We start from the raw sequence: 72089 nt of genomic DNA on the forward strand, positions 1-72089 counted from the left end.
TCACCGCCACTCGCTCTCTGTCTCTCCGTTTCCCTCTCTCGCTCGTCCACGGTCACCGACGCCGGCGACCCCCGACAGCCGCCGCCACCGACATCGGCGACCCCCCCCCCCCTTTTCCTTCCGGCGAGCTCCTCTTCGGCGAGTTCCTCCGAAAACCCCCTGGTACGCCATCACTTCTTCTTTCTCCCTTTTTTCCCTCTCCGTCTCTTCTCTCTCTCTCCCTCATTTCTCTGTGTGGCCACGGGAGGGGTCAAACCCCCTCCCTTTGCCCCCTTTTAGCAGGGGAGGGGCACGACACCCCTCCCTGCTCTCCGTTTCGGTAGGGGAGGGGCCGAGCCCCTCCTCCCTGTTTTTTTTGTTACGGCAGGGGAGGGGCCGAGCCCCTCCTCCTTGCCCCTTTTTATTGTACCAGCAGGGGCCATCGGCCCCTGCCTTTTTATTATGCCAGCAGGGGCCAACGGCCCCTGCCTTTTTATTATGCCAGCAGGGGCCGATGGCCCTTGCCTTTTGTTATGCCAGCAGGGGCCATCGGCCCCTGCCTTTTGTTTGTGCCAGCAGGGGCCCATGGCCCCTGCCTTTTTAGTTTGTCAGCAGGGGCCATCGGCCCCTGCCTTTTTATTATGCCAGCAGGGGCCGATGGCCCTTGCCTTTTGTTATGCCAGCAGGGGCCGATGGCCCCTGCCTTTTTGTTGCCAGCAGGGGCCGATGGCCCCCTGCCCTTTGTGCGCAAGCCGATACCCTTGGCCGACAAGCCCGGGGAATCTTTGGAAGCTATATCGTGATGGGGACAGAGCATTACAATTGTTGGTCTCCAACGAGGAATTCCTAGTAGCGTGAGTCGTCTGTTCGCATTTGACTACACCCCTCTTTTGGCAGCTAGAGTCTTTTGATCCTGCCCCATCTTCTTTTCGAGTCAATTGGGACGGTTGGCCCCAACCCTATGTATCGGAAAAGTCGAGTCTTTGCCTTGCTTTTGCTTTTGTCAGAGTTTGCTTGTTAATATCGCATATTTGCAGCTACGACGGATCCCACTCGCGCTCCGCGACCCGAGCCGTCAATCGTGTACGTCCGCAGACGTCAGCAAGCTCGTAACCCTCCAAGGTAGGGGAAAATTGCACGGAAGACTTGGATATTTGAATTAAGTTCAATTGAACTAAAAGCGACCATTGAATATATATATATATATATATATATATATATATATATATATATGTATATATTTATACGAGTATCCACTTCACTCAAGGATGCGGTTTCGCAAATCCTTGCCCTTTACCTTGCCGTCGCGCTCTGCGCCTAGCCTCTTGCTTTTGCATACGTGTTGGTATTGCCTGGCTGTTGCAGATGACGTGCAGGTTCTTGCTCTTTGCGGATGCCTTAAGGGCATCCTCGTGGAGGATGCAAGGAGCATTTACCACTCTCCCTCTTGCGACAAGAGTTTAGTCGGGAGCGAGCGAACTTCTTAGCTGGTGTTCTGTTGAGAAACCCGTATCTCGTCTATCGAGGCCGGTATCGAGTCATGCGAGACATGTAGATACCCCGATAGCGGATGTGATTCGAGATAATCACATGCATCATGTTGGCACAAGGTACTGTTGTTTCAAAAGATAGAGTAAAGTTGATAAACTTTACATCTTTGTGAAACACTCCTGTTGAGGCTTCTATTGAGGAGCTATACCCCCTTTATCGTAGAGTACTTATAGTCGTGCACGACACGTCTAGTACTGCGATGATCGGATGAGACGGTCGTGCGACCTCGAACAACGCTAAATGCAAACTGTTGTAATCACATAAATGGCCTCACATTCGCCTTCACAGGCAAGATGCTCGAGTGGTTTAAAGACCACAGCATAGAATGGGTCGTTAGTTAAGCAACCCCTAACGCACCCGTTCGCTTCTGGTTGTCTGTCAAGGGAGAGGACAGATCGGTACAAAAACTCCAATGGACAGGTTGTTAACAACCACCCCACGGGCAAAGATCCGGCCTCCCCAGTCATTGGAGTTAGGGGAAAGGGGCTACAATAGTTAGCTTAACACTTCTGCAGAAGTTGGATGCATCCGTGGCACTGCTTTTCAGCCTCTGGGGAATCCTCTCTCGGCTAAAGCCGTCCCCTTTGGAGCGGACTCAACTAGCTATTCGGGTTATTGAAAATACATAGAATAATAGACGCCCGAACTAGTCTCAGTTGTTTCTATGTTTTGCCTGCGCGTACCCGCAGGCCAGTAATATCGGAACATAAAGTCTGTTCACTTTGGTTGCTGGGCCGTGAGATTCGTTGCACTACTGATTCGCTGCACTACTGATTCGTTGTACTACTGATTCGTTGCACTACTGACTCGCTTGCACCACCGACTTGCTTGCACTACTTATTCACTTGCACTACTGATTCGTTGCACTACTTATTCACTTGCACTACGTATTCGCTTGCACTACTTACGCGTTTGCACTGGTTATCTGCATGCATTGCTCACATGTTTAACTGCATATTTGCTTTAAACTGTGTAACTTACTGAATTAAATTACATAATTCAGATCCTTGTAGTCTCTCTTGTGCGCCTACTAGTTTTTCGTGAAACTAACCCATTCTATGGGTACAGGTGATGATTAGGTACACCACAGGCGATGGCGCGATGGCTAGATGGCTCCAAGACGTTCTTCTTCCTGCTCTTAGCTCGCGTCCTGTTGTTTGGGGTTTTGTAACGGATTTTCCTTGGGAGATCCTAATTTTGTACTATTTGGAGAACTTCTTAAATGAAAGTGGCTTTTCCAAGTGTCCGCAAGTAGCATGTGTTGTGCGTTTTGGTTCTTTTAGCTAACGCGCTCAAAGTTGTCAGCTTGCCTTTCTGAAATTAATAAAAGTATAGTCTTCCGCTGATTTCGTAAATCATCTCTGAGATGAAGAGATTCCTTTTTAGTCTCTTGTCTTTTTTTTTCGAAAGGTTTGCAAGCTTGAAATTTTGGGGTGTTACAGGATCTCTTTCACTAAACCAAATAGTGGAAGCTCTCCAAACTCTCCTCAAGGGAGCCATCTCCGGAGCCGCCGTATATGCCTTCTCTCCTCCAGGTAAAATCTCTTGGCTTTTGGATTCGGGTGCATCCTTTCATGTATCCCCAAACATGTATTCTCTTTCTGATTATTCGAAAAATATTTTCTCATCTTTCGTTTCTACTGCGGATGAAACTTCTCTCGAAATAAAAGGTATTGGTAATTTTGAAACTCAAGATTTTTCCATTCCCAAAATTCGATTTATACCAAAATTAAACTTGAATCTCCTCTCCGTTTCTCAACTCTCAGACCATGGATGTGATATTAAATTTTCTTCTGATAAATGTTTAATACAGGATCGTCAGTTCGAGAAATTGATTGGGGAAGGCTCTAGAAAGGGAGACTTATATTATATGGACTCTCTTCAAGTTCTTAAAAATTCTTTTTGTAATGTTGCCCGACATAAGAATATAAATGGTAGGCACAAAAGACTTGGTCATCCCAACATTACCAAGTTATCTTATTTGCATTTTGCTAAAAATCTTTATAAAAATACTTTCTCATGTAATGATTGTATTCTTGGAAAAATGAGAAGTATGCCTTTTGAACAAAGATCCGTGTTTACTTCTAAATCTTTCGAAATTGTCCATTCAGATGTTTGGGGACCGACACTGGTTGTTTCAAAATGAGGGTTCTCGTATTATGTAATTTTTGTAGATGATTTCTCTAGGTACTCTTAGACATATTTTCTTAGACATAAGCATGAAGTCTTTTCATGTTTTAAATCGTTTCATGTAATGGTTAAGAATCAATTTAATTGTAACCTAAAGATATTTAGAAGTGACTCCGAAGGAGAATATCTCTCTAACGAATTCAAGATGTACCTTGAGGATAATGATATTGTTCATCAACGGTCATGTCCTAAAACTCCTCAACAAAACGGATTAGCTGAAAGAAAACATAGCATATCATTGAAACCACTTAAACTCTCCTCATATCTCAAAATATTTCAAAAAACTTTTGGGTCGAAGCAACTCTTACTTTTGTTTACCTTATCAATCGTTTACCATCAAGGAACTTGAGTAAAATCTCTCATTTTGAAGTGTTATATAAAAGGGAGCCTGATTATAGCAGACTAAGAGTCTTTGGTTGTAAGTGTTTTATTCTTACAGATAATAATGATAAACTTTCTTCTAAAGATATTCCTTGTGTTTTTCTTGGATATTCGGAGACTCAAAAAGGGTTTCGATGTTACGATTCTAGGAACGGTAAATTATATGTTTCAAGAAATGTGTCATTTTTGAAAAATGAAAATGGCTTTGAAAGAAATACTTCTCACTATGAAAATATGGACTATTCTTTCTTATTTGACCTATTATCTACTAATGATGACTTGTCTAGTGATGACGAAATATCATCAAACCATGATAGTGATATAGATATTAATGAACTTAACTCACCCAATGTTCAAAGAGATAGAACCTCAAACAACCCAATAACCTACTCTCGTAGAAATCGAGATACTTTCAGAAGTGCTATTGAGCAGTACAGTGAGTCTGTTCCCACTTATGATCACATACGATCTGAAAGAAATAGAAGACCCCCATCTCGATTTGTCTCATTTGATTATTTTTCACCTAAATATAGGGCTTGTCTTAGTGTCAGCCATTCTTATTTTGAACTTAGAAACTTCGAGGAAGCCAAATAATGTGTAGTATGGAAAGAATATATGGAAAATGAACTCAGAGCTCTTAGGAAAGCTGAGACGTGGGAATTTCAAACTCTACTTGTTGGAAAGAAAACTATAGGTTGTCGTTGGGTATTTAAAGTTAAGACTAAGACCGATGGATCTCTGAAAAAGTATAAGGCTCGCTTAGTCACGAAAGGGTATGGACAAGAATATGGCATTGACTATGAAGAGATGTTTGCTCTTGTAGCTCGAATGGTTACAGTCAGATATCTTATCACTATTGCATCTATTAAAAAATGAAACATTTTTCAAATGGATGTAAAAAATGTTTTTTTAAATGGTGATCTTAATGAAGAAGTGTATATGGATGCCCCACCAGGTATGAAAATTCCTAAAGATAAAGTTTTTTGCCTTTGAAAAGCTCTCTATGGGTTGAAACAGGCACCCAAAGCCTGGTATGACAGATTTAACAATGTAATGATAGAAAATGGATTTTCTTCTTATTATACTGATGTTGCATTATTCATTAGAAAATCTGATGCAAGGATTGTGATATTATTACTTTATGTTGATGATATGTTAATCAGAGGTGATGATGTCGAAGAAATCAAGCTTATTAAATCCGCCTTGACTTCGAAATTTGAAATGTCAGGCTTAGGTTTTCTAACATATTTTCTTGGAATTGAGGTTGCTTATTCTCAACGTGGTTATTTTTTATCTGAGACTAAACTTGCTTGTGAGATTATTGACAGGTCAGGAATATCCGATGATAAAATTTACGAAACCCCTGAAATAGTGGGCTAAAAAATGAAGATTGATGATGGGATTCCTCTGACCGATCCTACTCCTTACAGGCAACTGGTAGGCTCGTTGATGTATCTCAGCATCACTCGGACAGATTTGACTCATGCAATCCATATTGTTAGTCAGTTTCAGCATGCTCCCACAACGGTTCACATGAGTGTTGTTCTTCGTATCATCAGATATCTAAAGGGAACTGTAAATAAGGGAGTATTTTTGTCTTCCTCTTCTAAATTAAAGTTAATTACTTATACTGACTCAGATTGGGGAGGCGACTCTAATAATCGTCACTTCATTACTGGTTTCTGTGTTTTCTTAGATAAGTCTTTGATTTCTTGAAAATGTAAAAAGCAACAGAAGGTCTTTCTGTCCTCCACCGAAGCAGAATATAGAGCTATGGCGCCTAGCACCATGGAAATTGTATGGATTCGGCGTCTTCTAGAAGATATGGGAGTTTACATTGGAGAAACAACAAAGTTATACTGCGACAACAAAAGTGTAATTTATATTGTCAAGAATCACATTTTTCATGAGCGGACAAAACATATAGAGATGGACTGCCATTATGTCAGGGAGGAATACTTGAAGAAGGTCATTGATCTCCCGTATGTGAGGTCTGAATATCAATTGGTAGACTTCTTCACTAAAGCACTTTGTTCGCCCAGGTTTCACTTTCTTCTTGGCAAACTTGCGGTCATCACACCGTAAGTTTGAGGGTGATGTTAAAATGTAAACCCAAAGATCCCATTGTACGTATATATATATATTTATATATATAGATACATTTACATATATTATATGTATATGTATCTCTATATATAAATATATATATATACTTTTATCATAATACCCGAAAAGGGTATTTCTATAATTTCTAGTTTTACGCATATTCCACTTGGAATATGCTTGTCTTTCTTTTTTTATGTTTTTCCTTTTTATTTTTCCATTTCATTTTTTATTTTTATTTTTTTATGTCGTTGTCATCACCTTGGGGGCCTCCCAACGACTTCTTTGGGAGCCCCAAGGTGGTCACTTTAGCACTTGTATAAATAGGGGTGTTTCCTCATTGTATTTCCTAAGCTTGAGAATCTCAAGCATTGCCCTCTTTCAATAGATACATGCCTTTGTGCATGTTTGCTTATTTTTACGCTTTTGTGTGTATTTGTTCAAGTGTTGTGTGAGTACATTTGTGCACATCTTTTTCAAAGTATTTGTGCTTGTATGCGTATTGTCTCTTTGTAGACATTTTCACAGGTACTTCCTATTTGAAACTGTCACGGCTTACGATCTCCTTTGGTTGTAATGTCTCAAGACATACAAATATTGGCTGCAGTTCCAATGATTTTTGGATTGTATTGTATTTTGCATTGCAAGGTTTACCACACAAACCTATCTAGAAATTTTACTCACTGGGATAAATTACTACTATGAATGGGCTCACTGAATTCATTGATATATTTTTTGTTATAATTAGTCTGTGCACAATATTATTTTAAATCAGGCTTGGATTTCAAACATGTTAGTTTGTTTAATTGAATTTTCTGTGCCACGTGCTAGTGACATGAGTTTTATTATAGTGATTGGATGCCAAATATTTAAATATTTTTTTGGTATCGTATTTTGTAAGATTGTTATTTCCTTGTTCTGTTTCATTTCCATATATTCATTCTCTTCCCGTGATGATGTATGAACTAATTTGCCTGTGTTGTTTTGTGTCATGAGTAAGAGCATAACTTGATGACAGTCCTGAATAGCAGCCTTTTCAGTTTATAGGCTTCTGTAGAAGGAAGAAGCTGCAAGCTATCCCATTTCTGGAAGATGCATACGAAACTGACCATCCTGACAAACAAGCCCATTTTTTTTCAGAGGTATGATTATTTTTTGTGGTTTTGATGAAGAAAATCTGCTTTAGTTTAGTATTCTTCCACTCTTGGGGAATGATGCCAACTCATACAATGTTATTGCCTAGTTCCACTCTTTTTAAATGCTGCATTGACTGACTGGTCAAATTTCTATATTTCAAGAATGACATTACTGGAAAACTGCTAAAGTTGTCTTACTTTTTCTGAATATAGTCTTGTCTAGCTAGTTGATGCAAGTTTTCCTTGTCCTCAAATTTTGCTTAATTTATGGATGAGCTATGTGGATTGGAGCAGAAGATTATATTTATCACCATTTATTTTGTTGCCAAGTTTCATATTGTTTTTGTTCCAAATAGTTTCCTCATGCTTTAATCTATTTTTTAGTAGAAGCTTCAGTAGTGATTGATGTTTTTCTTTATATTTTAGAACTTGAGAACCATGTCCAATACTTGATGAGCTGCTACTAAGCTTGGTTTTATGGCATGTTTGACTTTTCTTCCCTGCACTTTGTTAAGATTGCTGATAGCATTTCTTTACCTTTTCCCTTTAGAAAAAAAAAGAAAGGTTATCAAGAGGCATCTCCATTACTTGATGAGCTGCTACTAAGCTTGGTTTTATGGCATGTTTGACTTTTCTTCCCTGCACTTTGTTGAGGCAGTTGATTGCTGATAGCATTTCTTTACCTTTTCCCTTCAGAAAAAAAGAAAGGTTATCAAGAGGCATCTGTTAACAAATTATTTAAAAAATTCCAAAGCTTTGAGGGTTGACTACATGATGCTCAGCTGGATCATGCCAGATTTTGTTGAACAGAAGAAAACCCACAAGTATTTGAGTTTGTCTCATTTATCTGATGTAGTGCTTTCATCCATGCATGCCACAAGTTGTTTTAGGGTAGTAATCTACAGAAGGGTGCTGACTATATTACTTGATACTTTTTCATCATAAGATACCATCTTCTTCTCTTGTTATTTAAGAGTTTGCTTGATGCTTACCTCCTGTATTTTGTCTCCATGTATGATTATGGTCTACATGAATTTGAAAGATGACTGCGCATAGTGTAACTGTTGATTGGATGCTTGTGGTAGAGGTTTCTGGGTAATAGGAATTGATAAGTTTGATGTGTGTAGATGTTCAGTAACTGGGAGAAGTAAAAGACTAGAATGTGGTTTCTGATCACGGCCAAGTTACGTCGTAGGTAACCTTTAAATTAAGGAAAACTGAAAATGAGAAGTACCTGGTCACTGTTTTTCGTGGCAAGCTTGAATGTAGCCCTCATGGGATTAGGACGCAAGATCCATTGGTTATGATAATGTGCTTTAGTTGACAAATCTTAGAGTTTTGATCTCCTCTCAATTGATTGTGGTTTCTTTGACATTTGTTTTGAGCTTGTAGACAGTGATGTTGAAAAGATTTGAGTAGCATGTCTTTCTTTCCCCACTGGCTGCTCTCCATTTTTACAATGGTGATGAAATTGTCTTCTAAGAATGGTCTTCTGGTTAGTGGGAACTTACTAATAATGTTTGAATTGGTTCTTGCATTAGTCTGATTCTGGATCATGAGTGGGTTCTTGTATAGTTAGTAGTTAGTACGACTGTCATCAGTTATTACACGTTTGTTTGTGCCAATTTATTAGGAAATCTATGACTCATCAATTCAGTGTCTTTGCAGGAAAGGTCCTTGTTTGGCAGATGCCTCTACTTTAGGAGGAAAACAAAGCCTGGAGTTTAGAAGAAAAAGAATCTGCTTAGTTGCTTCTGGTAAATTATATTTCTTTCATGCCTTCTTTTGGAATGCTGATTTATGTAATTTCAATTGTACATACATGAGCTATGAAGCTATCTTTATTGTAAACATAATTTTGGATTAGGATTTAATAACCAAAGAATGACAAGTGCTTTTCGTTGTGTAGATCATATTTCAATCTGCCTAGGAACCTCCAATTTAGATCTTGTGTATCTATTTTTGTATGTCAAGCTTTGAAACATTTAATGAAATGCCCACTCTCATGTGGAAATGCTCAGACTGTAGCTTTTGATGTTTTGACTTCTTGTTCAAGTGAACCTGCTGAATTACATCATCGTAAGCTATGGATCTTGCTTAACCTCATTTTATAAGCATCAGTTTAGCAGCCAACACATCAGCAGCAGCTCACTATATGCCTAGCAAATGACAAGCTAGCACACCTGAACCTTGAACTGAAAATCACTTGGTTCTACCCAATAAAGCCACTGTCATCATTATTTGGGTCTTTTCTTTCCTTCACTTTTTCCTTCTGTCTTCTGGTCCATCATTCTTGTGGAGAGAAGCTGGCTTATATTGCATTAACAAGAATTGATCTGACGGAGAGATCAATGTTGAAGCACAGAATACTATTTAAGAATTACATTCTTCTCATTTGCAAGCGAACAAATTGTTTGGAAGAGAAGATTTTGATTGACCAAGTTGTTGCTCACTGGATAACCTAGTGAAGACTTGGTGAGATTAATTGGTGCAGTTTGCCGATGATGACACTACCAACCTATTTCCTTCTGTTTTTGTAAGTTTCCTTTCTCTATGGTCTGTATCTCCATGACTACAAATTACAGTGGCTAGCTGTTCTTTTTCTTTTGAAAGTATATCTTATGCCTACATAAATTGGACCATGAAGGCCAACATGCGCTCTCATAGTTGCATCAAAAAAATGTAGAGGCCCTCCAGGTCATCCTTTTAACGATAATTGAGAAAATTATTTTTTCTGCAGTGGTATTCTTATTTGTCGTAAAAAATATAGTTTTGGGCTGCTCAACATGAATGCATTGGATGAGTGGTTTTAATCGAATAAGTCACTAGCTGATTTATGTGAGTTAAGGCAAGGCTTGGTATTCTTAGAAGCAAGAGTTACATTCAACCCATTTGCACTATTAAGCTTCAATCCTATGAATTGCCAGACTCATTATCGGCAATTCCTCAGTAAGTGTTTTCATCGGCAAAAAAAAATGTTCAGCCTCGGCATTTGAATTCCTCAACAAATCGTGACTTAAGCGACTTTACAAAAAAAACTTGATCAATCAGCAAAGAATCGCCATTTGCAACTTAACACTGAAAAAGCTATAACTAGAACAATAAACTAAAAAATCTTTAGAAATTGGTGGAATATATTCAATATGAAATGTGAATAAAAAATCTTAAATAGGAATAAAAATGTGTTCCTTATGGTATGCAGCATAGTTACCGGAAGCTTGCTTAGGAAGCGGAAAACTCCTCGCTTTCTTGAAAGAAGGGAAAGTTTTGGGAAACTCCCTTCCAAAATATGGAAAACTTGATTCCCTTTAATGGGAAGCACGCGTTTCCAAATTTGGTTCTCTTTTGCTTAACTTTTTCTTATTTATTGTCACTTCCCACTCACTATCCCCTAATTTTCTAGGTTTTTCATAGTAAAAAATAATAATTTTTTTATTACAAGCTTACAAGTTGGTTTTATATGATTCTATACTTATTCTCCCGTCATTTTTTTATTTGCTTTTACTTGTGCTTCATATTGCTTTCTGGATGCTTCCTTATCATTTTTCATGTGCTTGAATAATTACTTTACACTAGTTTAGAGTCATACCGCTTCCCCACTTCTGCTTCATGCATTGCTTCTCATATCCATGTTGTTTCCTGCTAACTTTGGTATGATATAAGCAAATTCTTAGAACACTAATTTCGATTTCATGGACAGGGTTTTGATTTTCTAAAGCAAAAAATGTTGTTAGTTACAATCCTGTTCATAAAATTCAACACTATCCCTGAAAAATGATGCATTCTTGAAGATGCCTAGAAATATGTCAAAATCCTCTGCATGCCCAAAATTGCTGATTCTCGGCTTATTTAAAACTATTTTACCCTTTTCATGTAATTAATGCAGACCTCACAAATTTGTCATGCACTTTTAAAACATTAAAATCACAAGGAGATTCACTTAGTTGCACAAACCTGCTAACATTCACACAAATATGTTGCAAACCTCCTAATATTGAAAAAATCATTGAGATTTGCATGGTAGTTGCGTGGACCTAACCACATTTGTACAGTATGTTGTGAACCTTTGAATTTTGTTAAATCTCTAGAAGATTCACATATGTTATTATTGAACCCATAACCTTGACTTTTGTGAACACGACTCCTACTACAACCACAAAGACCTCTTTGTTCACCAAAAAAAAATAGTGGTGGCATTAGATTTAGTTGGTTGTGGCAGATTTGGATGCAATAAGGTCAGCCTATTGATTAACATCTCATAGAGGTCAACAAATTTTGATAGTACCTTTGGATGTGCCAGTTGTAATAAAACTTTTGAAAAATGATTGTACTATCTTTGTAAAATGTGTGATTTCAGAAATGCCTAGTAATTTGCTGAAATCATCTTTATATCCAAAATTTTGATTCTTGACTTTTTTAGGATATTTTTATCCTTTGCAACGTATTTGTGTAGACCTCGCACAAATATGTTGTGAACCTCGTGACTTTTGCATGTGAACTTCTTGACTTTTGCACAAATATGTTGTGAACCTCCTGACATTTGCATGTTAACCTTTTAACATTCGTACAAATATGTTGCAAACCTTCAAATATAGTTAAAATTAAATTAAGGAGATTCGCATGATATTTATGAGACCTTTCAACATTTTCATAAAATATCTTATGAACTTCGAAAGTTTATATTTGCATGATTTCATACTCAAATAAATATTTTTTTTTTTTGTTTTTTTTGTTTTTTTTTTTTGCGGCTCTCTTTGCCCTTCGAGAGAACCCTATGTGTTATCCTCCAAATCTTTGCACAACTATCATGTGAATCTCCTAAGTGATTTTAGCCACATTTAGAGGTTTGCAACATATTTGTATGAATGTCAATAGGTTTGCACAAATATGTTACAAATTTACTTGATGATTTTAACTATATTTGGAGGTTCGTAACATATTTGTGCAAATATATTTGTGTGAACGTCAGGAGGTTAACAATATATTTGTGTGAATGTCAAAAAGCTCACAACATAATTATGCAAATGCCAAGAGGTCTAAACAAACATGTTATGAAGGATACAAATGTTTTAAAAGTCAAGAATTGAAATTTTGGGCATATTTTAAGGCATTTTTGAAGTCGAAATATGATTGTCATGTACAATAAAAATGACATGTTTTCCTAAACAAACATGTTATGAAGGATACAAATGTTTTAAAAGTCAAGAATTGGAATTTTGGGCATATGAAGAGTTTTGGCAAATTTTAAGGCATTTTTGAAGTCAAAATATGATGGTCATGTACAATAAAAAATGACATGTTTAAATGACATGTTTTCCTAAAAATCTCATAATTTATCAAAATTTGCTCGATCACCAAAATCGCAAATAGCGAACTTTGTTAGGACCCTTTTACCCTTCACATGTGCAAAACTCATGAAGTTCGCATGACATTACTTTGCTCGTCAGATATCACAAACTCCCACTTAAAAAGAGGTTTGCACATTTTTTTTACGGACATCACAAAGTTCGCATAATAATATTTCAGGACGGCCTTTTAAACTCAAACCTTGAAACTTCACATATTAGGACATGTAGAATAGGTTCTGGTTGTTTGTCATTCAAGAATGAATTGTTTAGGCAGTTCATGCCATTTATACATAGTGTTTTACCCTAATCTTTCCATTGTCAAATGCTTTCATAGTAGCATATTGATCGTTGATTGATCAATAATTTTGATCTTTGGAAAATCTCATGATCATCTAAAAAGAAAGGTAATTTAATATGAAATTTTTCAATCTTTCCAGGACTCTACCATCCGATCAATTATTTTCCACTTAATTCGGCCGACCACATTTCTTTCTGGCTAAGGAATGGGAAATCATTCTCTTGGTGCATAAATCAAATGTTTCATTTCATCCGAAAAAGTTTTCTTTTTCAATAGATTCGAACATTTAATAGTCCCATAAAGTTCAGTCAATTATCCCTCCCCAAGTCGCAAGACCCTTACGTTCAGTTGGTTGCCTGCCTGTAACAAAACCATAACCCGCTCAGGCCACCATGTAGATGCATTCACATATGACTATCCAATCAAGATCACCCTTAACGTTTTCATGAATTGCTAACAAACTTTGAGCATGAGATTGTAAGATATTAAATTAGTGGACTACATCTCACACCAAACAATTAGTCAGCACGTAAGATTCAAGACAGGCCATGCCTACAAGTGGTCCACAAACCTGCGTTTATACACAGGAAAGCCTGCTAGGGTATGATTTTGAAAACCAACAGATGCTCATGTATAGCATTCAATAAATGAGCATCATAGCAGGAGCTTTATTGGAAGAAAAAGAAACCATGCGCATTTAAAGACAGTGATGGCAGACGGACAGAAGCCTTTAGTTAATCAAGAATAAGCAGTTGACAAACAGAAACCTTTAGTCAATTAAAAATAAGCAGAAAATCATACACCCATTATAAGAGGAGCAATATTCTGTTTTCTGGACAAACATGAATCAATGTGTTCAAAACTTTAGAGGTTTACTTCTGTGCTTCATTCAGAAAATCCAGCTCGTGGCCACTTAAGGCCACTCGCAATTAATCAGTATTTTGTCAATGTATTACCAAGGGCAGCTATACTGAGCAAATGCAACCATCGGAGTTTAATTCTTCAGCATTCCTCAAAATAAGAGAAAATCTAATGCTAAACGTTTCTCTGTAACGTCTACAGCTTCATCTTTCAAGTTTACTTGTATGTCCAAGTGGGTATTTCAAATTGATTACAGAAGCGAATCTACGCAGCAAGAACTTGCACTGCCATGCTACAGGCTGATTCGTTTTCATCAAACTTACAGAAACGAATCAGCCAACCCTCCTGTTCATTCTAAGAACACCATGAATCAAAAGCAAATACAGAAGCAAATCCCTAACCAACACCAAAACAAGCGAATCAAATCTGGAAAAGGGAAACCAGAAAAGATAATACGGACCTCCCACAAACAGTTGGCTGCAAATCCCTGCTTTGGTGGCCGTGCAGATGCACGCTCTGGTCACGTACAAAGCCTCATTGCGCAACATCTTCGTTGTTATGCCACTTTGTTACTTCTAAAGAGTGATTTTACTATGACAGAAGAGGTGATAGAGACAGTAGATGGAAGAATCATTGAACAAGAACTCATCCCCGAAACATAAAAACAAAAACCGAAACCTGATACAGGTTAGTGTGATTTCTCACACTTCTCTATTCAAGAGACTAAACTTTCAAAGAACTACCACACAAAGAAACATCCAGTAAATAGGTTATCTCATGGACTTTTTAAATTCGCGCGAAATTACATATTTCTTACATAAAAACCTACACGTGATGAATATTTTAACTTAAAATTTATTTGTTATCGTTTCCTGTTAACCTGCTTTCCCAAATGCTTCATGAACTCTTTCCAGTTACTGCATCAGAGCATTTCTTAAAACACCTTGACCTCAAATGTTGCTTCTCACGCCCAGTTCCTTGTTAACTATGCTAAACAAACCAAGTCATACAGTAATACCGAAGGATCCGTATCCCCATTAATATCTTTAAACAAAAACAATGGTTAATTAATTATCCAACGATCGCATTAAAGCGCCACAAGGAGACCCATTTGTTCTCAATATCATTATGTCGATGTGGATTTCATTCCAAGACCATCTACTATTCTGACCAACTTCAGCACAGACCCACTAAAATGATTATGATTTGCAGGCAACAAACACACCGTTGAAAATGACGTAAAATTGAAGTGGAAAAAACAACATACATTGCATAAAAAGGGTTGGGTTTCCAATACACAACCATTAATTGAAATGCTCAATTCTGTTTCAGCTGGAGTTTCTACAAAAGGAAAATTAAAAGCAACAAACACGGAGAAGCCGGCCAGAAGCTGATCATGCTTTCTTGGGGGACTTCGTTGCCTTGGGCGATTTGGGCTCCTTGGTTGCCTTCTCAGTCTTCTTGGGCAGAAGGACGGGGTTGATGTTGGGGAGAACACCACCATGGGCAATGGTAACGCCTTGGAGAAGCTTTCCCAATTCCTCATCATTCCTCACGGCCAAAAGGACGTGCCTTGGGATAATACGGTTCTTCTTGTTATCCCTCGCAGCATTTCCAGCAAGCTCCAGTACCTACAATACCAACACAGTATCAATATCACGGTGTCGTTGCCGAGGGTTAATACGACTCTTACGCAATAGCACCAATATAGTACCAAAAACAAGCCCAATATACACACTATCACCAGCATGGTATCAACACCAGCAATAGATACTCAACTCCCACAACAGCACCAACTACAGATTCTCAACCCCCAACACAACAGCATCAACTACAGATTCTCAACCCCCCCAACACAATAGCACCAACGTAGAAACAACGCCAACTACAGATACTCCCAACATAAAAGCACCAACATGGTATCAACACCAACTACAATGCAACTACTCAATCCCAGCACGGGATACAATACCAATACAATTATAACGCAAGAGCAACATGATGTCATCATCAACAAAAAATAAAAGGCCAAACAAAACAAAAAAAAATTACGGAACAAGATAAGGGGTGCCAAACTAAAGACTAATATTTCGGACCTCAGATCAACAGAATCGCAGAAAAACATCGCTAACAATCCATAAAGGCGTAAAAATATACCAAACCTCATCATCAATGATACTATGTTGGTGCTATTGCAACTCTTACACAGAAAAAAAAAATCCATGAAAAGATCTCATTGTTTCACAAAAACACTTCATCATCAATATCAACGACCCAACAAAAGACCACAGGAGCACAAATTAACTAAAAGAAACAGGATTCGCATACTTAAACAAGCAAATTTATGAAGAGAACCAAACAAAAAAAGCAAACTCCAACCCAAAAAGCTGGATTGTATACTACTCAACCCCAAATCCAACCCGAGAAAAATAAAATTAAGTAAAATAAACACCCGCCCTCCGCCAATTGTATCGAATTCAAAAACGAAGGTACCTAAAGGTATCAGATCCCAGTTTGCCCAACCATCCAACGACTCAAACAAACCAAAACCCCATTGGAGCGAAAGGTACCTCAACCCCATAAAACAAAGAAAATGAGAGAGAAAGAGAGGTTGACCTCAGCAGCGAGGTACTCGAGGACGGCGGCGAGGTATACGGGGGCGCCGGAGCCGACGCGCTGGGAGTAGCGTCCCTTCTTGAGGTAGCGGCCGATCCTGCCGACGGGGAACTGAAGCCCCGCCTTCATCGACCTCGACACCGACTTCTTCCGAGAACCGCCTCCCTTCCTCCCCCCCGCACCCTTCTTCGCCTTCGTCGAACCTCCACCTTCCATCGCCACCAACCACCACCACTACCTGCCGGAAAAGAGAGAGAGAGAGAGAGTAACGATAATGACAATCGCTGGATCTAAGCCCAACCGCTGCGCTCGGGGTTGGCCGGAAGGCGAAGGAGCTCATTCTTATACCCGTCCCGGCTCGTGCGCCCACAGCTTATCTGAGTCCTCACCCTTGGATCCGAAACCATCCGACGGCGAGAAATGTGACATTCTGGCAATCCGCGTGGTATTGTTCTTGCCAATCAAGTGAGAGATCTCCTTGTTCCCGTGTTTTTTTTAAAATAACTGCGTGACATCAATCTCACCTTGCAAGAAAGCTGCTCCCATTTCATGGTGCCACACGCTCTCAAATTAAAAAATGTTTTACGTGGCAAAATCTGACAGCTTTGTTTGATTTTTGAATGCACTTATGGTGAGTGTTGGTATTTTTCTGTGCTTACGTGGGTATGGGGAGAAGGTTTTTTGGGGGTGAGAGAGAAATGTGCTATAGTGGGGTACCACGTGCGTTGGCAAACAAAGAAAGGTGTGGGCCAGCCCCTTTTTTTTTAAAATAAAAATATCCATTCGTTTTTTCCAATTTTTTAGAAGTACATATCCGAGCAAATAAGAATGCAACCGGTTCGGATCGGGAACAGTAAAATAAATTAGAGTCAGATCTCGTTGGATCCAGAACAGCTAAAATTTGCAAAATCTCCATCCTGAATCCGACCCATTATCCAGGAATGCAAACGGATCAGATCTGGAGCAGCTAATACAAAATCAATAGAATGCAGTAGAAAGGAAATTGGCAACCCGATAAGACCAATGAGATGTGGCCCACTCAACAAGACCACTAAGAGCTAGAAATAGCTCCTCAATAAGACCAATAGGATATGGAAGTAGTCGTTCAACAAAACCAATGGGATGGTGTCACTCAACAAGGCCAATAGGAAGAACATTTTCCATGATGTGTTATTCTCTCCAAAACCCAATCTAATAAAAGAGATAATAAGGGGCTATGAAAGCTAGGTATGACACAATTTTGAGCTAAAAATCAACATAAAATGTTAAAGGGAAATAGATTTTGCTGATAAAATCCAAATAAAAAAAGTTTTAAAATATCTTTATATGTTTTTTAAATTCCATTGGTTATTTTAAAGATGGTTGTGTTAGAGGATCTATATTAACATTGGATTCAGAACTGCCAAAAGGCTCAAACACCAAATGCATAGAAGAATCTAGAGATGAACTAGAATCTGTTGAAGATATAGACAAATCCAAACTAGAAGAATTACATGAAGAATAAATTGCTTGATTTTTGAAGAATAAATTGTTTGATTTTAGGGACTGCATTAATAAGGTTCTTGCAGTTTCCTCTTGTATTAAAGTGCCAACCCTTGTATTTTTTAATTGAATTAATGAAATAGAGAGAGAGAGAGTGTGAGAGAGAGAGAATTGGAGGTCATGGGCGTAGGTTATGAACTATAACTGAACCACATTAAATGTTTGTTGTGTTTTGTGTATGGGTTTTATGATGGTATGAAATCCATAATAATCCTCTTATTGTGTTCATGGTGTTGTTTCTTCAGTGGTTTGGTCTATCACTTTTGAGATTGGCTTGCAACTATTAATCTAGCTAGTCAACCTACCTCTTGTTATTTTTGTCGATTATATCATTCATTGAAAAATGAATGTATTCATATATATATTTATTTCAGTCATTCAAAAATGAATTTGCTCATACATTTTGGAAAAAAAAAGCGCAAGATAAAAAATAAACAACTTCACACAAGATATTACGTGGTTCGGCATTGGGATCACCTACATCCACGGTTCAAGCTCTCTACTCAATTCCATGACTTGAGTAGGTTCTATTATCAAAGTTCTTTATATAGTTTTCCTTTTTACAATCAAGTATTTCAATCATATCCAGGCTATCTCTCTCTTTGTTATTATCCTTCACGTGTTTTGTATTATCGTGAACCTCCATTTGCGCATTGTCATAATCCTCCTTCATTTGCCTTAGCCTTGCATTATGACTCTTCATTCGATTTTCATCCTTATCGTGCCTCATCACCTTATCATTATCTTGATCTCCCATTTGGTTATGCCTCATCTCCTGATCATTATCACTACCATGAACCTTCATTTGGTTATACCTTATCACCTTATTGTGATCTCCTATTCGGTTATGCCTATCGTGATCTCTCATGCAGTTATGCCTCATCTCCTTATCATTATTACTATTGTGAACCTTCATTCCGTTATACCTTATCATTATCATTCCCCCTCAAATTCGAGTTGGGGTGAATCTACAACCCAAGTTTGCTTCAGAGTCAATCAAAGTTAATCTGAGGAAGTGCCTTGGTTATGAAATCAGCTACTTGCTGGGAGGAATGGATAAACTTTATGATGAGACTGCCATGAGCTACCTTTTCCTGAACAAAGTGGAAGTCAATCTCAACATGCTTCATGTGAGAATGAAATGTCAGTTTGATAGTCACCTAAAGAGCTAAAAGATTATCACAAAATAGAATAGGTGGTTCAGATAACAACAACAACAACTACGCCTTCATCCCAAAACAATTAGGGTCGGCGATATAAACCAAAAAAGAAAATCATTCTGGGTCTTCCACATGAATCATTCTCCTTCAATCATTTCTATCCAATGTCATGTCTTCGGTGAGGTTCAAAGCATTCATATCCTTTCCTATCATCTACAGACAAGTCTTCTTAGGCCTACCCCGGCCTCTTTTAACTAATATATTTTCTCATTTCTCCATCCTTCTAACTGGAGCATCATTAGGCCTTTGCCGAATATGTCCAAACCACCGTAAATGATTCTCTCTCATCTTATTTTCAATGGATGCAACGCCTACCTTCTTACATATCTCCTTGTTTCGAATCTTATCTTTTATTGTATTTCCACACATCCATCTAAGCATATGCATCTCAACTACACTAAAGAATGCCATTGTTTTATATTCAGCTTCAGTACTTGAATGAGTCATTGTGTTATTTTTTAGCACTCCATGATATGCAATTGGCATCGAGGAATATGCAAAAACATGTAGTATATCTTTTGGTAAGAGTACAATCAGCCTAGTCTGCATCAGAAAAAGCATATAATTAAATTGGAGTGTTAGCCAATAATCGGGTTTCATACTCGATAGTTCCATGAATATACTGTAAAAATCTTTTCACCATTTGAAAGTGAAACTCAGTGGGACTTTGCATGAATTGACTAACATAATTTACATTGTATGAGATGTCTGGTCTAGTGAATGCCAAATATTATAATCCTCCGATTAAACTTCTATACAAAATACAATCATAGAATAATCTTTCACATCCTTTGGTGGGGTGAAGGTTAGATGCCATAGGAGTAGAGACCGGTTTGGTGCCTAGCATATGAGCTTGATTCAATAGGGCATAAGCATACCGTTTTTATTCAGAAATAATCCTTGAGCAAAGCGATGAACCTCTATTCCTAGAAAGTAGTGGAGACAGCCCAAATCTTTCATAGCAAACTCATTACTAACTTTGGTAACAAAATCATTTATCATAGTGAGATTATTTTCTGTAAGAATTATAGCATCTATATAAAGCAGAAGAAGCATTATCCCATGATTACTTTGATAAACAAACAGAGATGAATCAACAACACTAAAATAAAAACCCATAAAGAATAAGAATGTATCAAGCCTGTCATACCAAGCCTATGGAGATTGTTTCAAGCTATATAAGGCTCTACTCAATTTGCATACAAAGTCAAGTTTATTTTTTGTTCTTTGTACCCAGGTGATTGATCAATATCAATATCTTGATTCAGGAACACATGTAAAAAAGCATTCTTTACATCTAAGTGTTTGTTATCACAATTGTAGGCAAGAGCAATTGTTAGAACAATTATAATAAATGGAGGTTTTATAACAAAAGAGAAGGTTTCTGCAAAATCAACTCCAGATATTTGATTGAACCCTTTAGCCACCAAGCGAGCTTTAAGGTATTCTACGCTCCTATCACTTTTAATTTTTGTCTTAAAAACCCATATGATCTTGATCTCATTCATATTGGGCGTTCGAGGAACTAAAAACCACATATCATTATGTTTTAATGCTAACAATTCTTCTTCCATAGCTTGATGCCAGCCAGAACTGTTCAATGCCTTATTAACTATTTTTGGTTCCAGGGGCACAGTTAGAGCTAAAAATTATTTTGGATTTGGTTTGACTATTCTTTCTTTCGACTGTGTGACCATATGATGGATGTTTATAGCATCTGTCCCAGCAACATTTGAGTTTTTGGATTGAATAACACTTTCTTCATTTTGAACATCAAGTTCAAGAGAAACCAGATTTTCACTTTATTGCCTAGTGTTTGCTTTTTGCAATTAGGATTAGAACCACGTGTGTGCATATCGTAGAGACGAGCTTGCTTTTTCTGCACAACTCACCCACTAGGACCCCCTTAGAAGTGACTGTGTACGATTGGTACCGTGCACATAGATTTCATCTTTTTTTTTCATAATCCCTGCGTGGTGTTTGCTTATTTCTCGCTTTTTAGCTTTGTTTTTTTAGTTTGCTCGCTTTGTGGTTTGCGTGGTTTGGCCGCTAGCGCGTGAGTTACGTAGAAAAAACCCAAAATTAGGATGTGTGCTACACCGGTCTACGTCAAGGTGTATGCAAGAGCGACGCTCGATTGACTCTGAGCTAGTTGAGCCGATTGAGGACCCAGAGTCCCTTATTAGGAGAGCCCAGAGATCTACAACCATGGCTGAGAATCAGCAGATGACTCATCCTCTTAGAGAGTACTTCATACCTAACACCTACACTCTCACCTCCTGCATCACAAGACCTGATGTAGGAGCGAACCATTTTGAGATCAAGGCTAGTGTTATCCAAATGTTACCATCGTTTTACAACCTTAGCAACAAAGATCCATATCGTCATCTCGACAAATTCCTTGAGATTTGCTCGACTGTGCGAATTAACAACTTTGAAGATGACGCGTTAAGGTTAACATTATTTTCGTTCTCCCTAAAAGATAAAGCCAAGCACTGGCTAAAGGCTCTTGAGACAGTTCAGATTACCACTTGGGAAGGAATGCAGCGCGAATTTCTTAAAAAGTACTTCCCAATTGGTAAAACGAATCAGTTTCGCAAAGCCATAACCAATTTTTCTCAGATTCAGAGAGAACAGTTTCACAAAACTTGAGAGAAGATGAGAGATCTTCTCCGCAAGTGTCCCCACCTCCAGGTGCCTCACTGGCAAATGGTGCAATATTTCTATGACGGTCTTACTGAAAAAAACTGTCAAATGGTTGATTCATCATGTGGGGGCACTTTTATGCTCAAGAATGAGGACGATGCTTGGTCTTTATTTGAGACCTTGAGTGAGAACACGATGCATCATGCCTTGTCTTCATAGTTTGATAGGACCACATCTGTGCCTAGTGGTCCTAGAAAAGTTTAGATTTTTGAAGTAGGGTCCGAGTTAGATTTGTGTACCAAAGTTGACCAGTTGACTAGAAAATTAGTTTAATTCCTAGCCAATTCTTCGCGAAGTCCAGTAGGGAAAGTGTGCGAGCTATGTGCTAGCCCTGCACACTGTGTTTCAGAGTGTCCGACAACATCGATATATTCTGAATTCGTTCAGGAGCAGATGAATGTTGCCTAAGGTTTTACTAGGCTCATGCACGATGCATTTGCACCTTCATATAACTCGGGATGGCCCAACCCACGGTCCCAACCCCCTAACCCTTCCTAGAGCTAACTCATGCAAGGCGGTTACGTGCCTGGATTTCAATGATTGAGTTATCCCCAGCCCAACCTGCTTATACTCAACCTCATTCTCATGAGCCTTCACTTAGTCAGTCCTTTGAGGACAAGATTTTACAAGCTTTGAGCTCGCACACGCAGTCAATAGCCAAGCTAGAGACTCAAATATGACAGTCGGCTGAGGCCTTCAGCAGACAAAGTAAGGAGAACCCATATGGTAGGCCTATTGTCATCTCAAAGAGAGGGGATTCCATATTATTTGACCTGCACCCCATAGATTCACACCTTGAGCAGGTCAAATCTGTTACACCCCTTTAGAATGGGAAGGTGTATCAACCCATTCAGGAATCGACTCAGGAGCTTAATGGTATACCCACTGATGAGTCGATCTCCTCCATTAGGCCTCACGAGAAGGGGCAAGGCCCGCAACATGCATTATCTTCATATATCCTCTGAGCTCCAGTCTCCTAGGCATTCGGACCGCCGATTGCTTTTAGCAAGCAAGAGATGCAGATGCAAAAGATGCTTGACCTAGTCAAGCAGAATCATGGCCACCACTTTTTTGAGGTTTCATATATTGATAGTCATTTGCTCCTAGACTCTCATTTTGAGAGTAGTCTTCTAGAGGAGACTAACCTCCGTTTTTCCTGTAGCGAGAGTTATGATATCACTTTTAGGGGTCGAGTGGGCGGGAACACAATGCGCAATGTCACAGATGACACTCTTTTCTTCAGAGAGCTTGATAGAGTGAGACTTCATGTCCATTGATCTCATGGACGATGAAGGTTTTTCCAGGGATCCGTCTGGCTGGGGACGTGAAACTTAGCGCTTTATGGGAGGCAACCCATATCTTGTATATTATTAGATTTGCTTTAGGATTCATAGATTTTATTAGGTTTTATTTGTCCTTTTTCTTTTCATGTCAGGATTTTCTTTTCATTTATAGAACGTGCATTCATAATTCATGTCAGGTTGTTTCTATGCTTTTCCCTCATTTATTATATCTCATATGCATTCACGTAGTTTCATATAAGCATGGGGGAGTGCCATTGGGACAATATCATTCAATTATGGGGGAGAGTGTAGTAGCTCACCTGAATATTTTTGTCAACGTTTTTGTACATGTTTACACATCTTTCATGAAAAGTGGGTTTTTAAAGAAAGAGTTTGAACTTATATGAATGTTGTTTCAAATCTAATATTTTTAGAGGATTTTTAAGCCCCACGAAAAAAAATTCTGACATGGATCTAGAAATTATGGTTGTTTATGCGGATTTTGAAGAAATGATGATAGATACATGTTAGAGTTTATTTTAAATCACAAATATGAATATGCATAGTTTTATTTTTGAAAAAACTAAGCAAATGAACAAAAGCGTAAAAATAAGCTCAAAAAGTGAAAAAGAGCATGTGTTAGGTTGTTTGGATAATTTCACAATCCTTAGTAGATGAGACTTAGATGTAAGTTGAAGCTTTTGAATTTCATTTCGAAAAGGAGAGTGAAAAACTTCATGATCCTCAGTAGCTGAGAACAAACACAAGTTGAAGTGTTTGACTCTCACGTCGAAAAGGTAAATGAAGGAAGTCACTTTTATGTCTTAGTTGATATCTTTTGGTATACATTGAAAAAAGTATAGAAGATATTGACATTGCACAGGGCATAAAAGCAGACCATACGCAAGCTATAAAATAAAAATAAGTGCGCAAAAAAAAAAGCGTAAAAAAATGAAAATCAAAAAAAGAAAAGAGCTTAAAAAGAAAAAAAGTTCATTGCCAAGAAGTGTGATTGAGAAAATCTGTGCAGAAAATATATGAGTGAGGATAAGTAAATAATAACTTGTTTTTATTGGATTTTCTAAGAATAAAACATAAATAATTGTGATATTTAGAAAAGTAAAAGAAAATCTTTTTTTGTGATAGAATATAAAAGACTAATTATGTTTTGATTTTTTTTGTAACAGAAAATATTTGTGAAAATAAAGTCTTTAATTACCTATTACTAGTGAAGATGTGCAATATTATGCATACATGACAGAGATGTTTATAGGTAGCATCACTGCAAACTCTCACGAGACCTTACTCGTCCACTGGGGTAACCCAGGGGTTGAAAGGGCTTGTTGCATGTGCTAAATGAAACTGTGATTCCTACGAAAGTGAGTTAGTGATAGTTTGATTTCTTGCATTTTCTAGTTTGCTCGAGGACTATCAAAACATAAGCATGGGGGTATTTGATCATACATATATTTTTTGTTGTATTTCATATTAAAGCATGCATGATTTCATGAGAAAATGTTTTAAAAACCAAATTTTATGCTAGTTTCGGGTAAATGTGCTAAAATGATTAAAAATTAGAAAATGTTTGAAAATTAGTTTTATTTTGCAATTTAATGTATATTTTAATGTTTGTCATTAATGTAGTATTGTTAGTTTTAAAAAAACAAAAAAAAAATAGAGTTAAAATAGAGTAACTAGATTATTTTTAAAAACATAAGTCGAAATGAGATATTTGGTAAATAATATTTTTTAGGGTAGTGTTTTAGAATTTTTAAAAATCGTGTAACAACCCCAAATGGTTTTAAAAACTCACAAAGAGGGGAAATTTCTCTCTTCTTCCCCATTTTGTCAGACCCCTCTTTCCTAACCCTTCTCCTCCACCTCTTCTTGCCTCTTCTTCCCCTTCTCCTTCTTTCTCTCTTCTTTCCTTTTCCGATGGAGGCATCCAGTCTACAGTGATGGCATAAAGGAGGAAGTCCACCTTCTTTTCTAACCCTTCCAAGTTACGGTAAGTCATTTTTTCTTCTTTTTCTTCTTTTTCTTCTATTTCTATTCTCAGTCTTCCTTCTATTCTTCATTAGATTAGTTAAGCTGAGAAAATCAAAATAAAGTGACATCGTAGATTTAGTTTTATCTGATTTTTGCATTTTAGCATTCATTCAAATCCTGTTTTACCGTATTTTGATTCAGAGATTTATAGATTGTAGTTTGATTTGAGTTCATAGGCATAGTTTTATTTCCAGATTGCTTTTCAATTCATATGCTTTTTTTAGTTTCAAGTTAGATTGAATGTATCAATCAGTTGAGTTCCAGAAATCAATCACCTGATCTCTAATCATTGTTGCGATCAATATGTTTTTGATCGAATTCCTCTTATTCTCGATTGAATCCAATGTTTGAGAGAATCCGATTTTGATTTCATTGTGCCTGCTACAGACTGATTGTTGGTCGATCATGTGGATTGATCAAACGTGCTTCACATTTCTGGCTGAAAGTTCTGTTGTTTCGGCGATGAAATAATGGAGTCTGATCAAATGAATGTCTGATTTCAATCGATCGGACATCTGAATCATCTTTCATGTCCTGTTTGATTTCATATTGTCATGTTTTTAATATTGTAAAAAATCGCCTGAGGTCTGGATTTATTCTCGTGTGATGAGCTCTATTTGAATGTGGATTGAATAATTGGTCTGAATCCAATCAATCAATGGTTGTAGCATTCTGATCATCAGATTGAATGTCTGAGTTTTGATCAATTGTAGCTGATCTCCAACAAGTAGTATTTGAATGTTGATTGATTGCACTCAAGATTTCTGGATTGAAGTTTTGGATCGATTTGATTTCTGATTTCTGGACTGTAGCTGAGATATCCTGTGGGTATTATGTACAAAGTTAATTGATTTCCTGTTTTGCGTTCACATGCTTTCGTAATTAGTGTACTTTACTATTAGTTAGGTGGTTAGTTCATTATCTGTTAGATATTAGTTAATCAAGTAGATTAGTTGTTAGTTAAGTAAGATAATTAGCATTGTTAATTGCTTTGTAATTAGTTAGTTAGTAGTTAGATTTAATTAGAAGTCAATTTCAGTTTAAATTGTCATTAGATTTCTTTCTTATTATTTTTCAGTGTTTTTAGCATTTAATTAGTATATTCTGTTTAGTATAGTTTCTCTTTTTCCCTCTTGTGTTGCTTGTGTTCGTTTGACTTGTATAGGATCGCACAAGAGTGGAGCGAAAGTGATCGAGTGACACGGAAGCACAAGAGTAGAAGACCTTTTACTTTTATTTTAGAATTTAGGAATTTAATTCTGGGTTTGTAAATAAAGTCTTTTAAGCCCTTTGCGTAGGGCATTCATTCATTGTAATAGCCAAGTAGTTTACTTTTCTTCGTACTTTTAATTTTCGGCAATAAAGAATAGTTTAATTATTTGTTTGAATACAAAATATTCTAGTTCCCTGAGTTTGACCCGGTCTCTACCACTAGTGAGAGCTGGTTTTTATTATTTGATGTCTAGTTTTCACATGTTTTTCATTTAAAAATCTTTTCAAAACTACATCTTTAAAAAGACATCAACTTGTTCATATGACATGGTTGGTGGCTTTAGCATGGTTGTAACAATTAATTCATAATCAGATCCAAGCTCTTTCGATAACCAAAATACCTTGGTATCAACATCCATTGGCTTGCTTATGACGGCAAGCTCATCACATATATTCTTGAAGCTTTTTATATAGTTGACTATAAACATCTAATTTTTTCGATGCAATTATAATTTTTGAACTAACAAGAATTTTTATTCTTTATATATATGAGCAAAGGAGGTTATCATAGTATTCCATACATCTCGAGAAGTTTGAAGTCCAACAATAATTCCAAGGACTTCTACAAGAGTCTCAGTGATTTATCCTTGCAGTAAATGATATGATTTCCTCTATGCCATGTACTCTAGATTCATAGCAGCACCAGTTGGAGTCTGTACATACTCAACCGGCATGGAGTATTCCCCATCAAGAAAGCCTAACATGTCTTGACTTTCTATAAGACCAAAAAATTGGGTTTGCCACAACAGAAAGTTGTTGTGGTTAAGTTTGATTGTCATAAAATTTGTGCCATTAAGGTTAAACGAATATGGATATTTCACCAATAAAGTCGATTCGGTTGAGATAACAGCCATGATAAAAAAAAAAGAGCAATATAAATGCAAAATACCCTCACCAGGAAATTGGCTCTAATACCATAAAAATAGAAAGAGAAAGATAGAAAATAAACAACTTCACACAAGATATTACGTGATTCAGCATTGAGATCACCTACATCCACGGTTCAAGCTCTCTACTTAATTCCACGACTTGAGTAAGTTCTATTATCAAAGTTATTTATATAGTTTTTTTTTTTACAATCAAGTATTTCAATCATATCCAGACTTTGTCTCTCTTTGTTATTATCCTTCACGTGTTTTGCATTATCGTGAACCTCCATTTGCACATTGTCGTCCTCCTCCTTCATTTGCCTTAGCCTTGCATTATGACTCTTCATTCGATTATCATCCTTATCATGCCTCATCACCTTATCATTATCTTGATCTCCCATTTGGTTATGTCTCATCTCCTAATCATTATCACTACCATAAACCTTCATTCGGTTATATCTTATCACCTTATCGTGATCTCCCATTCAGTTATGCCCTATCTCTTGATCATTATTACTACTGTGAACCTTCATTAGGTTATATCTTATCATTATCACATATATATATATATTTAAAAATCAATATTTTACAAACATTTAGAGTACAAAGATCAACATTAGAGGGTTCGACGGACTACGTCGCACATGATCATTAATTGATGAAATAGAGAATGGCTAAACATTAAGGGTTTTGTGCTGCCAGTCAGTTTACTCTTTTTGTCTGCATACCCTCTCTTCTCTAGAGCAAATGATTGAGGTGAAACTGCCACATCTGCAATCTAACTCTTGAGCCTATGATTCCTGCAATCTGATCCAAAGCATGTACTTATTCTTTCAAGGTCTCATTTTCAGTCAAACATAGCTTCACACAATATTTTAGGTTCGATCTTTGGTTTCTTAATACCAATCATATTACTATTTTTTTCCACAAACCCTCTCTTCTTTCAAGCAAATAATTTAGGCAAAGTTGCCTCTCCTGTATATTTTTTATAACCAAGGCATATTCTTTTTATTGAGGATCATCAACATCATTCGCCACCTCAACATCTCCACCACTTATCTTCTCTAAAATTTTATCCACCTCAGTCATGGCATCTTTCTCTTGTTGTTCCAAAATCTTATCCATCATCACTTTTTAAAAGAAAAAACAAATCCTAAAATATGAATCGTTACATTTTTACTATTGAAATGTCCTTGTAGAAATCAAAGTGTTCGAATTAATGTTGGTAGAAACTTTCGCAAAAATATAAGAAGGTTTGCATTTAAGTCTTCAATAAATTTGCAAATCTCTTGTATGCTATTTGCAAAGTTTTGGCATGTTTTAGTTACATGAAGTTCACAAATACATCTGTGCAAACTTTGATTTATAAATTCGAATTTTGTGAAAATATATGCAAAGTTAAACTAAACCATGTAACTTCTCAAATAATGAACAAAGTTTATGTATATTTTATGCAAATATCGGACTAAATTCACATATACTTCATGGTCTTCCTCATCCTAACAAATATTGGTCATTATTTGCTTATATTTTATGCAGACCTCTTCATCCTCGCAAATATTGATCATTATTTGCCAATATTTTATGTGAACTTCCTCATCCTTGCAAATATTTGTTAGTATTCATGTATATTTTATGCAGACTTCCTCATCCTCGCAAATATTTGTTATGGTTTACTTGTATTTTATATGGACTTCTTTATCCTTGAAAGTTTACAACTTAACTGTTTAAAGAACATCCTCCACTTAAAAACATAATTTATAGATCATACAGTGCATTCATTTCATTCATTAAAAAACTGAATATAGTTATATATTGCATTCATTCATTCAAAATTGATATGCTTATACATTGCATTCATTCATTCATTCAAAAAAAATAAACTTGCTCATACATTACATTCATTCAAAACCAAATCTGCTCATACATTGCATTCATTCCATTCATTCAAATTGAATCAGCTCATACATTGCATTATTTTTATTCGTTTAAAAAAAGAACATGCTCATGCACTGCATTTATTCAAAAATATAAACTTGCTCATACAATGCATTCATTTCATTCAATAAAAAAAATGAACTTGCTCATACATTGCATTTATTTCATTTATTCAAAAACTGAATTTGCTCATACATCTTATTCATTTCATTTATTAAAAAAAATGAGCATGCTCATACATTGAATTCATTCATTCAAAACTGAATATGCTTATAACTTCCCAAAATTTTAACTAAAAAATAGAAAAAAAATTTATGCAAGACTGCATCAATGGCATTGCTCCAACTAGACTAAGCACTAGGGGGTCCATTTGAGCACAAGCACGAGCATATATTAGTTCACTAGAACTAAGTTTGCAAAGGAGACAACCATGGACAAGAATACTTTATTAAGAAAATAAAAATATAACGAAAACATTTATTTATTTTTTATTAAAACTTGAGATAAACACAATATGGGATTGGATCCAATTCTCATATTGAATCTGAATCCAAAATGTAACAGAGATAATATAATTTAAGAATAAACTTAAATCATTTATCAATTAAATAAATCATTTGTAAACAATTGTCAAAATAATTAACAAAATTTTTTATTTAAAACTAATCCTGGATCATGATATTTGGTTCTTGGCACCACCCGCAATATCTCATCATCGCTCCAAGTTTCTACTTATTACCTGAATATTTGTATTGTAAGGGCTTGACTCATCAAGTCTCAATAGAAACACAATAACAATGCAAGTATACACAAAACAAAATATACATGATAACATACATTCTTTTAGAACATGTATAATGCAATAGCATACTATAATGCATTTCAATGAACAACTAGCACAATTAATTTAATGCAATTAGCTGGACAAATATAACAATTATGCAAGATGTTACATATTGTAGACATATTCATGAGTCAACATTTGCATTATTAGGATATATTTTCAATACAAATTTTCACATAAAATAAATGTGCTTAAAGTATAAGCCTTTTATTTCTCTTTTTATCACTCCTACGGGTACACTAAGGCCAAGTCATCGCATTCAGAGGAGACTACTTAGGTGCTGATTATATTATGTATTTTAATTCTCACGAGTGACTTACTAAAGCATATTTCACTAAGGGCGGTCCGCGACCAAGAGAAAAACCCCATCAATGAAGATAAACATGATTTATCCAAACACTTCTGCATAAGTTATGGACTTAACACCTAGGACACATTGGTAGTGTAGCCCCCTAACTCCAAGCATTGAGGATTAAATGAGACATTCATCTCTCATAAACATACCAGTTTAATGAAGTTTTTTACCACCTATCATCTCCAAGGTAATCCCAGACTAAATCAGTTATTGGGTCATCTTTATTCATAGCAAAGTTCATTGCATTTTTATCACGTGTTAGTATGAATTCAACCCTTCCTAATCAAATAGTTCAAGTACCTTCACCTACTCCTCCATGATAAATTTTCAACATTTTTTTTGTAATGCCCCATAATTTTAACCCTAAAATTTTAGAGAAAACTTTTTTTTAAACAACAAAAACAATACTTTTTCTTTGAGTCAATCATCATAACTGAATTAAAATATCAATATTAAGATTTAATTTAGTTTTAATAATTTAAAATATATATTAAAGTATTTTGATAACAATAATAAATTTTTTAAAACTATCTCCGAGAAAGGAAAAGACTAGCTCTAGACGCCGCCTAAGCATTTTGCATCTGCTCCACAGTTGCATATCCTAATCTACCTGAAACCCTATAAAACGGGTCAGACTTGTTGAAGCCTAGTATAAAATAATATACTTGCAATAAATGCATGATATTACAATACATTCAAACACAACCTCATATATCAATCATGTAACACATATCTTAGTAGACAATAAACATAAAATCATGCTACCAAGTCAATTTAATGCACATTTATTCATAATAAGATTTGCAACAATACAATAAATTATGCACATGCATGAATATTTATAAAATACATGAACATATACAAGATGATGAACTTACCATTCCAGTATTGTTTGTCCTTCGTGTATAAATATATTCTTATCTCCAATTATTGTTTTTTTTCTTAAATGATGAATGTCATGTTTTATCTATATACAATTTATAATCTTGTTTCACTTGCCAATATCTGTCTGTGGGTACAACACAAACTCTCTCAGATGAAGGTACGACCCAAGTTTGTATTTTCAAACCATTGTGTCTTATTAACCTGTGTGATGTCCTAACTGTGACATACTTCAAAGAGAGAATATAATTTTACAGAGAAAGTTCTCAACTTCTGCAATCCTGATATATCAGATTTTTCTCATGAGTCTTACCTACCACACTGTGAAAAAATCATGGTAGTTTCTCTGTTTACTGAATCTGTAGATGAGGGAAAAAAGCAACCTTACGTGCTAAGCTAAATATCTCACAGAATCATCAATATCATGCTTACTCTTTCAATAAGCCTTCAGAGAATTAATTTTATTTTGATTTCTTAATTAACTATTTTATTAATCGTGCCAATAAAAATATATAATCACATTTAGGATTCATATGCAACAATATTCATGACATTCTATGCATGCTTTTGATTAGTCTCTACCATAAAATCAATACAATAATGCAATCACTATGCATTTATACAGACAAGGTAGGCTAATCATTCATATTTATGCATGCCCAATTCAATCAATAATAAAATGCATACAGTTAACATGCATATCAGTCCAATATCCCATTTAGACATCAATAAATATGCAATACAAAGTAAAATACAACTAAGCATCAACACATGTCATATTGCGTAGTTTGGATTCCTATTAACCCGATTTTAGAAAACCCACTAAAAATCACAAGCACCTAATTTAACTCTCCAAATTTTATTGGGATTGCTCCATAATCTTAGGAACACAGTCTAAAAAACAAAATTGCAAAATTTATTATAATAAAATCAAGAAAATTCTAGGATTGAACCGTATTAAGGAAAAATATCAGACATATCCTGTTAATCGCAGAAATTTAATCTAATTTGGAGAATTTCTCATGATTTACAGAAATTTTTTTGACAAATTTTTTTTCACAGAATTGTGTTATACATTTTACCTTTCACCCATATTTTTCATAATTTATTTTGGTCAGTTTTGATTAGGGTTTAGAGCTTTTAAAATCTTTGGTCAAAGGAGTTCTGCTAATAGGGCAAAAAATCTATGTTTTGTTGTAATGGACATTTCAACCTCAAAACTTAACCAAACATAATGAAACAAGATTGTAAATTCAAGCCCTCAATGTGTAGAATAATATAGTATTTTTTTTTATTAACTTTGTTTTTATAGAGATATTGATTTTTTTTTAAGACTGGTCGAAACAAAAAATAAAGACATAATAACCAAGATCCAAACTCATGCAAGATCTATTAAGCAAAAAGAACAAGAAACATGGTGAAACTCATATAATCATGATTTTTGGATGTTCTAAACACATTTACAACATCATAGAACACATCTTTGATCATATTTAGGCTAATCTTGCCAAAAAATTAACAAACAGAATGCAAAAATCATAAAATCTTCATGAAATATCTCAAATACGATTTCATCTATACAAGAATCACAAATGACATAAAAATAACATGGAATCATGGATTATTTATGCAATAACATGTTGTTTAATCATTCTATACATGTCCTAATCTATCATATATGATATGATTAACTTTTTTATCATAAAACATCAAAACCCTAAAATATTTTGGCAAAACCTTGTTCAAAATGATTTTCGTATATTTTCAACTAGGATCTATGCAAGAGATATATTTATAGCATTAAGATCCATGAAAAAATACTAAAAAATATGATTCTATATTCATTATCCATGTTGAACAATCACATAAAATATAAATCTATCTATTAACATGATTTTTGCTTTTTTAGGGTTTCAAAACTAGTCTTTTCCAAATCATTTTCTCAAAACCGATCTTTCAAATCATCATTTTGGGTTTTTGAAAATATTTTTCATATAGATCTAATAGCCATAGATATTCTAAGTATAAATTATATGAAGATTCAATTCCTAGATCAAAAAAAGGGTATACTAATACATCTCGAAACCGAATATAATAAAAGTAGAGATTTCCTACAAAAAATGTGTTTCCCATAATAATATTGTCACTTTTTCTTCCACTCGCACCTCATTCTAGGCTAGATTAGACCTTCACCATGGTAGTTTCAGGTCTCTAATGGAGGTTTGGACTTCCCTAATGACTTGGAGGAAAAAAGAGATATGAGGAAGAAGAGAAAAATAGATACATTTCAATTGAAAGAAAGAATTAACCTTGTTATCCCTTCTTAAGAGGACCTCTATTTAAAGATAGGCTTAGGCAAAAGTCTCATCTCTATTATAAGAGGTTAATATATATTAATTTCTTTTATTAATAAAATAAGTAAATAAATTATGGGTCCTAACTTATTAAATATCAAAATTAACTAAGCTAGAGAAGAAAGGTAGGGTCTTCTTACCCTAGCTTGAGCTCCAATGATATGATAACCTTCCAGGAGGCCTACAGACCCAAAGACTCAACATAATTTGTCATTTAAATAGTTGATTTGGTAGCCCTTGAAACATATATCATTGTGATGGTCTTATATTTAATTATACACACACAGATTGGCAACAAAATTTAGTCAATATCAAAAAATATTGAATTTTAACCTATAATTAGGCATGAACTTCAGTCGATCATAAAATGATGAGATCAACACCAATTTGGGCATGTAGATAGTCAATTTTGATGCCCTCAAAATAAGGAATGTCAATGTTGACTCTGATTTAATAGGTGAGACACACATCGACCAAAATTTCTGTCAAAAAAATAATGAAGTTGTTTAAAGTGTCCGACCCTATGGGTCCAATCCAATAAAATTGGATCCAAAAATCTTGAGTTATATCCAATCTAATCTATTCCTAAATTGATCCAAATATCATGAATTATATCTAACCTAATCAGTTGGATCCAAAATACTGTCTGATCAAATTTAAACAACCAATATCTGAACCTTATCTAAGTTGAAAAACCCAAAATATAGGTTGGTTAATTTTAAAAATTATATATATTTTTTAACCAACCCATAGCTGAAATCACCAAATCTAATCTTCTACGAGATCTACAACTCATAACAGACTTAACAAGAGTCTTAGTTCAAATTAGACTCTTGAATTTTGTTTGGATTTAACCTAATTTTTGCTTAAATTTTGCTCGAATTTAAAAGTTAAACTGAGACCAAATTCGCAGGAGTTATAGTTTTTTCTAGCATGAACATCCTACCCCTGCATATTGCTTCAAGGTAGTTACCCTGTTTATGAGCTCATTTATGTGATAACTCATTTAGTATATCATCACCTACCGCTTCATGATGAACTTCTACATTGTCTTTTATGACATGAGCATCTTACCATCATACATCGCTTTGAAGTAGTTACACAGTTTTATTAGCTCATTTATGTTGATATAACTCATTTAGTATACCCTTGCTTACTGTTCCAAAGTATGTTTATGTTATATATGCATGTTTATTCTTTTATAACTTGGTGCACTTTTTATCACTCCATCAGTTTTTTTAAACTGCTTGCTCTATAATGAGTGATCTCGTATGCATGCATGCTTTTTATGTTTGACAATACATTATTATCATATGCTACACAACATATTTGTACACTCATGATACGACTTTGGTTCTTTTAAACCATAAGCCCATTCATGAGCATCCACGTGCATACATATTTTTCATGTCTTATAGATATTATAATATTATATATCATCATGTTGCATATCATAACATCATAATGTATATCATAACATCATATTTCATATCATAACATCATGTTGTACATTAACACACCATGCTTCATGTTATAACATTATGACAAAAATTTACAATATAGAATTCATAAGATTATTAACAAGTGTTGGCATAATTACTCAGTCTTAATGAGCCCACCTATTGTACATCAGTAGGTCATGGGATCATCTAGTTAACTTTAGAAACCATGTTATGGTCATCTAGTTCACTTTTGGAACCATGACATGCATTCAAATACAAGATCCCAATTTGGAACCGTTTTGATAGAATTTCTTAGTCATTAGAAATTTTGTCATAATTCAACCAGAATGATTTTGGTTCTGGATTTTTTACTGTAGCTTCATACATATGTTACCTGATACAGTGAAAAATTCATACTTTAACTGATCAAAGATTAATAATTAAAAATTCTGCAAGCACATATTATTTTTTATTCATAGAACAATCTTGCTCGATTTTGTCTTTTCAATGAAAAATAAGTCATAAATCATACATAACGAATTAAATGATCAGATTTTTATAGTGGGTGGATTGATATGTCTGATTTAAGTTTTCAAAAATCTAGACTTAAATTCAGTTTTAGTAGAGAACTAAAAATTATGTCATATATGTTATTTATGTTATTTAATAGAACCGTTTTTAGAAAATCATAGTTTCTAGAGCAACTTTGCTATTTTTTATTTCAAAGCCATGAGAAATCAACATCAAAGATTTTAACCATGTGTTTTTTCATATACGAACTACTATACATTAAAATCTCATCCACACATCTTGGGTATTCTAAGAGATATAGTTTTTATAAAGTTTTTCTATATTCACAGAATCCTTTTTAAGACAGGATTTTTGTGTCGACATACAGAGGACATATCTCCTAAACCATGACTCATCTGAATCTAGGATTTGCATAGAATTCTTGTGTCAACTTTTATGAAAACAACACATTCATGCATAGTTTATGCTATATTTTTATGTAGGATGCTAGATTTTGTTTTGGTTCAACATGATCAAATGAATTCCTACTGTATTTCATGTGTTTACAACATAGATCATGGATCTGAAAATCTATTTTATATGTTTTTATGATAATTTAGCATGACAACATCTTAAATTACATATTTTATGTACAAATCATGAGACATATAGATATTTTAGGATCCGATGGGTGTTTTTTGCTCATGTGATGTTTCCAATGAGCCTACATGGTATGTAGGTGCTGTGTATATGATTTGTGCATGACTGTCAATTGGTTTTACATGTTGAAGCATGTGTTTCCTTTATATTAAGCATGTTTTGATGGTACACATGCTATTTTGATTTTTCGAACTTATCAATTTTGTTAGAAAATTCGTAACTCTCAAACTAGGCAACTTCTAGCCAAATCCTTTTATGGGGATCTTCTAGATCTAGGAGGTATCCCAAGAAAAAATTGGGCCTCAGTTTTGGTTTGAAATTGAGGGTTATAACTGCTGCAACACAAGACAAAAATTGTGTCTTATGTACAAAGTGAAATCTCAAAGTTGGACGTGAGAAAAATCCAATAAATCAAGTCTTTAATATTTCTAGCCGATTTTTGGATATGTTATGGATGTCATGTATATAAATTAAGAAAAAATAAAAAAAAAAGATTCTTTCTCTATGAATCCCATAATCTCACACAATTCAGGTAAAATTCAGGATTTTACAAAAAATTTGGATATGAGTATTTCTTAGACAACGTTTGATCTAGAAAATTTAGAAAATTCATATAAAGAGTTTTTAGTGAAATTAGATCAATTTTAAAAATTAACATTGTAGCTATCACCAAAAAAATTAAGAGGTTGAGATTTTTCTCATATTTAGGTTGGTGATTGCTTCTTTGTGAAGCAAAATTTTGTCATGTTCTGGAAGAACAAAAAAATCATTTCTATTTCGTAAATGACTACAGACTAATGAAAATAGTTTTCTTCGAGCTATTATGGATTTGAAAGGTAACACCCTCAAGTATGATTGTAAATTTTTGAAAGCTTGGATGTGCTTTGGGTTAAGGGTAGCAATTTCTGACACGACCTGCCAACCCGCTTCTTAGGTGGGTTCGGGTTTGGCTTAAACTGGTTCGTATCGTAAATGGGTCGACCCGCCTAACTTGTTTATTAAACATGTCAGGTTCGTGTTAGGGGTATGCCAACCCGCCAACCCATTTAATAAATGGGTTAGGCGGGTGGGTCAACCCATTTACCCGAACCCGAACCCGACCCGCCAACCCGCCCGCTAACCCGCCAACCCGTAAACTTTTCAATATAAAACCTTGAACCCGACCCGCTAACCCGTTTACCCGACCCGACTTGTTTATTAAATGGGTTAATCGTGTCGTGTTGGGTTACCCGTTTAATAAATGGGCCGGGTTCATGTTTGCCACAGCCGACCTGTTTAATAAACGGGTCGGGTTCCTGTTGAGGTACACTGACCCGCCGACACGACCCGCCAACTTGACCCGATTGCCACCCCTACTGTGGGTTATGGTCCAATAGAGCTTGTAACAACACCAAAATTCTACTATGTATAGTCCCTAGTTAGGGATATGGCATGTCTTGTGAACTTGCCTTGTTTTGTATAGTTACACTTACTTATGATATGCAATGTTGTATATATGTTTTTGAACATGTAACGTTACATGTGTATGCCATATGCAAGCATATTTATGATTTATGCATAATGACATATGAGACTGCATATTAGCTTATGAGTTTTGTGCATGATAGATGGACCATATAGTGTGTATTGGCATACATGCGTTATTTATGTTATTTATGGTTCATGCTATATTGAAATGAGTCTCATGTAGCATATAATGTGTTGTAAGTCATGTAGGGCATGCATATACTAGCCTTGTGGGTGGATCATGTTCAGTGAAACTATAGGTGCTAGTGTGCATCAAGATAAATAAATTTATAACATGCAAATACACACTTAAGCCTCAAAGAGGCATTATTAGCTGAAGGGTACCCACATGAGGTATGATTACAAGCTCAGTGTTGAATAACTATAAATGACCTATGTTGTATTGTAGTTCCCGAAGTGTAACCGGGCCAAGAAAGCCTTAGTGCTGAGCGCACTTAAACAACTCTAAGTAAAGAACACCTAGTAGCCTATTTAGACCATAACTACCTTAGAGAGGGTAGTGGTACACACGACTTAAAAAAGTATTATAAATGCTTTTGAAGATCAAAGGCATCTTCTTGGGTCTTCCATATTCGAACGTAAGAACCCGAGCTACCAAAGAGGCCTAGGTTGGTAGTCCATCATTCTGCAAAGTAGGAATCAAGATTCTGCACGGTTCACTATGGGTTCTCATAGGCACAGACCACCCTAGTGAAAGTTTGCACTCTTCGAATCTTTGAAGAATTAAAATATATAAAATAATAAATACCCCATGTGATTGTTGAGTGGGAGTTAAGTCCTAAGAGTGTACCCCCAAAGGAAAGAGAAACAATGTAACAATGCATTAAAAATGTTTATAAGTACATCAATGTTATTTGTTATGTATGTTTATGCATTGCATGTATATTTTGTGATTACATGCATATGTAATGAATATTGACATACTTAGTTTTGTATTTGCCTATGATCTTAATTTCTAACTTATGTGGTTACATGTGCTCTTATTTATGGGTAAGATATTAATTATGAATGCATGTGTGCTTATTGTTTAATGTGAATTTTTAATCCATGATGTATATGTTTGTATGTCCTCAAATTATCATGTTATAAATGTTTTGGGTCATAGAAAGATGTATGAAATTATCATGTTATCCATGATGTATATGTTTATATACCTACGGGGCTCGGGTTGACCCCCTTACTTTTATAATTTTTTAGGTAGCGAGTGATGCTGGCTGGTGATGATTGGGAGTCTTGGGACGACGCCAGGAGGGTCACTATTTTTTTCAAGGTTTCTTTTTGGGATACTAGCTTGAGACGTTTATTAATTATTTTTTCATTTTGATTAAACATTTTATTCAGGGTCAACTCTGATTATTGAGACTAGTTGATAGTTTGTTTTTATTTAATTACATTAAATGCATGGATAGTTTATGTAATTTTAGTCTTGAGTGTGTGTTTGCGAACTGTAGCCCACCCAATGCTTAAATCGGTTTTCAAATAAGTCTTTTGTGGTATCCTTTGAAAAAAGCATATTTAGTTTTTTTTTTTTAATTTCTTAAAATTTTGATTTTAAAAATTGAGGCATTATAGTATAACTACTGACTAATCAATTGCAATTATTAGTCGTTTATTGCTTTCCTATCTCACCCATACCATATGATTGAACTCTAACTTTCTAGACATACTTGTGCGAAGTTCAATTCTCAGTTTTAACCCAGGTACTGCATGTACAATTGAACAAATATACCATAATCATACCTATAACAATCATATACCAAGTCAACACATACTTAACATATACATAGAAGACATATGAGTCATTGAAATAATTCATTAAACAACTCTTAACAAATCATACATTTTGTAATATGTAGTATAGTATATTGTTATTTATGCTTTTGCCTATTGTGGACAACCTCACTATATACATTTCACTTATATAATACAAAATCCTTATGTTTTATGCTCCATCTCTTTACCTTAGGTTACCCTACTTTACAAACTACTTTTATTGAATAAATAGGTACAAGAGTCGATGCAGCATTGTATAAAACATTATCCATCATAAAAAAGACTGGAGTTGCATTATATGAAGCTTAATATGATTCAACTATGAAGAACTTATCATAATAATTCTCTATTAGCTTGCCCTCATACAAAATGCATGTGATTGCATGCTCGCATGAAATCTCGCTAACATGTCACTTTTCACAAGAGCATTTTTTTGTCAAGATCAATATTGTATATGTGATATCAATCACGAGCTTCATACTGATATCAATGGCAATGCACTACTTTCACATATAGTTGTTGTGTCTTTCTCTTCAGTTCTTCTAGCTTTTTTTTACCTTCGGCACCACAACACTTGACATGTGTTGCCCGATATTCTTTTTTTTCTCAAAAAGTTTCATCAACATGAGACGAAACCTTTCAATAAGAGAAATTAAGAGCTTGTCACATATGGTGAGAATCTACAAATTCAAGTTATTTGTATATTAGATGTTAAACACCTATATCTTTTCACTGAAAATCGATTATTAGACTAATGCTCCAATTTCACGTCAGTGACAACATAATTGTATGCAGCTTCATCTTGCCTCTAATTTTTTTTGAAAAAATTAATTGCATTGTTATCTTCTTACTACTCGAGTTGCACTCCAGTAAAGTGAATTGAGTTGTGAACCAAATTTCTTAGAAAAGTTTTTTGCCAAATACTTCATGAAATATCCAACACGGCATGTAGACCATGTTGAGGGACAACATACTTTAGACCTTCATGACTATTTGAGATAAATGTAAGACGCATTCTCTCATTATATTCATTGATGTGTATGAGTTTTTTCTTTATATGCTTTAAAAACCATACCCTTGAATTCTTTGACTCCTTATCATCAATAACAAATGCTACCAGAAACATCTTACCATAAGGATCAATACTATGTATCGACAACAATATACTTGTGTATCTTCTTTTTTGGAATATGCCATCTAACATAAGAACTATAGGACATCCTTTCAAAAACTCATCGATGCTTGGATAAAAAGATAAAAATATGTACTGAAATTGATCTTTTTGATCGGTCTCAATGTACCCTAGCAATCATCGGTTAGCTGTCATCAAATGATCCAAATATGTGGGAAACATCCTAAAAGACTTTTGAAATGAACCATATAACATCTCATTAGTTCATACTCATCTATATCATGCTTGTTTGTGAGTAACCTCTACACATTTCTCGCGACTAATGTCATTCATAATTTTTCTTGAAGTTATCTACGGATTATCATGCATGCGTTTATGAATAACATCTGAAATATACTTGAAAGACATTTTTCTATTATAAGGTTGCTCAATGATCCACTACACGCATGCTCGTTTTGATACTTTTTCACTTGAAAGAACCATGCTCCATGCACCTTTGTGCAATAGATTTTTCAGGAGCAATCAATTGTCATCTATAATTTTTTTGCAAATGACTATTATTTTAACTTTTTATAATTTTTGATTTCTAGTTATTCTTGATCATATGATTTTTAAAAAACTCGTGATAGTGTTGGAGATCATTAAACTTTTTGCCAAAAATATTTTTCCGGTCGTTTGAGTCTGTTTTTAGCCACTAAAATTATTCACAATCATTAATTTGTTCATTACACAAGTCATCATATAAATAAAATGCCTCTGTTTTAATGATTTTTAATTGATCTTCATTGTAGGAGAATCCATCAAATGAGAACCTATTCAACCACATCTCATTAGTGTAAAAACATAGAACATATTCATATAGGTTATACAACATACTAGTCTCAAATGTTATTTGTCTCATGTCATCACAGTCTTCATCCTCTCCCATCAACATGGTATCATTATCATTATTCTCTACCATCAACATGGTAACTATTACCACTAATTGACTATTGAGTTGTACAAACTAAATCAAAATTCATTATATCTATCATTTATGTTGCTTTCATGCATTTCTAACATTCAAGATTAACCATGCTGTGTAAACCTAGCTTTGTCATATGCTCAAGAAAGCTAAATGCCATTCAAATTACTACGATGAAGATCGGTAGCACTGGTTTGTTCATGTGGTTTCACATATTATTCAATCATCCTTTGATCATGTTCGTTCTTCACTATTTGCACGCTGAATATTTATATCCCTAATCGGTTAAGGCAACTGCATGTCATTTGCGTACTTGAGTTGAATGTTTGGTATGCCAATATCGCTTACTGTTTGTGATAGTTGGATGATCGTCAAAAGATTGAGCTTAATAGGGCATCTCAGATAGATGCACATTCTTCACTTATTCTTTAGTTTTGCAAGCAACTAAATAAATGTTACAACGAAATAACATTATTTTTGCATCATCATTGTTCAACACATCCATCCATATATGTTATCTAGGTTCGAAGAAAAACTGCATCAAAGGATCATTGATTCTTCCGCATATCTAGTTTTACGTGACAACAAAGTTATAAATTTTTTATAGCTATTGTTTTGTAGACGATTATAGATCTCTAAGTAAGGTGATCAATGCTATCATAATGTACTCTAACCGTTTTATATTTTATCATTAACTATTTACACCAACCCTACGATATTTTTATCTAATAAAAATAACATATGAGAAAAAATCATCCATATTTATACACTTTATACATTTAATTAACATAAGTATCTACAATAACCCCTTAACCCATATTAAATGGTTGTGTACACTAAACCAACCCCATTTGAATTAATAGTTGTGTATTGGAAACCCAACTTTTTTTATGCAATGAATGTTGTTTTTTTCACTTCAATTTTCCACATCAATTTTACGTCCTTTTCAACGGTGTTTGTTTCCTATAAATCATAACCATTTTAATGTAGCTATGTTGAAGTTGGTCAGAATAGATGATCTTGGAATGAAATCCACAGCTATTATAATGATATTGAGAACAAATGGGTCTCCTTGTGGCGCTTTAATGCGATCGTTGGATAATTAATTAGCGATTGTTTTTGTTCGCAGATATTAAGGGGAATACTGATCCTTGAGTATTAGTGTATCACTTGGTTTGTATGGCATAGTTACCAAGGAACTGGGCGTGAGAAGTAACATTTGAGGGTAAAGTGTTTGTTTGAGAAATGCTCGGATGCATTAACTGGAAAGAGTTAAGGAAGCATTTGGGAAAGCAAGTTAACAGGAAATGATAACATATGAATTTTAAGTTCTATAAAAAATATTCATCATATGTGTAGGTTTTATAGTAAGAACATATATAAAAATGATTAATTTTCATAAAAGAATATTCCTAATGTCAAGGAAATTCTTTTTCAGGCTGGAGAAGCAGGTGGTTTATTTTTTTTGAAAGCGAATTCCTTTAAACTTTAAAAAAAAGTATGCAAGAAATGTATAATTTCGCACTTTGGAAGCAAATTTTTTGATAGGCGAGCATAGGAAGTTTTAAGAAGTTTGGTTTACTACGAGTCTACGATTTGTAGTTTGGGCCATGAGACAACCTATTTGCTTGCTGTTTCTTTGCGCGGTAGTTGTTTGTAAGTCTGTAGTCTCTTGAATAGAGGAAGTGGAAGAGAAATCATACCAACTTGTATCAGGTTTCGGTTTTTGTTTTTATGTGTCGGGGATGAGTTCTTGTTCAATGATTGACCCATCTACTGTTTCTCTTTCGCACTCTTCTGGCACAGTAAAATCACTGCTTAGAAGTAACAAAGTGGCATAACAACGAAGATGTTGCGCAATGGGGCCTTGTACGTGACCAGAATGTGTTCATCTGCACGGCCACCAAACCAGGGGATTTGCAGCAAACTGTTTGTGGGAGGTCCGTATTATCTTTTCTGGTTTCCCTTTTCCAGATTTGATTCGCTTGTTTTGGTGTTGGTGAGAGATTTGCTTCTGTAATTGCTTTTGATTCATGGTGTTCTTAGAATGAATAGGAGGGTTGGCTGATTCGTTTCTGTATGTTTGTTGAAAACGAATCAGCCTGTGGCATGGCAGTGCAAGTTCTTGCTGCGTAGATTCGCTTCTGTAATCAATTTGAAATACCCACTTGGACATACAAGTAAACTTGAAAGATGGAGCTGTAGACGTTACAGAGAAAAACGTTTAGCATTAGATTTCCTCTTATTTTGAGGAATGCTGAAGAATAAAACTCCGATGGTTGCGTTTGCTCAGTATAGCTGCCCTTAGTAATACATTGACAAAATACTGATTAATTTCGAGTGGCCTTAAGTGGCCATGAGCTGGACACAATTTTGCCAAAAGAATTTATGAATCGGTGAATCTCTGATAAATTGAAGCTGCAAGTCATGATTTACTGCAAAGGAGTTTTGATTATGTTCCTGACGCCTTTTTTGTGAATGAAGCACAGAAGTAAACCTCTAAAGTTTTGAACACATTGATTCATGTTTGTCCAGAAAACGAATATTGCTCCTCTTATAATGGGTGGATGATTTTCTGCTTATTTTTAATTGACTAAAAGTTTCTGTTTGTCAGCTTCTGCTTATTCTTGATTGACTAAAGGCTTCTATCCGTCTGCTATCACTGTCTTTAAATGGTCATGGTTTCTTTTTCTTCCAATAAAGCTCCTGCTATGATACTCATTTATTGAATGCTATAGATGAGCATCTGTTGGTTTTCAAAATCATACCCTAACAGGCTTTCCTGTGTATAAACGCAGGTTTGTGGACCACTTGTAGGCATGGCCTGTCTTGAATCTTATGTGCTGACTAATTGTTTGATGAAATGTAGTCCACTAATTTAATATTTTACAATCTCATGCTCAAAGTTTGTTAGCAATTCATGAAAACGTTAAAGGTGATCTTGAGTGGATAATCATATGTGAATGCATCTACATGGCGGCATGGGTTCTGAGTCTTCTGACTGACCAGTTTATGGTTTTGTTATACGCAACCAACTGAACCTAAGGGTCTTGCTACTTGGAGAAGGATAATTGACTGAAATTTCCAGATGATCACTAGATAAATATTATTTATTGTTAATCAGATACATGTATTTCATTAGTTAATATTTTTCTGATTAATCACGATTCATAGTATTCCCGATTAATCATGGTCTACTAGCAAGTTGAAATAATAAGGTTGACCAATTTTTCCACATTTAATCACTATTTGCCGAGGAAGACAGTCCCTGAGGAATCACAGCGGATGAGGGAAGCTACTATGGATTTGCTTCTCTCTCTGAAATATTGAAGTCCTTATTCATGATTCCCACCACATTGGCCCATCTAGGAGGATCCCAAATGAGATATGCATCACTGCATGTCTTTTTCAGTTTTCACCTTTGGACAATCCAGAAGTCCTTGGATTTCATTATTGTTACACTCCCCTTTGTATGATGATTCTCAAGCTGTCTATGCATCTTTTAGGTGCTTGTATGCTTTCTAGACTCACAGTTGTGATCAGGTTGTTGCAAATCAATGCATACATGCTAAGGCTACCACAACTTTGTAGAGGCTGGTGCAAGTGCCTGTGCTCCAATTAGATATGGAGAGCATCCTTTGGATACTGTTCAACAGTTGTCATCATTTGATTCTGTATCGGATGAAGTCTAAGATCTAAGGCTGCACATGAGCCAAGCCAAGCCTAAGACATGTTCATGATGAAAATGAAAGATTTGGATTGGATTTAAGTATGTCAAACCAAATCCAAAAATATTTCTACATGTTCTGACTTTCAGAAACAAAAAATTAAGCACATGCATGCACATGATAATCATGTAATATATAGGAAAAAATTCACTTACTTAATGCCTTTAAGATGCACTATTTTAGTAGGTATTATATGACTTGTGTAGTGACAATTGACACAAATGAGGAAGAAAAAAAAAAAGTCTTGGTGATACCATTTTTATGACTTTTTCGATCTGTTAAAGTTGAAATTAGATTCAGATTTAATGAACTTATCAATGGTTGATCTCAGGCATGTCATTGTAACCTGGTAATCAGCAACATAGCTAACCTTTCCTTGTTTTTTTTGCTTCCCGGTTTTTTCACCCAACTCCTTGTTCTGTAAAGAAAATTAAGCAAATGGTCAGCTACGTATCAAGTATGATATTAAATGATTCCCAAAACAAATTGTAAAATTAACTCACCTGCTAGTCACTTTTCCTGCTCAAGGATCAAAGAGCTCAATGGGATTCCGTTGAATTTACTCTCACTTAGATTAGGATGGTTTGTCAAGCAAGAACCTAGCATTATATCTAATTGATTCACTCGTTGTCTGCACTTGTTACATGCTGATCAACTATAAATTTCTCATCGTGTTTCCACTTTGGCTTATAGAGTATGATGGCTAGTAAGATGAACCTTTTGGGATCCAATATGTTACTCATTTTCACTTGATTAAAGTTATTGGCATTTTAAATAACTTTTCTAAACATAAGATCACAATCAGGATGAACCTTATTTAATATAACGAAAGTGCCCAGACTTGAAATGTGTTCATTGCATGGCTCTGGAGTCTCATCTCTATGCATCTGCAACCTCCCTCCCTCTCTCTCTCTGACACATATGCTCATGTACATGCACATGCCCCTGCCTTTTGTATACTATGATAAAGTAGTATGAAAATTGGTAAAAAAAAAAAGACAAAGTAGTATGAAAATTAGGAAATTATATAGAAACTATGCGACATAATTACATTAGCAAGCTCTATTCTTTCGAGTGCTTGGAAGTTGGAAAGTTCTGACAAGTTATATCATTTGTGGGCTACAAATGGTCAGTTATGTGAGCCCAAAAAAAATTCGGATTTTATCCAACATAAACTGAGATTTTGTATCTGCTCTCGATTAGGTAAGTTTGGTTTTGGAGTTATTTTAGGAATCCTATCCAGTATTTGTGCCTTCAAACTAGTATTTTTCTCCCATTTACTGTAGAATCATCCTTGAGGGCATTCTGAAACCATTAGGGTTTCCAGTGCAGAACTTATTATGTTGAATTTCTGTTGGTCGTTAGAACATATAGATCACATTTAGTTACCTATATGTATTTTCTGCTTTGCATGGAAGCTCTGTGGCAATAGGCATCAACAATCGGATATTTATGAATAAAATTTCATTTAGTTACATGCTCCATGTGGTTAACAAACTGAGTTTTTTCAAGAGAAAACTCCAGGTAGTGATGGGAGGCATCGTTGCAAATACTGGTCATACAAATCCTTTCAGAGGAGACCCAAAATGCCTATAACTCAACAAATTTCTTAACTTACATCATTCAGCAGCAGGCTGTAGATATCATTTTCCTAGCTAGTAGCTGATACATTATCAACATTTTGTACTCTTGAATAACAATTTTGATGGTCAGCATTTGTTGCAACACCACAATGATATATCAAATCATACAGTTATATACTATGCATTGGTCAGTTTGGATGTTTCCTTCTGATGGGTATCAGCCAATTCAAAAATCAGCAGGAATGATGCATATGGTTTTGCTTGTGCCTAATCTGTTGAGGTTTTGTCAATGTATGTTAAACAAGCAACTTTTGTCCTGAAATTTAGGTCTTTCATATGATACCAATGAGAGTGCTCTGAAAGCTGCTTTTGCAACTTATGGTGAGATTCTTGAAGGTACAAGTCACAATTACAAATTTGCACTGCTTTATAGTTGATATTGGAGACTTTAAGTGACCTGGAAGTGCTCCTGCTTATTCACATAATTAGCAGCCTACTGTTTTGGGTTCAGTGTGATGTAGGCAGTTTAAGAACTAACTCAGCCTTCTGATTTGCAAGTCATGGTTTCTGATCCCCTTGCAGTTAAGGTCATGGTTGACCGCAGAATCTATAGATCAATGGGATTTGGTTTCATACAATTTGCCACAGAGACAGAAGCTGAGTCTGCTTTAAATCATATGCAAGGGCAGGTAATGTACAAAATATTCTACATATTTTCATTTATCATCCAATCTTCGTCCAAATACATCCTCCTTTTTTTTCAGTTACTGGATGGAAAAAATATCCGTCTAGAATATGCTCACCATTCTCAATGCTCAGAAGAATCAAAATCTCAGTTGAACACAGGAATTACAGACTGAGGTGGCAGGTGTTCTGTTCTTGCTGTTGTTGCTTGATTGATAGTGCATATGATTCACAGGAAGCTTAGTTTGTCTGTACTGTGAAGAAAAACACAGAATCATGACCTTACCCATATGCAGATTCCCTTGTAGGATTTAAGATTATGATCTTCACAATTGAGCATTACACCCTACTCTTGTTGTACCTTACACAGAGAAACAGTTCCTTTTACAGTTCAGTCTCCTGATCTAAACTTACCCAAGGTCTTGTTTTCTCAAGACAACAGGGTTGCTGATGGGCTGGATATGGCCTCAGGCTCTGATTCAATCCAAATCTGAGATTGATTGACATGTTTGTAGAAATGCACAACTTTCAGCAGTAATGGATTGGATCCAGTGTTGTGTATGTTCCCTATCTTGATCTGAGTTGGTATGGAATTGGAGCATGCTACTGAATATTGGATGCCTGACCCTCCCCAACATTCTTGACCATTATGCTGATATCATCTTGTTGCTCAAATTTGATTTAAGAAATCAAAAGAAGGTAGAAATTTAGCAGACCATCCGTGCTTTACTGCTTTATCTTAATAATGAAATATTTACTTGGTGCAGACAAGATGCCTGATCCTCCCCAACATTCTTGCCCATTATGCTGATATCATCTTGTTGCTCAAATTTGATTTAAGAAATCAAAACAAGATGGAAATTTAGCAGACCGTCTGTGCTTTACTGCTTTATCTTAATAATGAAATATTTACTTAGTGCAGACGAGATGCCTGATCCTCCCTCCCCAATCTTGCCCATTATGCTGATATCATCTTCTTGCTCAAATTTGATTTAAGAAATCGAATCAAGATGGTAATTTAGCAGACTGTCCGTGCTTTACTGCTTTATCTTAATAATGAAATATTTACTCGGTGCAGACAACTATTTGTGATTTGATTTTGATTTTGATTTTACTAATAGTGAGAAGAATATTATGACCATGAATTTCTTGGGAGTTTTTAGTTTTTTTTAATGGTTTGTTGGGAAGTTAGCAATATATAAACGAATTTATGCATAAAAAGTTAAATCAAATTTGTCACTCATATGTCATGCCGATAAATTAAATATATCATGATATTATTGTTGTACGTGCATTGATATGGATAACATCATCCAAATTTGTCCCGTTAATGGCCCTAATCCAACCACACCTTTTGGTTGTTGCTTTTATTGTATTCACATCATCAGTGTATTTGAGTGTTTTATCTCATCCTGATTTAGTTTAGTTTATGCTGGCTATGGTTTATTCAACGTAAATCCCTGACTGCTTGACCAGATATGAGTAGGACTCCTAGATGTGTGGCTTAACTACATGCATTGTGTCCATGGTACACATACTACAGAACATATGGTGATTACAAAAACAAATAAATAAAAGAGGCACTTTTAATGCTTGAGTTTTGTTTATGGTATTCTTGTGAGGCCTGGTAAATGAAACAAGCTGCTCTAACCACGGTCTGGTTAGGCTTCTTCAGGCTTGTAAGGTAGGTTCATGAGGAGCTCCTCATGCTTAATGGGCTCAACTTATCTGGGACCGTTCTGCTCAACTCAGCTTGGTAGGCTCATAGAGATATCTTGTGGTTGCATGCAAACATGTAGATGCATGCACACACACACACAAGGGCGGATGGTTATATTACAAAATGATGATACTACCTTTAAGAATAATGCTATTTCACATAATAGCCACGAGATATCGCAAGATTCTTTGAATACTCACCCGCTCAATTTTCACAATAACAAAACTCACTATTTCAGTGAAATTAAGATTCACATATACAGTTTTAGCGAAACTCATTATTCCAGCAAAACTTGTCGCCAATGAAACTTAGATTCTCCTATACAGTTTTAGTGAAACTCACCATCTTAGTGAAACTCGTCGCTAGAAAAACTGAGATTCATCTATATGGTTTTAGCAAAACGCACCATTCCAGTGAATCTCAATCTGAGATTCGCCTATACGTCAAAATAGCGAAAATCAGTTTAGTTGCCACAAAATTAACAAATCTTAGTTGTGAGATTTTCTTTACTACTTTTGTTTCACTCAACCCCCATCATCCACATCACCACCACTTCTCCACTATTATCACTACTACCATCATCATTATCACCACCACCGCTGCCATCACCACCACCATCATCATTGCCATCACCACCATTACCACCACCACCACAAGTCAACTCGGCTCATTCCAAAATAGGTACCAAATGAGTCACCAAGTTAGAATTACTCATTTAAAAAAAAATGATTGTATTGTCCTTGTAAAAATGTCATGTTCCTCAAAATGCCTTTCAATTTGCCAAAATTTCTCTCATATCCAAAATCTTCAATTCTCGACTTTATGACATTTTTGTCCTTTTATAAATGTGGCACGATTGTCACAAATTAATTTCAAAAAATGACCGTACTGTATAGGCAAATTGACATGCTTTTTGAAATGCTTCAAGATTTTTGCTATTAGCCATGTCCAAAATTGTAAATACCCAATTTTATTAAGACCTTTTTACCCTTTGCATGTGTGAAAAGATGGAGTTTTGCGATATAACGCTCCGCTCGCCGGTTAGTGCAAACTCTCACTTAAAGATGCAATCACACATTTTCTTATGCAGATCTCACAAAACTTGCATAAATTTATTTGCAAACATCTGGTTATACTAAAACCTTAAACATCACAAATATCTTACCTAAGTCGCATATATAATACGAACATCAAAAAAATTTATTTATGCACATCCAGTTAGATTGAAACATATAATATCACAAATATCTTACTAATCTTCATAAACATATGTGTGAATCTCCACTTAAACTAAACTTCGCAACATCACAAATATCCTACTTAATTTGCATATACTTCATGAATTCATATAAAAATGTGTGACCCTCCACTTAAAATGAAGGTCGCACATTGCAAATACTGGCTAAATACTTGGGATTTTATGACATATATGTGTTCATCGCTACATATATGCGGATTTTTTGACAAACATGCGATTTTTTCTGATAGATCATATATGTTTGGGATGAATACTATGCAAGTTTCCTTATTTTTTTGTGGAGTTCCTAAATCATATATGAACTCATTTTTGTTTCTTTTTTTCGTTTGTGTCTTGAAAGAACTTTCCTGTAGAACCCTCTACTCTTGCAGTGATTCCCGTGTAATTCGGCAATTCTCTATAGAACCCTCTGCATTCCTTGTCATTGACTTCTCCATCTACATGTTTAAAAGGCGAGTTCCATACAAACAATATATATATATATATATATATATATACACACACATATTGTTTATTCTTCACTTCAAACTTTTTTTTTTTGTAGATATGATCCTTTAATAGCCCTATGTGCATTTCTGTTTGGTTGTTGCTATGGTTGTTTTTTTATGTCTTCCTGTGTTTTATTTAATATTTGTCACCAGATTTACCATTTAGGATTTTTTTATAAATATATATATTTGTTTGTGTTGTAAATGATTTGTGCTTGTTTGCTTGTCATTTTGTTAATATTTGTTGTTTTGTATTGGTGTAATGGGGCTAGGGTTCACTTTGCATAAGCATTAAGTAGGGGATGATTGTTTTTCAAAGTGCTTTTATAGGTAGTTTTATTAGTTGAATTTATGAAGTGTATATGGATGACCTTTTCTTACATGCTAGTTTTTGAAGATCTATAATGGTTGTTGTAAGCAATTAATGATAGCATATAAAAGGACTAAACTACACTAATGTGGGTCTGAATACTTTAATTGGAGATCCATAGTGGTATCCAAAAATAATAGTTTTAATGAATTTATAGCTTTGATATATTGTAAAACTAGATATGTGAAAGACTTATTGAGCCTCTAGTATGATTATTCTTTAAACATATATAGCCAACAAATATGGATAGATATTTGGGACAATGATGATGTAAAAATGATGTTATGTCTTAGATAGTCGCGATGTATAAACTTAAAGAAAAACGTGGCAAAAAGAGAACCAAACTGCTGAAAGATTCTCTAAGCTTTGTGGTGCATGAAGTATAATCAATATCCTGAGTCATGTGTATATATTTGTCTTACTGTACATGTATGTGTTTCTATATAATTTCAATTGGTGATAAGAATGGGTTAATAAGAAAGAAAAAATTGTGCAGCAAAATACAGAAAAACTGAGAGTGTGAATTTGGCAAATGATGCAAGTTTTAGGTTTGTACTTTAGTTTGTTTGTTCTTTTGTTATGTTTGGATATAAACTCATTTGAATCTATCATAAATGTACCACATATTTTGACTATGTAGTATTTAGTAAGATTCATAGATAGACTCTAAGTGACCCACAACAAGGACATAGATTGAGACGACTTGTCGAAGACCGTTTATTTTAACCTGTATTTCTCTATGAGTTCACATAAAATAATGTTTCTATTATTTTTCTACCGACTAATGAATACTAACTAGTAAACCTTGTCTATTCAAAACAAATTGTCATAACTAAATGGTAGTGAAATGGGGCAAGTGACTATTTGGAGAGCGAGGACTTGATGTATCATTTCTTTAAAGCTGACAAGCTAGCACTTAACTTTGCATACTTACAAAACTTAAATTTTCACATGCACTAGGTTCTTTGCAGCTCTTAAATTTCTATGTGCACTTACACCTTAAACTCGATTTATGTTACATCTCTTAATTCCTTTCAACTAAGGCAACAAGCACTTGGTTCTCTAAGAAATGGACATGAAGGACTTCATGTACAATTTCATGGGGTCCACATATTATGCAGATAAAAATGTCAAACCGATAATATGATAACAGAACTTATTCAATAATATACTCGCTTTCTTGTGTATGTTTGTTATCTTGTTTTCTTGCATATGTGTTGAATGTTCATTTTTTAGCACAATTTGGGTACGATTGTTACAACGATTGGATGACTCAAACCAATGTTTGTTAAGTCAATTTATACATGTATATATTCTTGACTTAGTATATGATTATTACATATATGATTGTGGTATAATTGTCCTAATATATATGCAGTACTTGGGCAAAACCTGAAGATTAAACTTTATGCAGGTACATGTTTATATGTTATATTTTATTCAATTTTTTGATATATTCATTGTAGTTAGTTTTTTGTTAATAACCTTTTTTTTAGAAAGATATCACAAACAAGGAATAATATGATTAACTCCTATAAACACATGAAGAAGGCTTTGGAGGGTATGCAGGTCAATGAGAAGGAGGAGGTACGAAGGCCAATGAGAAGGATGAGGTTGTATTGTAAACGTTAAACATTAAGGATATAAGTATGTATGTATGTATGAATGAATAAATAAATAATATATGAACAAGTTCATTTAGAATGAATGAATGTATCAACATATATGAATTAATGAATGAATATATGAGCATGTTCAATTTGAATAAATGAATGAATATATGGGTAGGTTCAACATGCAAGAGCAGGTTCAGTTTGAATAAATGAATGTTAATTTGAAATGAATGAATGCATATATGAGCATATTTTTATTAAAATGAGAAGATTCACATAAAATAATTGTGAAAAATGATAAATATTTATTAGAATGAAGACGTCTGCATAAAATAACTGCGAAAATAGACAAATATTTGTAATGATGAGACATTCTACATAAAATAATTATGAAAATCGATAAATATTTTCAATAATGAGACATTCTGCATCCATATTTGCAATAAATATTTATGAAAATCGATAAATATTTATCAATTTTCATAATTATTTTGTGGACTTCCTCATCGTTACAAATATTTGTCAATTTTTGCAGTTATTTTGTGCGAACTTCCTCATTCCAATAAATATGTTATTTTTTGTAGTTATTTTATGCGGACTTTCTCATTCAAATAAATATTTATTATTTTTTGCAGTTATTTTATGTGGACTTCCTAGTTTCAATAAGAACCTACATTCATTTATTCAAATTGAACATGCTCATACATGTTGAATATGCTCGTACAATCAACATTCATTTATTCAAAATGAACTTGCTTATACACTCAAATCATGCAATTCATATCAAGTATGAATCTCATTTACACTCAAATCACATTATATACAATATCAATGAGTTACATTTTTTTTTCTTCCACACTCAAATTTACAAAACAATCATATGAAGTAACTATTGTGGATGTTGTTAATGGCGCACTCATAGCTCCTTGATGACCTTATTTGCGTTCTTGAGAATGCCTATATCATTCAACATGCGATTTTCTTCTAGTGCAAGAGCCAATTGTGCTTTCAAACTACTTAAGGTCCTTTTGTACTTCGCCTCAACTTCCTCCTCCTCAAAGGCCCTTTTTGTAGAGGGAGAACATGCAACCTGCTGGGCAGCTACAAAATTATTATTGGTGGTACGTACCATGGATGACAAAATTGTTAAAAGTTTAGGATTAATACACAATATGCAAGTATAATAAATGTTAAATAATGTATGAGTATAAATCAAAAGTTTATGTATAATGAAAAAATAAATAGCTCTAACAACATCAACATTCTGGTCATATTTTTCTTCCACTCCTCGTGCTACTCAAACTTGCATACAAGTGTGTAAGTGGGGCTACTCTCCATACGTATTGAGCAATGCGATCCAGGTCTTGCAATAGTTCGATGTACTATACATGGACTGACTTTTCATCAGTGTCGATGAATAAGTATGAGCCAAGGAAATAGAGCAAGAATGCTCTCACCTTCTTGTCCACCCTACTATCGCTTTTTCCTTTGACACACGATAGCTTCGTGAAGCAAGAATGCTCTCACCTTCAACTGTGAAAACATTAAATAATAAAAACCGGTTCACACTAGTGGTGAAGTCCGGGTCGAACTTAGGGAACGAGAAAAAATACTTTGTATTCCACAGATAAGTTAAACTACTCTTTATTGCCTTGAAAATAAAAATTAATTAATTAACTAAATAAGAGTACGCCCCCCTGCAGAGGGCTTAAACAAATAAATAAAGTGCCTTATTACAAACCCAGATTAAATTGAATAAAATAAAATAAAAGCCTAATCTAGAAGAAAAGAAAAGAGTCTTTGGTGCTTCGAGTCTTTAGTCGCCTTAAGGTTATGCTTGTTTTCTTGAACTTTTGCTCTTTGAGGGTTCTTTGAGGGCTTGAAGGGAATTTTGAGGTGACCTTTTAGGGACCTCAGAGGGCTCTTCGGGAGTACGAAAAGGGGCTCACCGCACGTTCACAAGCTTTCCTGCAAAAACAAAACTCAAAACAAAGCAAAAACCATGAACTAGACAAAGACTCACGGTTAGTTGAACTAAAATTCAGCAAAACAAGAATCTAAACAATTAATCTAACATGTAACAACTAAATCACTAGAAGACAAAATAATCAAACAAACTAACTGTTCAAGAATATTTGAGAAGCATCGAACCCTAGGTATAGAGAGAGAGAGAGAGAGAGAGAGACGACTGTTTATAAAAGAAGAACTCATAAATCATATTAGGGTTACTCTCTATGTTAAATAGAGAGATGTTAAAAAGGAGAAATTACATATATGTCCCTTATTAACTTAAAATTTCAAATAACCTCTAAAAACCTCTTACTCTCAACACTCCCCCTCAAGCTGGAGCATAGATATCAATCATACTCAGCTTGTCACAACATTTTGAGAAATTTGGTCTAGCAAGAGGCTTTGTAAACATATCAACAACTTGGTCCTCCGACTTTAGATATTTGGTAGAGATATAACCAGCTTGAACCATATCTCTTACATAGTGACAATCAACCTCAATGTGCTTTGTTCTCTCATGAAAGACATGATTGTTTGCTATATATGTGGCAACCTTGTTATCACACATCATGGTCATAGGAGAGGAAACCTTCACATGAAGGTCATGAAGAACAATACGAATCCACATCAATTCAGCAGTTGTTTGGGCCATAGCCCTATATTCTGATTCTGCACTCGATCTAGAAACCACATTTTGCTTCTTACTTCTCCATGAAATCAGGTTGTCTCCCAGAAACACATAAAATCCTGTGGTAGATTTTTTATCCACTATAGATCCTGCATAGTCAGCATCAAAATAGGCCACTATCTCCAGATTACCACATTTCCTGAACAATAACCCTTTTCCAGGAGAAGATTTTAAATACCTGAGAATCATTATAGCTGCATTCCAGTGTACCTCAGTTGGTTTGTCCATAAACTGGCTAACTTTGCTTACTGCTAAAGCAATATCTGGCCTTGTAACAGTTATATACAGTAGCTTCCCTACTAGTGAGCGATAGCTTTTGCTATCAACCGGTTTTGACCCTTCTTCAAACAACTGAACTTTATGGTCCATGGGAATATTTGCTGGTTTAGCTCTCAACATTTTCGTTTCTTTTAATAAGTCAAGAACATACTTCCATTGAGACAAAACCATCCCTTCACGGTTCCTGGCAACTTCTATACCTAGAAAGTATCTGAGTGAACCAAGGTCTTTTGTAACAAAGTGTTTTTGAAGATGAGCCTTAGTGGCTTCAATATTTTCCACATCGTCTCCTGTAAGAATGATGTCATCCACATATACCACCATAACAACTATGTCTGAGTTAGTTTTCTTGATAAATAGTGTATGATCTGCTGCTGACCTGTTGAAGCCAAAGCGTGACATCACTTCAAACAACTTTTGAAGCCATGCACGAGGGCTTTGTTTCAAGCCATAAATTGCCTTTTTCAATCTACACGCCTTCTGACACTCTCCCTCAATCTCAAAACCTGGAAGTTGTTGCATGAAAACAATCTCAGATAGATCCCCATATAGAAACACATTCTTCACATCTAATTGACATAAGCTCCAACCATGATGAACAACTACAAAGAGAACAAGACGAATGGTGCTCATTCGTGCAACATGAGAAAAAGTTTCAAAGAAATCAATACCATATGTCTGAGTATATCCTTTTGCTACTAATCTGGCCTTGTACCTTTCAATAGATCCATCTGATTTGTACTTTATTGTATATACCCATTTGCATCCAACAATGTCAGCATCTACTGGGGGGTCAACTAAATCCCATGTATGTTGAGACACTAAAGCATCCATTTCTTCTTGCATAGCCTGCTTCCAATGGTTATCTAGCTCTGCCTGGTGATAGTTCAGAGGAATCGTTTCAGCAGATAGGGTTGAAATAAAACTTTTCATCTGATTTCCAATTCTGACATTGAAGACAAAATGAAATATGGGATATAAGGTACATTGTCGTGTCCCCTTGCGTAGAATAATTGGCCTGTTATCATCATCACGAAGATCACTGTTGTCAGTAGTACTTACCTCAGGAGAAGAAGATGGTGGAGGCACGGGCAGAGATGGAGCTCTACGTACATATACCAATGGAGGATTATTAAATCGTGAAAAGGATAAAGTCTGGTTAGGTACCAAGGGCACAGATTCCAAAGGAAAAGGAGGTATAGGTAAGGGAAAAGGGTCAGCTGGACCAACCTGCAGCGGAGAACCAGAACTAGAGAAATATGGAGTGGATTCCAAGAAAGATACATCCGCACTGACATACTCTCGACGAGAAATAGGATCATAACATTGATATCCCTTTTGATTTTTTGGATAACCTATAAATATGCATTTTGTAGCTTGAGTAGATAATTTATCACGGTCAGGACCAAGTTTGTGTACAAAATAAACACATCCAAATATTTTTGGTGAGAAAGAGAAGAGTGAGGCATTAGGTTTTAGGATATGTAATGGAATTTGATCACCCACAGAAGATGAAGGCATGTGGTTGATCAGATAACAAGCAATGGTAATCGCATCACCCCAATATAACGCAGGAACATTGGATTGAATCATAATGGTCCTGACAACATCAAGCAGGTGTCGATGTTTTCGCTCAGGCACCCCATTTTGTTGCGATGAATAGGCATATGATGTTTGGGGTTGAATGCCATGATCTTGGTAAAATTGTAACAGAAGTTTTGATTTAAACTCAAGAGCATTATCAGTGCGAACAATCTTGACAATAGATTCAAACTGAGTTTTTATTTCAAGAATTAAGGATTTGATAATACTTGACTTCAGATCGTTCCTTTATTAAAAACACCCATGACAACTTAGAGAAGTCATCAACAATAACAAGATAATATCGACACTGAGTCCTAGTAGGAATCTTACTAGGACCCCATACATCTGCATGAAGAAGTTCAAAGACTTTATGACTAGACTGACTCTGACTTGAAGGAAACGAACTTCGATGATGCTTGCCCAACTGACATGCTTCACACTGAAATGATATAGTGAAAGGAATTTGAGGAAAGACAGAACAAAGCTTTGACAATGAAGGATGACCAAGACGCTGATGCCACTGAACAGGACTGAATGAGTGTTCTACTGCCGCATGAACAATCCCCACTGAATGATGTAGGTAGTAGACTCCATTTTCTTCATAGCCTCCTCCAATCTTCTTCCCCGTCAGCAAATCCTGAAAATGACAACCCATCGGATCAAATATCACTCTACAGTTTAATTCTTTTGTAAGACAGCTAACATAGAGTAATCTTTGAAGAAAGTTGGGAGCATGAAGAACATTTTTCAACTGTAAGAAGGAGGATATAGAAATGTTTCCCTGACCAACAACCGGTGAGGAACTCCCATCTGCTAATGAGACTCCTCGATGAACATTAATATCCTTTAGATCTGAAAAAACAAGCGAATTTCCACACAAGTGTCTGGATGCACCAGAGTCAATAATCCACTTATTGTCATTTGGAGGAAGATGATTCCCTGTTGAGTAGGCAACACCGACTGCAGGAGGGGCGGAGCTCAAGGGGCGAAGAGCTATCAGCTCATCATATTCAGCTCGACTGAGAGTGATACTGTCACTTGCAGAGATATTATCATGTACATTTGTTGCCTCAAGTGTAGTTACATTTGCTTTAGGAGCATATGGCTTTGATGAAGAACTGGTTGGTCGACCATGCTTATCCCAGCAACGATCTTCTAGATGTCCAGATTTTCCACAGAATGTACATTGAAGCTTTTTTCTACCTCCCATACCTCGTCCACGACCTCATCCTCTGAAATTCTGAAGATTTCCACGCCCATAACCAGATGAGACAACTAGAGCAGATGACTGAGTCACAGGTTGAGATTGTGGAAGAGAGATCGCAAGTCTACTCAGACGATTATATGCATAAGCAAGAGTAGGTACATCTGATTCAGTCAGCATTTGAACTTTTGCAACAGAGAATTCTGAGGATGGACCTGTAAGAAACCGAGCAACCATAGTTTGTTCTTGATGATCCTTTTGCTTCGAGCAACAAAGAGGCCTATGAACATTGAGTCTTTCAAACACAGCGTTGACGGAGGCATAATACTGGGCCAATGTCTGATCTCCCTGCTGTAAATTATATATCTTCTGTTCAACTTGCAGGATACGACTCACATTAGTCTCTTGTAAGTACGTATCTCGAAGATTGTCCCACATCTGTTTGGCTGTATTATAGCAAATTAAACCATCTGCAATATGGGGTTCAACACTGTTCATGATCCATGACATAACTATGTCATTATCTTCATCTTAAGTAACATATTTTCCCACTTTTTCAGTGGGTTCATCTTCCAACAAAATATGTTTTCTACGATGTCCAGATACCGACATCATAAAAGTTCTGGACCACCTGGCAGAGTTAGTTTCATTCAACCTTATAGAAGAACCGTACGAGAAGGGATTGGCAAAAGCCTTATACTCCCCAATATGTTCAATTTTGGAATAACACTTCGAAGTTTCAGTCATACTGAAGATTTTATACTATTTCAGCTGCAAAAGAAACACATACACTCACTTGAACAAAAAAAATTTGAATCACGCGTCAGCCAATATGTTAACCAACAGCTGTACCCAACACAGAATGTAAAAACAGTAATGGACAGCAGCCCATAAACATGTATATTTTCCAACACAGCAGGGAATCACGCCTGCTGCCCAACACAGAATTCCACGACAGCAAAAAACTTTCACATAACTAGGGACATTTTTCAACACAGTAGGAAATCATGTCTGCTGCCCAACACAGAATCCCACGATAGCAGAAACACTTTCACATAACCAGGGACATTTTTTTTTTCAACACAGCACATAAACATGGGTATTTTCCAACACAGCAAGAAATCACGCATGCTGCTACGATTTGAACACAATTGAACATGCTTCTTTCACATCATAAAACAAAAATCACGACATCTGAAATCATATTGACAGGTGTTGTAAATCACGACAGCTGATGCTCCCAGAAAAATAAAGCACGACAGCCACAAAGAGGAATCTCATTACTTCAGGGGACACAAAAAAACAACAGCACATCTCGAGCTCGATCACAAATAGCAGCATATGAAAAAGAGATTTTCGCTGCTCCCAAACCCAAAAATCACGGCATCTGTTTCAAAGAAGATTGGTGGAACTCAATGGTGAAAATCGAGGGCTCAAGGGTTACGGTTGTCAGACTTGAAGGCACACACCCACGATGTCTCTTAGATCTGATGACAGATCTTACAAAAAAAAAATTATAATACACACCTGGTTTCAATGTTTTTTTTTTCTTTCGTTGGTGTAGCTCGATTGCAGATTGATCACGCTCCCGAGATCACTGCTCTGATACCATGTTCAAGAATATTTGAGAAGCACCGAACCCGAGAGAGAGAGAGAGAGAGAGAGATGGCTGTTTAGAAAAGAAGAACTCGTAAATCATATTAGGGCTACTCTCTATGTTAAATAGAGAGATGCTACATATACGTCCCTTATTAACTTAAAATTTCAAATAACCTCTAAAAACCTCTTACTCTCAACACTAACTATGTAATAAGAGAAAAACTAACTAAATAACAGATTTAATAACAAACTAACAATTAACTAAATTGAAAGCAAACAAAAAATTATCAACTATTTTTGCAATAACCGAAATCAACTTAAAACATGAATCTATTTTTTCTTGGTTAGCAAAAACTATTAATTAAAGTTATGAACTAAATGACTCTAACCTATTCTATTAGACTAAAGAAATTTTTTTTTGACTCTAAATTTAATTCAGATTTAGGCAATCTAACTAAATCTACTAATAGCAAAGCAAAACAAACTCTATACTAACTCTAAATAACTATGTCTAAAAAAACATGGTGATTCAAAAGTCAGCTTACGAAAAGTAATATCCTACTTAGCCTATTATTAATTTATTGAATGAACTAAAAAGTAAACAAGAAACAAGAATCATACAAAATTAAAATCTAAAACAGACTAAACAATTAAACAAATAGTCAACGACCTGTTCTACGCTATATTAACACTTATGAATTAACCCAACTATAAAACACAACAACTGATACCAAGATACAAACCTGAATTAATCAATGCGATCTACCAAACTATATGAACCGAATAATGCATGCAAAACGAAATTTTGGGATTAGCAGCTGATAAATGTATATGTCCCAGCAGTTTGTGAATCGCTGAAGGGATCAAAGAGAGTTAGTCTGCATATTAACGATCATGGATAAAACATCAAATCTAAAGCAAATCGTAAACCTGCTTGGATTTATAATGATGCACCATCTGCGGTAAACTTTTTCTCAATCTTCATGATGCTCAAAGAGTTGTTGAATCGGTGTGCTATATGAGTCAGGCCGAAACCTATGACCAGGGCACATACGCAACTCTGGCTGATTCTAATCGCGGTCCATGATTCAAGCTCCACAAAAAAAACCAATGCAGATCGAGTCTACAATATATTGTTGGATCGATTCCAGCAGCCTCTCACAACGCTTGTTTGCTTGTGTGGATCTGCTCTAATCCCAGATGCCGCCGTGCTTTAGTAAATGCTCAAAACAACACAGATCTCAATGTGATTGCCTATATGTTGCGTATTCTATAATTAACTAAAACAAAATTAATTTTTCAGAGGCTAACTAAACGATGCACGACTTCAGTAAATACTTAACCTAAATGCAAGAATAACAAAAAAAATGATAAAACTATCTTATATGCGTTGCATATGCAGATAATAAACTATGAGATATGACAGACAAAGAAAAATCATAATCTATGCATTTGATGAATGAATAATAATAACAGAAAATAAAAATCTAATCTATGCGCCTAAACGTAGAGAGAGAAGAGGGAGAAGAAGCAAACCTTGCAGATTGTCTTCGACGGAAGGATTGAGAAGAAGAAGTGGTTGTTCCCAGGCTGCATACGCACCTCTCCGACGAAGAAGACAAGGATGTTGACGACGAGGCTAGAGGCAAGATGAAGAAGAGGAAGAAAGGAGGAGAGGGGGAGAAACCGATAGAGAGAGAGAGAGGAAGCAAGGGAGAGAGAGAGAGAGAGGGGGCGTGTGGTTCAGCCAAGGGAAAAATGTGTTTCATGGCTGGAACAAAGCTATTTATAAACAAAAATTAGGTTAAAACACATTTTCTATGGAAGTCTAAAATATTTTCAAAAATTCTAAAATAGGTCTTCCTCAAAAATGTGTTTTTCAAAAAAAAAAATTAAATTAATTAAAATTAGTTAATCAAGTCTTAATCTAATTAAACTATAATCAAGAAAAAATTCAACTAATAAAAACACTGAAAAATGCAGGGTTGAACCTAAAAATGCGAATTTTTCTGAAAATTCAATTTAAAACAATTTTTCGAAAGCAACGATAAAAATGGGTTTTTAATGCAATTTTATCATGAATCATGCATAAATATGGATGAATAAAATGCAAAATATATGCATGATCAATGATTTCTTGAAAACTCGTGTAAATATGAAAGGATTCACAAGATTGGAATTGATTTCTCAAAAATTTGTATGAATGTGATAGAATTCACAAAGTCAAAATGTTTTCTTAAGAATCCGTGTGAATGTGATAGAGTTCACTAAATGTAAATGGTTTTTTGAAATTCGTGTGAATGTGATGAAATTCACAAAGTGGAAAATGATGTTTTCTTGAAAAATAGCTATTAGAATTCTCAAACTTTTGATGAAAGCGAGTGGCTAAATTGGAAATGAAGTGTTTCAAAAGTAAAATGCATATCCATTATCATGCTTCCAAACCAGATTAAGATTTTTACTTTTGAAATTAAAACAACACTTATGTTTTAAATACATTGATAATTTTTTAAAACACATAAAAGATTTACAAATCAAGAAATGCTTTTGAGGATTCTATATAAATGGTTTTTTATAAATTTTCTTATATGTGAAAGCTTGACTCTTTCCATACATAAGAATAGCATCACTAGATGCTCATGCATTTTCAAAATTAAGCGTTTAAAGAAGAGATGAACTATAGAGAATGAATTCTTATTGAATACATGTTTAGGTGTGATTGAAACAAAGGTGCATTGTTCAAAAATCAAATACACGTATATGATTTCAACTAGTGCACGATGCTGCTGCACATAGAAAGGCTTACGCACGTCTATACATATACTTAGACAATGCAACTTGAAAGAACTTGTGGGTCTCTGTGTATGAAAGATGCATGACCAATACTTTTACATGCTTATGATAAAAGCTAGGCGACATAGCACTAACTATGCTTATGAAATTCGTCATATGACAAACACCGATGAAAATCATATTTATCTATGCTCATGAATGTGACGAATGCACTCTGACATAGAACCAATATACTTATTGATAAATCTGCCCTTCGACTTGCATGACTTGTTGTTGGGGAGATCGAGAAAGGCATGGGAAGGGAGGAAGATGGGAACTCGTGCTTTCTGAGAATCAACAACCGCTTTTCATACAGTCGGCTGCAGTAAACCTTCATTATATTAAATAGGGTTATAACCCTTTTACAAAAACAAAAATGCTCTGTATAAGAAAAACAAATTACAACATTATAAAACACAAAATGGATATGGATCCAATAAGGGATCCATGTCCATTCATATTCTAATATCCTCCCTCAAGTTGTGCATGGGAGTAAACCATGTGCAACTTGTTCTTCAGATACCAGAAACGGTTTCTTGTGAGACCTTTTGTGAACACATCAACGACTTGGTCTTCTGAAGACACATAAACTGGTTCAATTTCTTTGTCTGCTATCTTTTGTCTGATGAAATGTTGGTCAATCTCAATATGCTTGGTTCGACTGTGATGAACATGATTGATTGCAATTTGTATGGCACTTTTATTATCACACATAAGATTCGAACTTGAGACATTCTCCTATTTCTGTAAGTAGATGCCTAATCCAGGTCACTTCAGTTGTAGCAGCTGCCATAGATCTATACTCAGCTTCTGTGCTAGATCTTGCTACAACCTTCTATTTTCTGCTGCTCCATGAGACAAGATTCTTTCCAATAAAAACACAGTATCCTGAAACAGATCTCCTTTCATCTGGGTCCCCTGCTCAGTCGGCATCTGTGTAAGCCAATATATCATGTTTTGGTGTCCCACATGAAGACTGAACATATGTGAGTCCATCACCCACCGTGCTTTTTAGATAGCGAAGAATACGTTTGACGGCATCCATGTGATCAGTTTTCGGTTCATGCATGAACTGAGATACTTGATTTACAGAATATACGATGTCTGGTCTCGTAAAAGTGAGGTACTGTAACATGCCCACTATACTGCGATACTTGCTTGCATCAGGATACAACTCACCATCACAAATGTTGAGCTTTTGATTGATAACACTGGGTGTAGGCAGAGGTTTGCAATCTCTCATTCCTGCTTTGGCCAGAAGATCAAGACTATATTTGTGTTGAGTCAATGACATTTTTTCATCATGCCTGTCCACCTCTACACCAAGAAAATATCTCAGTTCCCCAAGATCTTTCATCTTGAACCGCATACTTAGTAGCACGTTAATTCGCTGAATGTGGTCAGGGGCATTACCAGTGATCACGATATCATCAACATATATAAGTAAGAAAACCATAGTAGTACCAACCTTGTATATGAATAGAGAATGATCTAGTTGGGAACGGATGAAACCGTGGTTCTGAATTTCTAAGGAGAAGCTTTCAAACCATGATCTGGAGGCTTGCTTTAAGCCATACAATGCTCTGGTTAGTTTGCATACATATTTCTTTGGGTCTCCCTCTGCATAACCTTGAGGCTGCTCCATGTAAACTTCTTCCTTTAAGTCCCCATGCAGAAATGCATTTTTAACATCAAGCTGACTAAGTGTCCGCTCATGTTCAATTGTCAGGACAACGATAATACGAATAGTTCCCATTTTCACCACTGGGTTGAATGTCTCCTCGTAATCTTGACCGTATTCTTGAGTAAAACCTTTGGCAACAAGGCATGCTTTGTACCGTTCAATGCTATCATCCGGTTTATATTTAATCTTATAAACCCATTTTGAGCCAACAACATTTTTATCTGGGGGACGCCCAACTATCTCCCATGTTTGACATTCATGAAGCACCTCGATTTCCTCATTCATCGCTTCAATCCATTTGTTAGAATGAATAGCTTGACAAAAACCAAGTGGTTCTTCATGTTTTTCAATCTTGGATAGAAAAACCTGAAAATCCATTGAAAATTTATCATAACTCACCCACTTTTCAATAGGATGTCTTATTCTGCCAGATCTTCTTGGTGCCTCTCTGTTATTGGACAATGCCACGTGTTCTTCAGCAGGCACATCGGTTTGCTCTTTGAGCCTCCTGGTATAGACATTCACTTTGTATCTCAAACATTCTATTCTTGATGCCTCATCTGAAGTTGTCTCATCACATATGCTTTCAGAAGCCAGATTAGTGTGTTCCGCACCATGTGAAATAAGTTCAGCACTCAGCCATGGATCATACCAATTATCAGTAGTGTCAATATGTTCACGATTGTGATCAACTTCATTCCCCAGAAAACTATTTTCATCAAAAACAACATTTCTGGAAATTCTGATTCTTATACTTGCAGGATCATAGCACCTGTAACCCTTGTGTTCATCTGCATAACCAACAAATTGGCATATAGAGGCTTTGTCCTGAAATTTAGTTCTCAAGGATCTATCAATATGAACATAACATAGGCATCCAAAAACTCATAGCTCATCATAATCTGGATGTACACCTTGGAGAACATAATAGGGAGACTGATTTTCAAGAATGGGCATAGGAAGGCGATTTATCACATAAGTGGCAGTATGAAAAGCTTCTGTCCAAAGACTAATAGGGATGTTAGAACCATGCATCATGCTCATTGCACTTTCCACAATGTGTCTGTGTTTGCGTTCAACAATTCCATTTTGTCGTGGAGTGTACAGGCAAGAAACTCTATGATGTATCCCATTATCTTGGAGAAAATCTAAAAATTCTTTGGAGGAATACTCACCACCTCCATCATATTAAAGAATTTGAATATTTTGAGAGAATTGGGTTTTAACGTAGGCATGAAAATGATGAAAAATAAGACAAACCTCTGATTTGTGTTTCATGAAGAATATCTAGATAAAGCGAGAAAAACTGTCAATAAAGGATACATAATATTTACTTCCAGAAGAAGAAACATTGGGGGTTGGGCCCCAAACATCAAAACATATTATCTCAAAAGGCATGGAGGCTCTTTTATTTATTTGATGAAAAGGAAGTACATGACTTTTGGAGACCTGACAACTGGAACACATTTTATTTTTCAACGAGGGTGAAACAGACTCTGGAAGGAAACCATTGGACACTAATTTTTCAATAAAGACTTGACTACAATGACCAAGATGGGAATGCCAAAGTTCTGGCTTATTACATTGGGATATACTCAAAATACTTCTAGATACGTGATCAGACTTGGGGGGCTTCAGAACAGTAGAGGCTGGATCTTCATTGAAGACATACATGTTTTCACGTCGCTCCCCTTTAGCGAACATCTTCTTCGTTTGAAGATCCTTGACAAAGACAGAAGTAGGAGTGAATTCAACAGATGAATTGGTAGAATCAACAAGCTTAGAAACATAAACAATGTTTTTCTTTATATTTGGTGCATGAACAACATTAGATAAAGGAATGGATGAGGATTCAGACAAAGGGATGAGGACGTTGCCTACATTTGAAATAGGGTGGTGAGTCCCATCTCTAGTTACAATATTAGATTTACCAAAATAGGGGATTAAAGTAGAGAACTTACCTGCATTGCCAGTGACATGAGTTGCTGCCCCAGAGTCAACATACCATATTCCATCGTCATTCTGTTTTAGGTTCAGGTTAACCATAGCAGACAAGAGAAGATCCTTAGCATCATCACGAACCCGAAAGGTACCCACAAATCCTGATGTAGCAACATTTCTATTATTTTGTATTCTATTGCGGTTTTGAGGATTTTAGGGATTGAACCAACAATTGGCTTTGATGTGACCACGTTTGTTGCACTGATAGCAAATGGGAACACTCTTGTTGTTCTGACTTCCTGCAAATAAATTGGATGATCCACTGGGAGTGGGGAGCAATCCTCGTCCTCCTTGCCCACCCCTACCTCTTCCTCGTCCTCCACCAAAATAATTGTCCGCACGTCCGCACCCTAAACCAAAGCCTATAGCAAGGACTTCATGAGGATCAGATTGTCCACTTGCTTCACCTGTTAAACCCTTCAACGTGGCCTCATGTTGTAACATCTTGGCTCATAGATCTTCAAACTTAGGGAGCTCAGGTAGACATAACAAGGAGGTCACAAACATATGATATTCTTGTCCCAATGCATTCAATGTCTGTTGCACCATGTCTCGATCTGATACCTTACACCCCACCACTGCTAGCTGATCAGTGATACTCTTGACTTTGTTTAGGAATTCCATAATATTCATAGTCCCCTTTTTGAGTAATTGGAATTCACGCTTAAGGTACATGATTCTGGCTTTTGAAATCTGTGAGTATGTATGAACCGATCTTTCCCACAGCTCCTTTGCAGAGCAATCATCAGAAATGACAATAAGAACTTCCTGGGATAAGGTGGAGGTAATATATGCAACTAGAGCTTGGTCACGTTTCATCCAGGAAACAAATTCAGGGTTTCGAGTGAGTTTAGTCGAGATAGCTTCACCTGCATCTTTCATTTCCTGCACACCAAATTCTGACGGGGCTGGGACAGATCCATCCAAGTGTCCAAAGAGGTCCTGACTTTTAATAAAGGGTATTATCTGTCTTTTCCAGGTCAAGAAGTTATTGTTATTGAGTTTCTCTTAAACGAGTTGACCCAAAAAGCTAGAAGAAAGAGCAGATTGGGAGAAAGAAGGGTCCATGACCGAATTGAGGCTTAAAGATTTTTTTTATCAGGCAAACTGCAGGCTAACGATGTCAGCAGGATAGAATCCAAATATTCAAAACTGAAGGCTGATAATGTTGTCAACAAAATCCAAATACTCAATTAATATGTTGATGTGATGTAAAACAAGAGGCATATGTTGAAACGAAGGTGTAACGTGATCCAGGAAAGATACCCACAGCGAAATACGCAGATCAGAGTTCAAGGAATCAACCAAAAATATATTGATTTTCTGATTTTAAGGACAGTAACCCAGAAAAATAATGATTTAACAGCAACCCAGAAAGTAATATGAATGAAAGGAAGCTATAACAACAACCCATAAAATAATATAAATGAAAGAAAAGAACAGAGGTTTATCACGTTTTAACAGCAACCCAGAAAGTAATATGAATGAAAGAAAGAACAGAGTCGTATCACGTTTTAACAGCGACCCAGAGAAAAAAAGAGGGACGTTAAGAGAGAAACACAAAAGAGGCGTTAAGAGAGAAGAAGGAGGCGTTAAGAGAAAAGAAGAAGCAGAAAGGGTTTGAGAGAAGAATATCAGAGGAAGAAAAGAAGAAACAATAAGAGGACGGTAGAAGAAGGATTTGGATTTTGAAGCAAACCTCTTTGACGCACTTTCTGGAAGAATCTGATGATGTCGTTAGGCTCTCAACTCTGATACCATGATAAATCTGCCCTTCCACTTGCAGGACTTGTTGTTGGGGAGATCGAGAAAGGCATGGGAAGGGAGGAAGATGGGAACTCGTGCTTTCTGAGAATCAGCAGCCTCTTTTCGTACAGTCGGCTGCGGTAAACCTTCATTATATTAAATAGGGTTATAACCCTTTTACAAAGACAAAAATGCCCTGTATAAGAAAAACAAATTACAACATTATAAAACACGAAATGGATATGGATCCAATAAGGGATCCATGTCCATTCATATTCTAATACTTATGCTTGATATCAATACATTGAGTATATCTATGGATGGACCGAGTGCCATATGATAACACTTGTGTTATAGTGTGCTAAATTACTTATGAAATGGAAAGGTTATGCAAAAAAGAAAAATGCATATGACATGCACATGCATAAGTAGCATATGTTGCATAAAAGCCTGCGATTATGATGTTTATGTTTTTCATATAAGATAATTGCCTCTCAAAATTGGCTATGGTGCCTTCACAAAATGATATGCTTAGTGCTTGAAAGAAGTACCTTTGTTTGCATCTGAATTGTTATTCTATGATATAATGCATTGAGGCATGAAACATCATTTGTCTTATGTGTGGTATGAACTAACTCTGAAATGCAATGATGCTCTAATGAGAGCTTGGGTGGGCTGCGACCCCATATCGTGAGAGAAAGTCTCGCTATAAATGCAAACAACCGCACATTTAAGATCTTGGTTATCGCCTTCACAGGCATGATGCTCACTTGGGAGCATGTGATTTGGGCTCGACAAGACCTTGTCATGTCATACTGCCCTGAGGGGAGTATAGAGGCTATTGATCCTAACTTCCTTGTGAAACAAGAGCATGACTATTAACTATCCATAATGATGATGAAGTCGCTCATATCAGCCATTCATACACTGGTTCACCTGAGAGAGGGTGGATGGTACAACCCCGAGTGACAAATGTAGCATGTAGGTTTTAGCTACATGTCATACGGACTTGAAAAATAAGGAACAAAGGCATCCTTAGACCTTCGTCACTCGAAGTTAGGGAGGTCAGGGTCACCGGACAAATGGTAGGTCTCAATTGCTGCAGCGATAGGGATTGCAATCCATGGTTGCCCTTGCACTGAATATCTCTCGATCCTTTGGAGACCGTAGGCTTGGGTTGGTTTATTCGGTCAGTAGGTACTACGAAAAATATACAATTTGCATAATGAACATCCCAGTATACTCTAGCTGATACGATGACAAATGCTTCTGCATACCCAGAGGAGGTAAAGACTATTGAAACATAATAATACCAACTCTGCTAACTTACTAACAGAGTTAGTTGTGATTCATTGCATATTTGAAATTCCAAGCTATGATCATGTTATTGTAGATTTGAGATTATTATCATGTTATTCATATTGTTATTGTATAATTGAGATTATAATCATGTTATTCATATTGATATTGCATAATTGAAACTATGATCATGTTATTCATATTGTTCACTTGATACTCCTTGATATGATGTCAAAGCTACATGATGATATGGCTTCCTTGATACATGTTATGATCAATGTTTTGATTACTTATCATAATGCATGTTGCGTAAGTTCGCTTACCGGCTCGCAAGAGTTTTGACCCCATTTTATGGGGTGTAGGTGACGAACAATAATGCGGTGCTAGAGCACGGTGCATAGCAAGACCATGATCCAACCTTCCCTAACTAAGTTGTCGATCTTTGAACCAATTGTTGAGTGTCTCATTTTAATGCGATAATTCATGAAACATTTGAGGATATATAATATTTAAAACTATCTAAGACTCGTGAAATGATATTTATTTCCTCTGGTTTGTGAGATGGATCTTTATTTCAAATTCGTAACTCATTTTTTGTAACCTGCCCGAATTGTCTGACTTTTAAAACCCAAACTATTTTCACTGTGCTATTTAAAAAAAATTACGGTTAAAATTCTATATTTTCAAGTTGGATTTTTTGGGGCGTTACATGTATATTCTGCTAAGTTTAAAAACACACAAGAGAAAATCAATTTATAAATCGGGGTCGTTGCAACTTCACTTCATGCTTTATACTACTTTTTTAATACAAAATTTAAAAATATGCATCTCTAATTAATCTAGTAATATTCAAAATTAAGGTGGTGAATGCCAAAATATGCAACTATTAAGTATTTAATACAAAAAGGAAAAAATAAAATAAAATAAAAAAGTCACTCTTTTAACTTGTAACTAGTTATCGTGTTCATATTGACGCAATATAACTATTGTCTTTCTAAAAGATGTTGCCTTAATGGCCCAACAGAAGACACATGTATATATAGTAATGACATTTACTTATGATAAATATTTTTAAATTTTTTAAATTGGGTATACTCTTTTTTTTTAAAGGCAAGCTGGGGTTAGGTTTGAACATGCAACGTTCCACCACGACAGCTTCTACTAACCACGCAGAGCCCCCATTGGTGAAATTAGGTATAGTCTTGAAAATGCATGTTTGCTGCCTTAAAATTGGTAAAGCATGCCAAAAAAACTAAATTCCTCATGAGTCATTTCCTTTTCTATATTCACAAGTAAACTGGTAAATGAGTTGAAAGAACCAAATAAGCCTTTTCCAGCTTAATTCATTTACTGCCAAGCCTTGCTTAGATTTGGCTGGCCTTAGCTTGTACAAGCCAAGCCACACACACCACTCATGCGAGCCTTAGCCATTCAAGTTAAACCCAAGCACACCACTCGTACGAGCCTTAGCCATTTAAGTCTAACCCAACCTGGCTTGTTAAGCAAAAATAGGCCTCTTTTTTATATATAACCAGTTGATTTGCCTTATTTCTTTTAACATATGAAATATATAACCTTATTATAAATTTTTTACAAAACCCTAGACCAGTTGAGACAAAACAAATACTCATTTTTCATACTTGGCTCACTTAGACTATACAAGTTGCTTGCAGCTCAGCTCACCAAGTTCAATTGAAAAGTTCAATTGAAAAGTTCAAACAAGCTTCGCATGCGCTGAACTGAGCTGAGCGGCAGGCTGCTTGGTTCATTCCCCGTTCATAAGGCTATAATGCCCTAAAGATAATATAGTCTTGTCACTTAGTAGTGTGTTACTTGTTAGATACGAGTATGCATTTGAGATTTATGCAATTTTAACTATTCAATTAAGTTGATATAAAAAGTATACAAAAATAAGGTAAAAATATGATTTCACA

General features: G+C 35.5%; 2 protein-coding genes and 1 long non-coding RNA gene across 3 annotated transcripts; 2 read left to right on the forward strand and 1 right to left on the reverse strand.

Moving 5' to 3' along the window:
- The first annotated feature begins 7059 nt into the window (after window positions 1–7059).
- On the forward strand, window positions 7060–9245 carry LOC149821277 (uncharacterized). The gene is made up of 2 exons (XR_016426423.1): window positions 7060–7346; window positions 9009–9245. It is a non-coding gene; the product is annotated as an uncharacterized LOC149821277 (long non-coding RNA).
- A 5829-nt stretch (window positions 9246–15074) lies between these two features.
- LOC149821278 (putative histone H2A.2) lies at window positions 15075–16780 on the reverse strand. Its single transcript, XM_089982225.1, has 2 exons — window positions 16464–16780; window positions 15075–15478 (listed from the first exon to the last, which is right to left on the reverse strand). Exons 1-2 carry the CDS (start codon window positions 16677–16679, stop codon window positions 15242–15244), a joined length of 453 nt encoding a protein of 150 aa, XP_089838351.1. The 5' UTR covers window positions 16680–16780; the 3' UTR covers window positions 15075–15241.
- Window positions 16781–43455: 26675 nt separating this feature from the next.
- Window positions 43456–48646, forward strand: LOC149821279 (glycine-rich RNA-binding protein 4, mitochondrial-like). Its single transcript, XM_089981926.1, has 5 exons — window positions 43456–43501; window positions 43592–43725; window positions 47424–47492; window positions 47679–47785; window positions 48548–48646. Exons 2-5 carry the CDS (start codon window positions 43635–43637, stop codon window positions 48644–48646), a joined length of 366 nt encoding a protein of 121 aa, XP_089838052.1. The 5' UTR covers window positions 43456–43501; window positions 43592–43634.
- Window positions 48647–72089: the final 23443 nt, after the last annotated feature.

Source organism: Nuphar pumila, chromosome 12 (assembly GCF_984573655.1).
Source record: "Nuphar pumila chromosome 12, dmNupPumi1.hap1.1, whole genome shotgun sequence".
Classification (NCBI taxonomy): Eukaryota; Viridiplantae; Streptophyta; class Magnoliopsida; order Nymphaeales; family Nymphaeaceae; genus Nuphar; species Nuphar pumila.

What these genes read in the sequence shown, in the direction of transcription:
- LOC149821278 (XM_089982225.1), bottom strand. Translation starts at nt 16,679, where the DNA reads ATGGAAGGTGGAGGTTCGACGAAGGCGAAGAAGGGTGCGGGGGGGAGG. An exon ending in TCGAGTACCTCGCTGCTGAG is followed by an intron (nt 15,479 to 16,463) that starts GTCAACCTCTCT and finishes TTGGTATTGTAG; the next exon opens with GTACTGGAGCTTGCTGGAAA.
- LOC149821279 (XM_089981926.1), top strand. Translation starts at nt 43,635, where the DNA reads ATGTTGCGCAATGGGGCCTTGTACGTGACCAGAATGTGTTCATCTGCA. An exon ending in TTATGGTGAGATTCTTGAAG is followed by an intron (nt 47,493 to 47,678) that starts GTACAAGTCACA and finishes ATCCCCTTGCAG; the next exon opens with TTAAGGTCATGGTTGACCGC. An exon ending in TAAATCATATGCAAGGGCAG is followed by an intron (nt 47,786 to 48,547) that starts GTAATGTACAAA and finishes TACTTGGTGCAG; the next exon opens with ACAAGATGCCTGATCCTCCC.